Here is a 68,286-nt window from a genome sequence, read left to right as displayed (position 1 = left end):
AAACATAGTTTTGCTGTTTATGGAAATCTAGGTTGAAAAGTTTTTTTCCCTCCAGCATGACAGGATATTATTCCTCTGTATTCTGGCCTCCATTATTGCCATTGAGACATTATCCATGAAGTTGTCATTCTTTTGTAAATAATCTAATAATCTACCTTTACTTCCTTTTTGTGTGTGTGTTTCTTTTTTTAATTTTAAATATTTTAAAATTTAAATTCAATTAATTAACATATAATGTATCATTGATTTCAGAGGTACAGGTCTGTGATTCATCAGTCTTACATAACACCCAGTGCTCATTACATCCCATGCCCTCCTTCATGTCCATCACCCAGTAACCCCCTCCCTAAATGGTATTCTTTTTTAATAGCTTTATTGAGATGTAATTCACATCCCATACAATTCACTTATTTAAAGCGTATGATTTGGGATGCCTGGGTGGTTCAATGGTTAAGCTCTGCCTTTGGCTCAGGTCATGATCCCAGGATCCTGGGATTGAGCCTCATCTGGGGGGGGGGGTCCCTGCTCAGCGGGAAGCCTGCTTCCAACTCCAACTCCCTCATGGCTTGTGTTCCCTCTCTCACTATCTCTCTCTGTCATAAATAAATTAAAAAATCTTAAAAAAATAAGTAAAGTGTATGAGTCAATGATTTTTTAGTATATTCACAGAGTTGTGCAATAATCAGCACAATTTTAGAACATTTTCATCATCTCAAAAAAATTCTTTACCCATTATCAGCCATTCCCCATTCCCCTCCAACTCTAGGCAATCACACATCTACCTTCTGTTTCTATAGATTTGCTCTTCTGGATACATCATATAAATAGAATCACACAATATGTGGTCTTTTGTGACTGGCTCCAATCACTAGGCAGAATGTTTCAAGGTTTATCTATGTTGTAGTATTATCAGTATTTCATACCTTCTTTTTAAAAAAGATTTTATTTATTTATTTGACGGAGAGAGAGATCACAAGTAGGCAGAGAGGCAGGCAGAGAGAGAGAGGGAAGCAGACTCCCCACTGAGCAGAGAGCCTGATGAGGGCTCGATCCCAGGACCCCAAGATCATGACCTGAGCCAAAGGCAGAGGCTTAAGCTACTGAGCCACCCAGGTGCCCCTACTTTGTACCTTCTTATTGCTGAATAATGTCCATTATATGGGTATACCATAATTTATTGATCCATTCATCAGTTGATGGACATTTGGGTTTTTACGTTTGGCTATTTTTTTTAAAAAGATTTTATTTATTTATTTGTCAGAGAGAGAGAGAGAGAGAGAGGATGTGCAAAAGCACAAACAGGGAGAGTGGCCGGGAGAGGGAGAAGCAAACACCCCGCTGAGCAAGGAGCCTGATATGGGTGGGGCTCGATCCCAGGACCCTGGGATTGTGACCTGATTTCAAGGCAGATGCTCAACAGACTGAGTCACCCAGGCATCCCTTGGCTATTATCAACAATCATTTTTTAAGTCTCTTTTTCCCTTTGTGTATTTCATTTCAGATAATTTCTGTCATTCATGTTCACTAACCTCTTCTTTCAGAATGTCTAATCTGCCATTAATTCCATCTAGTGTACTTTTATATTTTAAGAGTTTATTTATTTATTCATGAGAGACAGAGAGAGAGAGAGAGAGGCAGACGCAGAGGGAGAAGCAGACTCCCCGTGGAGCAGGGAGGCTGATGTGTGACTTGATCCCAGGACCCTGGCATCATGACCTGAGCCAAAGGCAGAGGCTTTAACCCACTGAGCCGCCCAGATGCCCCATCTAGTGTACTTTTATTTTTTATTTTTTTAAGATTTTATTTATTTATTTGACAGACAGAGCAGAGAGGCAGGCAGAGAGAGACGGTTGGGGGGGGGAGCAGGCTCCCTGCTGAGTAGAGAGCCTGATGCTGAGCTCAGTCCCAGGACCCTAAGATTATGACCTGAGCTGAAGGCAGAGGCTTAACCCACAGAGCCACCCAGGCACCCCTCTAGTGTACTTTTCTTTTTAAGATTTTATTTATTTATTTGACAGAGAGATCACTAGTAGGCAGAGCAGCAGGCAGAGAGAGAGGGAGGAAGCATGTTCCCCGCTGAGCAGAGAGCCCAATGAGGGGCTCAATCCCAGGACCCTGAGATCATGACCAGAGCCGAAGGCAGAGACTTAACCCACTGAGCCACCCAGGCGCACCTCTAGTGTACTTTTAAAACCAGATATTGTGGGGCACCTGGGTGGCTCACTCAATTAAGCATCTGCCTTTGGGTGAGGTCACGATCCCAGGGTCCTAGGGTCGAGCCCCACATCAAGCTCCCTGCTCTCAGGGAGCCTGCTTCTTCCTCTCCTCCCTGCTTGCATGCTCACTCTCTCTCAAATAAGTAAATAAAATATTTTAAAAGTTCTAGAAGTTCAATTTGGGTCTTTTATATATTTTCCACATTTCTACTTAACATGTTCCATCTTTCCTCTAACTTCTTGAACATATACAATACAGTCACAATAACTCTTAATGTCCTTGCCTACTAATTCCCTCATCTGTGTCATTTCTGGATCTGTTTCTGTTGAATTTTTTCTTCATTATGGGTTGTATTTTCCTGTTTCTTTGCATACCTAATAATTTTGTATTGAATGCCAGACATTGTGACTCTTACCTTGTTGGGTACTGGCTATTTTTGTATTCCTCTAACCATTCTTGAGTTTTGTTTGGGGATGTGATAAAGTTACTTGGGAACATTTTGTTACTTTCAGGTTACAGCTTTTAAGCTTTGTTAGGTAGGATCACAGCAGTGTGGAGACTTGGGTTAAGTATCCCCACTACTAAGGCAAGACTCTTCTCAGTACTCTACCCAATAATCCATGAATTATGAAGTTTTCCTCTTAGGCTTTTGGGAAAAGGTATTATTTCCTGCTCAGCATGAATTCCAGTTATTGTTCTTTTTAATCTTTTCGTGTATTTTTCCCTGGCCTTCGGTAGTTTCCTCACAAGCCTGTGCTGATTAACACTCAACTGAATACCAGTGGAAATCCCCTGGAGATCTCTGGAATTGCCTCTCTGTGAATCCCTCTGTACTCGGATATCCTGCCCTGCTAACTTTAATTGCCCTGGCTTCCACCAGACTCCTACGATTTGTCTCCTCAACACGGGCAGACTTCTAGATATTTTAAAGAAATGTTCTCTTATTAAGTCAACTCTACCCACATTGTGGGGTTCAAACTCACCACCCTGAGATCAAGAGTTGCGTAACTGAACCAGCCAGTGCCCCGAGGCTTACAGGCTGTAAGCTGGGCGATCATAAGGCTCACCTTGTTTGTTCCCTATCTCTCAGGGATCACTTGGCTTCATTGCCTGATGTCCGATATCTTGAGACTTGCTGGGGCATATATTTTGTCTAGATTTTTATTTGTTTCAGGCAGGAAGGTAAATTTGGTCCCCGTTACTGTATCTTGGTTGGAAGTGGAAATCTCCTTATTGTTTTGCTATTCTTATCATTCTATCTACTTCTAAACCAGGAGTATTAACATCTCCAATCACGATTGTAGATTTCTGTATTTCTCTCTTTATGTTTGTGTTGTGTCATATATTTTGAAATTCTATTATTAGGTGTCTTATGTACTTATGGTGTTATGTCTTTCTGATGCAGTCACCCTTTTATCATTATGAAAGGTCTCTATCTCTGGTAATACTCATAGTCTTAAAGTGTATTTTGTCTGTTATTAATACAGCCATTCCAGCGTTCTTAAGTTTAATGTTTGTGTAATATATGTTTTTCTATGCATTAAATTTCTTTTTTCTTTTTTTAAAATAAATCATTGGGTTTTTAAAGATTTTATTTATTTGAAAGACAGAGAGACTTGGGGCATCTGGGTGGCTCAGTGGGTTAAAGTCTCTGCCTTCAGCTCAGGTCATGAGCTCAGGGTCCTGGGATCGAGTCCCTCCTCAGACTCTCTGCTCAGCGGGGAGCCTGCTTCCCTCTCTCTCTCTGCCTGCCTCTCTGCCTGCTTGTGATCTCTGTCAAATAAATTAATAAAATCTAAAAAAAAAATAAATCCACGGTGCACCTCGGTGGCTCAGTGGGTTAAGCCTCTGCCTTTGGCTCAGGTCATGGTCTCAGGGTCCTGGGATGGAGCCCCACATTGGGCTCCTTGCTCAGCAGGGAGCCTGCTTCTCCCTCTCCCTCTGTCTGCTTACTTGTAGTCTCTATCTCTCTGTCAAATAAATAAATAAAATCTTTTTAAAAAAATAAATAAATCTAAATAAATGGTGGAGGCACCAGGGTGGCTCAGTCGGTTAGGCATCTGCCTTCAGCTCAGGTCATGATCCTGGGGTCCTGGGATTGAGTCTTGTGATGGGCTCCAGGCTAAGTGGGGCATCTGGTTCTTCCTCTCCCTCTGCCCCTGGCTCTGCTCCTTCTCTCTACCTCTCACTCACTGTCTCTCTTTCAAATAGATAAATAAAATCTTTTTAAAAATGGTGCTGGGAACACTGGACAGCTACATGGAAAAGAATGAAACTGGACCACTTTCTTATATCATACAGAAAAATAAACTCAAAATGGACAGAAGACCTAAACATGAGACCTAAAACCATGAAAATTCTAGAAGAAAACATAAGCAATGATTTCTCTGACAATAGCCATAGATACATTTTTCTAGGTATGTGTCCTTTGGCAAAGAAAACAAAAGCAGAATTAAACTATTGGGACCATACCAAAATAAAAAGCTTTTGAACAGTGAAGGAAACCATCAACAAAACAAAAAGGCAACCTACTGAATAGGAGAAGATGTCTGCAAATTATATACACAATAAAGGGTTAATATTCAAAATATATAAAGAACTTATACAACTTAAATGCAAAAAACAAATAATCCAATCAAAAACGGGCAGAAGACCTGAACAGACATTTTTCCAAAGAAGATACACAGATGGCCAACAGACACATGAAAAGATGCTCAGCATCATTCATCAACACAGAAATGCAAATCAAAACCACAATGAGATATCACCTCACACCAGACAGAATGGCTATTATTGAAAAGACAAGAAAGAACAAGTGTTGACAAGAATGTGGAGAAAAAGGAACTCTTCTACACTGTTGGTGGGAATGCAAAGTGGTGCAGCCACTGTGGAAATAGTATGGGAGTTTCTCAAAACGTTAAAAATAGAATTACCATATGATTCAGTAATTCCACTGGGGCGCCTGGGTGTCTCAGTCGGTTAAGTGTCTGCCTTAGGCTCAGGTCATGATCTGCTTTTCTCTCTCCCTCTGTTGCTCCCCCTGCTTGTACTCTCTTTCTCCGTCAGATAAATAAATAAAAATCTTTTTAAAAAATTCCACTACTGTGTATTTACTCAAAGAAAATGAAAACACTAATTCAAAAAGATATATGCACCCATATGCTTATTGTAGCATTACTTACAATAGCCAAGATACGGAAGCAACCCAAGTGTTCACTGATCAATGAATGGTTAAAGAAGTTGTATATGGGGCATCTGGCTGGCTTAGTTGGTGTAGCATATGACTCTTGATCTCAGGGTTGTGAGTTCAAGCCCCACTTTGGGCATAGAGATTACTTAATATTTTTAAAATAAAAATAGAAATTAAAAAAGAAGAGGTGCTATAATTGAATATGGAATATTACTCAGCCGTAAAAAAGAATGAGATCTTGCCATTTGCAACAACATGGTTAGAACCAGAAGGTATAGTGGTAAGTGAAATAAGCCAGTCACAGAAAGACCATTACCGGGGCGCCTGGGTGGCTCAGTGGGTTAAGCCTCTGCCTTCGGCTCAGGTCAAGATCCCAGGGTCCAGGGATCGAGCCCAGCTCTGCTCAGCAGAGAGCCTGCTTCCCCCTCTCTCTCTGCTTGCCTCTCTGCCTACTTGTGATTTCTGTATGTCAAATAAATAAATAAAATCTTTAAAAAAGACCATTACCATATGATTTCATTCCTATGTGGAATTTAAGAAATAAAACAAAGAGACAAACAACATGAACAATAACAACCCAAACCCAGATTCTTAAATATAAAGAATAAACTGGTGGTTGCCAGAGCGGAGGTGGGTCGGAGCACGGGTGAAATAGATAAAGGGGATTAAGAGTACAATTATCATCAGGAGTGCTGAATAATGTATAGAATTGCTATATCATTATACTGTACACCTGAAACTAATATGAGATACCTGGGTGGCTCAGTTGGTTAAGCATCTGCCTCTGGCTAAAGTTATGATCCTAGGGTTCTGGGATCAAGCCCCACATTGGGCTCCCTGCTGAGCACAGAGCCTGCTTCTCCCTCTGCCTGCTGCTTCCCTTGTGTTATCTCTCTGACAAATAAATAAATAAATAAGATCTTTTTAAAAAATAAAACTAATATAACACTATATGTTAATTATACTTCAACAACAACAACAAATAAAAGACCATTAGATGTATAAAAAAAATTCTCAACCCATTTCTAAATTTGGATAAGATTGCACTAAGCAGGGGCACCTGAGTGGCTCAGTCAGTTAAGCATCTGCCTTCAGCTCAGGTCAAGATCCCTAGGTAATGGAATTGAACCTCAAGTCAGGCTCCTGCTGAGAGCATGGAGTTTGCTTGTCCCTCTCCCTCTACCCTTCCCTCTGCTCGCGCTCACTCTGTCTCTCAAATAAATAAATTTTTTTTTAGATTTTATGTATTTATTTGACAGAGAGAGAAAGATCACAAGTAGAGGTAGAGAGGCAAGCGGGGGGCGGGGGGAAGCAGGCTCTCTGCTGAGCAGAGAGCCCGATGTGGGGCTCAATACCTGACCCGAGCTGAAGGCAGAGGTTTTAACCCACTGAGCCACCCAGGCACCCCTCAAATAAATAGAATCTTAAAAAAAATAAAAGATTGCACTAAACAAAATTCGTGAATCACTTTTAGAAGATCTAAACATAAGGTTGAATTTATATTACAAATTATTGATTTTACATGCTGCTTCAAACTATTTTGGATAAATTTCTGCAGGACTTAGATCAAAATATTAAGAGCTAAGTCAATGGCCTCCTTTTGTAAATCAGATGTATTTGTAGAAAATAACTTACCTCTGGATAGAATCCAAAATCTGAAGCCACTAATTTTTCTTATTACCATTTGATATGTGAAATTAGAGTATCTATGATTTCATTAATTTCTGTTTGATATGCACTTTCTCCATAATATGTGATATTCTCAGTGATTCATACATTTGCAACTTCTTTTTTCTTTTTACATTTTCAAATTCTGTACTATCTTTTTTAGTTTATTTTAAAATTTGATAGTTATAGGATACCTGGTTGGCTTGGTTGATGGAATGTATGACTCTGGATCTTGGGGTTATAAGTTTGAGCCCCACATTGGGTATAGAGTTTACTTTCAAAAAATTAAAAGAAATTTGAGAAGTACATTCATATCTTGTGCTCCCATTGTACATTCAGTAAAATTTCTTTCGAAGTCACATTCTCTTATTTGTTCTAAGCAGAAGAATGGGCCATCTACTAAGCATGCAGCTTTTTATATAGTCATTTTTAAAAAGACTTTATTTATTTATTTGAGTGAGGCAGAGAGGGAGAGCCTGAGCAGAGTGAGGGAGAAGCTGACTCCTTGCTGAGCATGGAGCCCAACATGGGGCTTAATCCCAGACCCTGGAATCATGACCGGAGCCAAAGGCAGATGCTTAATGGACTGAAATACCCAGACATCAAGTCATGTTTTTTAATTTTGTTTTTTGTTTTTTTTTTATTACAGAACTTTACTAACTTTTCCCACTTGGCTCAAAATATCACTCCACACAGATTAGTCCCATACAAAATTGTAACTTATTTTCACCAAGATGCTTTTGTTTTCAGAATAATATATTTCATCATTTCATAGTATATATCTTAATATATGATAAACGTTTTTTATTTGTGTGAGCAAAATGCCTTGATTATATTTGATCTTGGTGCCCATTAAATACCTGTACCTGTTTTTGATGTTGTTTTTAGGCCAGACATAAGGATATCCCATCTACTATTTGGATTCACAAATCATTTCACAGTATATACATATAGGACATAATCATGTTGTATACCTTAAACACACACCCAACCATCCAGGCATCTCAATTTTGATTCATTTCTTAACACATTTTTCTCCTGAACACTGTACCACTTGATTTTTTTTTTAAGAGATGAGGTGTTTTTTTTTTTTAAGATTTTAAAAATTTATCTGACAGACAGAGATCACAAGTAGGCAGAGAGTCAGGCAAAGAGAGAGGGGGAAGCAGGCTCCCCTGCTGAGCAGAGAGCCCGATGTGGGGCTTGATCCCAGGACCCTGGGATCATGACCTGAGCTGAAGGCAGAGGCTTTAACCCACTGAGCCACCCAGGCGCCCCTGTACCACTTGATTTTTTTAGATGCCATATTTGTCTAGAATATTTTTAGTATAAATTTAAGATATTTTTATTTTTACTAACAATGTTTTGAGTAAATATATGTAATATATGATTAATATATATTAAGATCCTACAAATTATAATATTTAATAAAACAGGTATGCATAAACACTTATAAATACTTATAAATACATAAACATAAATGCATAAACACATAAATACAACAATCAGCCATTACAAATAGCAGAAAACGATGTACCCTATTTCCAGACAATGTTGGTGAGAAACAAATATTGAAAAATAATTTTGTGGGGTGCCTGGGTGGCTCAGTCGGTTAAGCATCTGCCCTCGGCTCAGGTCATGATCCCAGGGCCCTGGGATAGAGCCATGCGTCAGGCTCCCTGCTCAGTGGAGAGTCTGCTTCTCCCTCTGTCCCTCCCCCGCTCGTGGTCTCTCTCTCAAATAAATAAAATCTTTTTAAAAGAAGAATAATAAATTTTTTATGAAAGAATTTAATAATAGCAAACCTTCACTATCTTAAGTGTATAAATGTTTCCTGGTCAATTATTTTTCCTGGTAAAAAATACTGTTTGTTCAGCAAATGTTTGATATTTGATCAGATTTAATTGGTGAAAAGTCAAATATATCAATAGATCAAATTTGTATTACTTTCCTAAGTGCTCTTAATATTTAAAAAATCACACAAGCATCTCAATTTTGATTCATTTCTTAACACATTTTTCTCCTGAACATTGTACCACTTGATTTTTTTTTTTAAAGAGATGAGGTGTTTTTTTTTTTAAGATTTTAAAAATTTATCTGACAGACAGAGATCACAAGTAGGCAGAGAGTCAGGCAAAGAGAGAGGGGGAAGCAGGCTCCCTGCTGAGCAGAGAGCCCGATGTGGGGCTTGATCCCAGGACCCTGAGATCATGACCTGAGCCGAAGGCAGTGGCTTAACCCACTGAGCCACCCAGGCGCCCCCAAATGTATTTTAAAATTCAATTGTTATTCTTCTATTGGCTTTTCACCTGTCCCTGTTTTCATTATTTTCTTTAGAGGTAGCCTTGATAATTACAAAGTACATCCTTAACTTATCACAGTGAACTGAAAGTTCATATTGTACCATTTCACATGAGATGCAAAATCCTTGCAATGGTATAGTTTCCCAAATTCTGTCCTTTGTGTCATTGTTATGTATATTACATCTACATACATTGTGAATACCACAATTCTGCTTGAGCCTTTTTTTTTTAAGTAATCCAATACCCCTAATGAGAAACAAACACCCCAGAAAGACCATGCCTCAAGAGTAGGCCAGTTCAGCCCTAGCTAGAGTAAGGGTTACTGTAGATCCTCTCTAACATATCCTTAAAACATGTCTTGAGACAATAAAGCTGGGAAATGCCCAACTGGCTCAGTTAGTAGAGCATGAGACATACCTACAGCATTTGTCTACTCAGGCTGTCCAAGACTTCTGTCTCCCTGAACTGTGCGAGTATCCATTTAGTTCACAGAATCCCAGGACTGATCTCTGCTAAGCCTCCCAGTGTTTTTGTTTTTTTTTGTTTGTTTGTTTTACTTTATTTTAAAAGATTTTTATTTATTTATTTGACAGAGAGACAGAGAGCACAAGTAGGCAGAGTGGCAGGCAGAGGGAGAAGGAGAAGCAGGTGCTGCATCAAGCAGGGAGCCTGATGCAGGACTTGATCCCAGGAGCCCAGGATGATGACCTGAGCCAAAGGGAGTCGCTTAACCTACTGGGCCACCCAGGCGCCCCATCTCCCAGTGTGTGGTTTTTTTTTTTTTAAAGATTTATTTATTTGGGGCGCCTGATTGGCTCAGTGGGTTAAGCCGCTGCCTTCGGCTCAGGTCATGATCTCAGGGTCCTGGGATCGAGTCCCATATCGGGCTCTCTGCTCAGCGGGGAGCCTGCTTCCTCCTCTCTCTCTCTCTCTCTGCCTGCCTCTCTGCCTGCTGTGATCTCTCTCTGTCAAATAAATAAATAAAATCTTAAAAAAAAAAAGATTTATTTATTTGATGGAGAGAAATCACAAGTAGACAGAGAGGCAGCCAGAGAGAGAGAGGGAGAGGGAAGCAGGCTCCCTGCTGAGCAGAGAGCCCAATGTGGGACTCGATCCCAGGACCCTGAGATCATGACCTGAGCCGAAGGCAGCGGCTTAATCCACTGAGCCACCCAGGCGCCCCTCTCACAATGTTTTATTGTGAGCCTGCATAGCCTAGCATTTGGCCAAATACCTACAGCAATGCCTATGGTGATTTCTACAAAGCTTCTTTTTCTCCAGTAGATTGAAATCCCAGCTGCCCTGCAATCTGATCAGTCCCTCCCAGATCAGCTCCATTGCTTTCCTCTGCTTAAGCTCTACTTCCCTACAGGGAGGTCCTGAAAATGACCCAGGTGGAAAGAAGGTACAGTCCAGGCTCACTGCGTGTTTCTCTTCTCTCAGCCATCATGTTCCAACCAGTGGAGCATAGGACAGCAGATAGCCTTGATAAACTTATTCGAAGAATGACGCCAGCTTCTGGGTCTCAGCACCTCGCCTCAAAAAAAAAAAAAAAGAAAAAAAAAAAGCCAGAATTGACATATGGAGACAAACATGATTGAGTTTGCTTAAATATAAGGCCAATCTTTCTTTGTCTTGTGTGATCTTGACACTTGAAGAATGCGGGTAAAATATTTTGTAGGATGTCCTTGTCCCAATTCATTTTTTTCCTGCTATTTTCTCATCATTACACAGGGGTTATGGGGTTTTGAGGAAGAATACTATGAACGTGAAATGCTTTCTCATTGTATCACTTCCAGGGATACCTGACAGCAATGTGTCTTAGAACTGGTGATGTTAACTCATCTTTTGGTTAAGGTGGGGTCTGTCAGATTTTTCTACTGCAAAGTTACTGTTTTTCACTTTTTTTACTCTTGTCTTTTGATGCAAGTGACTGAGCCCAGCTTAGATTCAAGAGGAGGAGAATTAAGCTCCAACTCTTTTGGGTGTGTGTGTGTGTGTGTGTGTGTGGAATCAAGTATTTAATAAAAATTTGTGGGACACCTTGATGGCTCAGTCAGTTAAGTGGCTGCCCTCAACTCAGGTCATGATCCCAGGGTCCTGGAATCAAGCCCCATATCAGGCTCCTGGCTTGATGGGGAGCCTGCTTCTCCCTCTCCCTCTGCCTGCCTGCCTGCCACTACCCCCGCTTGTGCTCACTCACTCATTATCCCTCTCTCTGTGTCAAATAAATAAATAAAAATCTTTTAAAAAAATTTTGGAGTGATACTTTATGGCCTTGCAACTATCCTGTTCACCTTAAAGTTTTGCCCACTAATATTTGCATTTAGTGGATCAGGTCCGCAGCAGTTATTACTGTGGTATTTTAACAGTAATTTTCTATTTCCCTCATTCCTTCTATAATTATTATTATTTGGAATTCTTATGCATGGAGTTGTCCAGTAGCCAGCATTTATTTATTCAATCATATCACTGATTTATATAAGTGTGGCATCACAGATATTTCATTTTGGGGACTATAAACCAATACTATCATTATTTTTTTGTTGCTCAAGCTGGGCCAGCTTTGGCCATTGGGAGCTTTCAGGATGGCTCTTCTATCCTTAAGACATGTTCCTTTTTTTTTTCTTTCTGGTACTTCCTTACTCTGTGGGACTATAGGAGGCTCCAGTCCCATCCTGTACTTCCCTACCCTGGCCTTATGACCAGCCATTTCTCCAGGGATCCCTGGTTCCTTTTACTGGATAATGTCATGTAGAAACCAAGATCTGGGTACTAAAGATGCTCATTGTTTTTAGAAGAGCAGCTTCTAGCCCTTCTCTGTGGACAAAGCACGAAACTGTCAGAGGAAACCAAGATGTGGCTGCTAAGTGCAATGCGGTAGGGAGCTGCTAAGATGGTCCCTCAGTGGTCCCGACCTACTGATATTCATGGTCTTTTGTAATCCCCTCCCCTGGAGTAACTTGATTCTAACCAAGAAAATGCCTTGCCTTTGAGGGGATGTCACTTCCTGTGATTACATTACAAGAGACTGCAACTTCCATTTTGCTAGTTGACTCTCTTGCAGGTTTGACAAAGCAAACCACCATGCGTGAGCGCCTCATGGAAGGAAAGGAACACATGTGAAGGACTGGGAGCTCCCCAGCTGATAACCAATGAGGAACAGGGCCCTCAGTTCAGCAGGCTACAGAGCTGAGACCTGCTCAAACTCATGGGAGCTCAGACCAGATCCTTCCTTAGTCCCGCTTTCCAGAGGAGTCCTGAATCCTGCCCAATACCTTCCTTGGTAGTATCCTCGGGAAAGCCACTGGAATAGAAGACCCAGCTAAGCCAGCCTAGATTCGTGACCCACAAAATCTGGGAGAATGTGAACGTGTGTTGTTTTTAGTCACTGAGATTGTGGTAATTTGCTACACAGGAAGAGATAACAGAGTTTCCTTACTTGGATCCTAGAACAGAAAAAAAAAATTCTTGGAAAAATCAGTCAAATCCAAATAAAGCCTGAAAGTTGAGTTCCTGGTACTGTGCCAATGTTATTTTCTTAGCATTGATAAATATGCCATGGTTCTGTAGGATATTCACATAAGAGGATGCTGGTTGATGGGTCCAGGAACGTCAATGCTTTCGCAGCTCTTCCGTTAAGTAAGCTCAACTTCCTTCAGAATACAAACTTGGAGAAAAACATTTCTGGGCGTTATGTGTTATGTTCACAAAATGAAAAAGAGAACACAGCAGATTCGAGGAGGAGGAAGTCCAGAAAAGGTTATCAGGGACACATCAGTCTGGTGCCAGAGGCTCGGCAACCAGGCCTTAATGGTCAGTGTGACAAGCCAGAAAGGACTAGGAAGGGTGGCGGTCACAATCTGCTAGGGGAGATGCAAGGCCAGGCCTGATGCCCATCCTGGGAGCCAGAGTCTGGTGGAGGAGTTCCAAAAATAATATTTTTTCCCCAACTTTCAAGAAGAGTATTTGTGTTTGTTTACCTCCATTTAACCCCCCCCCCCCAAATGTCAACATTTGTCCCTAAACGGAACTGCTTGCCTGTCCCTCCACCCTTATGGTTTTTGTTTGTGCCCTTTGGACCATCTGGCAGACCTCTACCGCCTGCCAGGAGTTATCCTCATACGCTTCCTGATCGGTTTCCAAAAGTGAGCCTGCAAGAAAATCTTTGCTGCCTCTGCCCTCAGTGATGACATGCTTCACAGCAGATCTCTCGCTCTCCTAACTTTACCATTTAGCTCTTCGTCCATCTACTAGCTATGTATCTTCAGGGAGTTAGTTAAACTCTAGTTCTCAGCTTCTTCCAACATGGAATGGGTCTAAGAAGTGGCACTTTCTTCATAATTAGTCCTTGGATTAAACAATTAGGGGAAACATAACAGGAGGGTGCCTGGCAGGTAGTTAAGGACTGACTGCTTTTGCTCGCAGGTTATTTTCCTCCAGCCCCTCTAAGTTCTTTAGTCCATCCCACATAAATCTGTTTCTTCCAAGAACCTTCTTCCTCCTGGCCAGCCCCAACCGTGCTCACTGTACAGTCAAAAGCAAGGATAGGAGACCCTCTGCCAAAGTTAAAAGCGCATCAAACACGCCTAGCATTTATTATTTTAATCACAAACCTACAGACCCCTTAGTACACCCTCCTTGGGGCTTGACCCCAAGGATCTGAAGCTGACAACCTTGGGTGTATGTGGTAGGAAGGGTGGGCATGGGCAGGGAGTGTCTCACAGCTCTGAAATGGGGAGGAGTCCTCCCAAATGGAGAACGGGGTGGATGGAGGCCGGAGATTGGAGGTGACCTAGCTTCTGAGAAATGGGGGTGGGGGTCAGTAAAAAAAATCAGATAAACAAAAGAGGTGTACATATGCTTTTGCAACCCTCCCTCCAAGCCTCTGCTTTGGTGGGATAGGCTTCCACTTTTCCCCGGGCTTGGGAACTCCCCAGAAAGGCCCCTTCCTTCATCCTGCTCCTCTATAGACTGCAAGAGTGCTGCGGTGCTGGTTCTGGGAACCTGGACTCCGTACCCTCTAATTCCCATCACCTCCCTAAACTGCCCTTCAAAGTAGGGGGCGGGACTCTACCCAAGGGTGAGGGTCTAGTTCTCCTGATCGAGGTCTGGAATGTCGCCCCACAAGATTTCAAGATCGGCCCTCTTCTCCAAGGGCAAGGTTGGCTCAGAGCCCTCCTGGGTTAGGTCCCATTGGTCCCAGGTTAAGGCTGGGGAGCTAAAGTACCACTCTCCCCCTCCCTGCAGCGTGGAATGCTCTGATGGGATGTTGCTAAGGGACAAGGTCTGATCTCCACATGGCCTGATCTCACGGACTCCCCCATGTTTGAAATACCTGCGCTCTGCTGAGCCTATAGGGAAGGGGCGGGGCCTGGCTCCCGCACGGCCGGAAGGCCAGGACTGTGCTCCCAGGTGAAGGGCTCTCCTCACGTCTGTTCCTTGGCTGGACAGGGCAGGGCTGAGAGGAAAGGGCAGGGCTTAAACCCCCAGGGTGAGACCTCTATTATTTTGACTCCTCTTCCCTGCCCGGATTGACTAGACTAGTGGTTCCAAGAGAGGGGGTGGGCCAGTATCTTGCTATCTCCTTACCCCAGGAGACCTGGCTAGGAGAGTCCCTAAGCAAAGGTGGGCCTAGCTCATGCTGCCTCCTTCCCTCACCTGGGCGAGGGCGCATCCCACAGGGCGGGGCGAGGCTGCAATCTCCAGGGGAATGGCCCGAGGTTACCGCCTTCTCCATTGCTGAAACGCCTCACTGGCTGGTCTGGTGGGGAAGGGGGCGGGGCCTCACCTGACTCCTCCTCCTTGCCTGGTTGCAGGGGTGGGACCTCATCCTGTCTGCTCTTCCCCCCAACACCTGGGCAGGGCAGTCTCACGGGAGGGTGGGGGGGAAAAGGTGGGGCCTCATCCTGAGGCATCCTCCTTTCCTGGGTGGGGATGTCCCAGGGGAGGGGTGAGGCCTGATCAGGACTCCTCCTCCATGCTGAAGCTGCTGCGGCGACTGCTGGCCTTGGAGACAGCGGGGGAGACCGACGAGAGCAGGGGGTCAGAGGCTGCCCGCAGTGGGGACAGGGCGCCCGACAGTCCCCCCGCCACCCCTTCCTCCTCCTCCTCCATCAGAATGTCCTCCAGCCCCAGGTGGAAGGGGTCCCCCAGATCCCCCAGGTGGTCGCTGGGAAAGTGCAGGTCCAGAAGGGCATCCGAGGGTGGCGCTGGGGGCTGCTGATGGGGGGCACTCTGGGCAGATCCCCCTGCTGCGTGAAATGCTGCTGTGCCTGGCCTGCCCTCCTCCTCAATGTCCAGCTGCTCTGGCTTGAGGCTGTCAGAGGCTGAAGTTGTGGCCAGGGAGAGCAGCCCCGGGGTGGGAGGTACCGGCAGACCGTGGATCTGTGCCTGCAATTCTAGCTCCTGCGAAAAGTAGGGGGGGGCAGGATCAGATGGGGTTCATGGTTCCTCAGAGGCAGAGAAGTCTGATGGTGCCAAGGGCAGGCTGCTGCTCACGGGTTGTGTGACTTGAGGCAAGTTTTGCTTAACGTCGCTGGGCCTCAGAGTCCCACTCTGTAAAACGAGTGGAATAACGGTCCCTGCCTCACGGGAGCATACAGAGGGCTACCTTAGCAAATGGAGATAAGGCTCCTGTTGCCGTGTGCTGCACGAGACAAACACCATATACATTAGCCAGTATTCGTCGCTGTTCTAGGTAGGGTTATGATTGCTACTTGTCACTGTCGTGTGAGTTGGGGAAGCCTGGGGATCCCCCAAGTAGGCCAGGAAATCCCAGCCTGCTCTTCCTCTGCCTCTGCCTGTAGGGAGCCCCCGTCCCCTCTGCCACGGCCTCCTTGTCCCAAACCTGAATTCGGAGCTGCAGACTGCGGTTGGTCTGTTCCAGTGAACGTTGCCGGCTCTCCAGGTCTTTCGAGCGTTGCTGCTCCTTCTGCAACTTGCGGATGTAATCCACAGAGGCTTTCAGGATGGTGCCTTTGTTCCAGCGCATCTCCCTGTAGGGCCCGACGGGGAGGAAAGGAGGCAGTGTTGCGTAGGGGGGCTCTCGGGAGCTGATGGGGCAACTGCACCAGCACAGGCCTAGACCAGAAGTTCAGGGGTGGGGCATACCTCAAGGGTATGGAATGCCCTTCCCACTTGTTCTGGGGGAAGAACAGATTCATGCTCCTAGAACATGGAAAACCACTCCCACCTCAGGGCCTCCAGGCCATCAGTGCCCTCCGCCGAGAACACTCTTCGAAGCCCAGACACCAAGATGGCTCCTGCCTCACCGCCCATGTTTGCTTGTCAGTCCAGGCCTGCCCTGTGCCCACCCCTCCTCACCCTAAGTTGTAACCCTTGCCAACATTCCCCGATCTTCTATTCTTTTTCTAAAGTCATCTCTATGACCAACATGGGGCTTGAACTCACAAACCTGAGGTCAAGAGTCACACACTGGGGAGCCTGGGTGGCTCAGACGGCTAAGCGTTTGCCTTTGGCTCAGGTCACAATCTTTAGGTCCCTTGCATCGAGTCCCGCATCTGGCTCCCTGCTCAGCCGGGAGTCTGCTTCTCCCTCTCCCCCTGCTTGTGCTCTATCTCTCACTCTCTCTCAAATGAATAAATAAAATCTTTAAAAAAAAAAAAAAAAAGAGTCACACACTCTACTGAGCCAGCCAGGCACGCCCCCATTTTCTCTTTATTTTTCTCCACTACAATCCTTGTAACCTCCCAGATTTTATTTATCTTGTTTATGGTCTGTCTGCCTCCACTAAAGTATCAGTTCCAGGAGCTCAGGGATTTTTGTCTATTTTGTCCCTCTGATATCCTCAAGGCCTAGCACAGTCCCTGACACAAAGCAGCTCGATGCGTCCCTTGAATGAATAATTAGGAAGTACTAAATGAACCCAAAATGAGTGCCTATGTCAGATGGGGACCAGATGAGGCACACTGACTGCAATGTCATGCACTTAAAATTGTAGGTTAGGGGCTACAAGGGGCTATGCCCCTATGCAGGGTCCTGAAAGCTGGATGGACCCAGAGCAGAAATGCCAGGCGCTTCCCACCCAGGAACAGCTTTAGGGGAACAGGGCCCTCATCCCACCTTCTGCCAGCCCAAGGCCCTCCCCCCATCCTAGACTCACGGGTCACTGGACTTTGGGATGAGGGTACCCAGCTCCTTGATCCTGTCGTTAATGTTGAATCGCCGGCGACGCTCGACTTTGGGGGTGGGGTGGGGAGAAGAGTGGGAAAGCTGTCAACAGCCTGAGGAGGGAGGAGGAGCTGGGGATGGGGAGGCTGTTGCAGGGACAGGCCCCCCTCAAGGAAGGCCAGGGCAGGGAGTGAGGCAGGGCTGGAGAGCATGCTGGCAAGGGCACGGGAGCCCACTCACTTAGGTTGTGATTGTCTTTCTTCTGTCGTTCCTTCAAAAGGGCCTTGGCCTCTGTCTCTGGAAGAGAGGTGGGGGTGGCGGGTAGTCAGGACCTCTGGGCGTGGGAAAGACAGAGGGCAGCATGTACGGCTGCGGGGGTAGGAGATGGTGGGTGGAGACAGGGAAGTGACTTTTTTTTTTGAAGTGCCACTTTCATGACTTTTTTAAAAAGAGCCCTGGTGACTGGTCATTTGTTAAACCCAAGACAAGAGGAAATGGGGTGAAAGCTAGCCCATAGGCCATGTGGAAGGAGAGGGCAAACAGCCCCTTTCTGTCTGCTTAAGTCCCTTCCCCCAGCATCAGGCCCACCTGGTTGACAAAGGGCTCACCCCGGGGTCCAGAATGGGCGCCTGGGGCCAAGTCCCTGGCCCTTACCAGAGATCTCCCGTTTGATGTTGGGCAGCTCAGCCGGGCAGGAGTTGCTGACAGTGATGGCTGGTGTGGCCACGCCCTGACTACTGTACACATCAAGCAGATTCCCTGACACAGGCAGCTGGGGGCAGGGAGGGCAGAGAGACGACGGCTCGGAGCAGCCCCAGGCTTGGCCCCCTTCTCAGAACCTGGCCCCCACCCTTCCACACACTCCACAGATGCCCTAACACAAAAACTGGCTGGCTCAACACAGGGACCCTTCCCTCTCGTTCAAGGGAACTTTGCAGGGCGACTCAGTGGGGAGGACAGGATCACGTGGACCCACCCAGCTTGGTCAGGGGACCGGAGTCTGCTGGACCCTTTCCTTGTGCCCCTGAGTGCCCCCAAATACCTCAGCAACCTAGGAGGCCCCTCTCCCCAACTCTGGGGTTGGCCCTGAGAAGTGCTGGAAAACCACTCCTCCTCAGGTCTTTCTCGGCTACGATGCAACCTTCCAGCCCGTCAGCCCCTCTTAGCACAATGTTCCAAGTCGGCATTCTTGGAACACTCCAGCTCAATCTTCTCAGACCTTGGGAAATTGTCATGGTAACATTCTATCCAAAATATGGCCTTTCAGAGAGTTCCAGCCCGATCTCTAGCCTTCTGCCGTGGCTGTTGTGTTCCACCACCTTATCATGTACATGGTCATGCACCGAGCTCCTGACTTCTGGTATCTTCCTACGCATTCCAATCTCTCAGGATTTCTTGTCCAACTATTCAACAAGCACTGCTCTTTTATGCCAGCCTTGATTTTTTTGTTCTCTTTCCTTCACCCTCTCCTGGATATACTCCAAGGTAACACACTAAACCCTGAATAATTAATCCCACCTCTTGATGAGTTATCATCTCTTGAAACCCCTGCTAGTCTGCTGGATCCACGTTAATATAAGGTCCCAGTCCCTAGCTGTGTCCAAATCAATAAAAAGTTCTGATAAGCTGGTGCCGTATTTATACACGCTTCTGTCCTTTTGGTGTGTTGGAAGGAAACAAAGCCACAGCCCCCTTGGTATGTCCCAAAGCAAGTTATAGGACTCCTGGAATGTTCCAGAACCAGAACTGTATAATTTATTGGCACATCCCTTGCTCCAGAGAGTTTTACCCACTCTCCACAAGGATCCAGCCTCTTGGCATGGTTCACTGAAAGAAATGTACTTTCCGATCACCCTGAGGTTCAACCATACCAGGTTTTTAAGACTTTTGATATGTTCCAATCGCTACATGGTCTGGCTATATCCCAATGACCTGAATCTCTTGCTACAAGAGTCCCATTCCTTGGTCCCTCCCACACTGCGGTTTGACTGCCTAGGTATGCCTGATTACCTCCCCAGAGTCCCTGCCCTTGTATCTCTCAGAATCCACCAGGACAACCTCTCCACACCGCCTAACACAAGGTACCAGGGCCCTAGTGTGCTCTCTTCTCATCCCCATGGCCTGCTTCACTATCTTCGTACAATCCAAAGTAAGGGTCTTATATACACAGCCAGCCTGGGTGTCGTGTCAGGGACAGAGGGATGCGACTAAGCCTCAGCCAGCCTCCCATCTCAGGGCCTCACCGTGCTGGGGAGCTGCAGCCCTGCAGTGCCTCCGGGCAGATAGCTGAGCATCTCATCATTGTAACTGGATTCCAGGCTGATGATCTCATCAATGACATCGTCAATCTGAGGGAAGAAGGGAATATGGACAAGGGTTAGAGGAAGCTGGACGACGGGGAGTGTGGTAAGGTTGTCTGCAGCTACTGACCTCCTTCTCTGAGCTGGACCCAATGGTGAGGAGCGCCATGGGGCTATTGGGGGCGCTGCCTGTGGGACCGGCAGCATGGGCAGCCTCGGGCGCTGGGAGCGGCTGGGCGCTAGCAGCTCCCGGTGGTGGCGTGAGGGCCTGGGAAGCCAGCTTGGGGCCGAGTGTGGTGGACAGGTACTGTTTCACCTGCTGCCGGCGTGCCTGCTGGAGGTGGTAGCGCGTCGGGTTCTCTAGGTGGGTCTGCACCTGTGGGAAGGAAGCAAGGAGGGGTGGAAGGGGACAAGGTAGGATGGGCTGACTATGTGCCCCAGGCTGACCCTCAGAGGTCACCTGTTTCTAGGCTCAGGCCAGCAAACCCGGCCCAGAATCAGAAACCCCTCCTACCTCCCCCAATACTGGGAAGTCTTCCCCAGGGGCCCAAACTCTTTCTCAGAAATCCCTCAGTTTCTGGGGCACCCTGGCACAGGTCCCAAGACTCCCTCTCCAGTCTCTGACATCACCTAGGAGACGTAGAAGCCACATGTGGCTTCCCAAGTCACTCCAGTGGCCAAACTCTTAATGTATGACATACACAGGACACTCTTCCTATGAATTTCTTCCTGGGGTTACTTCATAGGAGGCCCTAGGGCCCACTCGAGGCACTTACAACCTTCCAGGGCCCACCCAGACATCCTGTGCCTCCTAAGAACCCCTCATGGCTGCGCGAGAATGCCCTGGAACCCCTAAATATAACGGGACACTAACACAGCCTATTTGAACAGTAACTGGGACCTTCCTGAGAGCCCCTAGGACCTTGGCTGAAAAGCCACCACGACCACTCCTCAGTCACCAAGACCCCTCCCAGGTCCTCTGGATGTCACCTTACCTTGAGCACCTCCCTGGGCACCTGAGCAGGGGGAGGACGGCCCAGTGTGTGGCCCCCTGCAGAGACGCCCACAACTGAGATGGCAGGAGAGGCAGGGGCAGGGCTGGGGAAGGAAGAGGCTGCGGCCTGTTCCCGTCGCTCACGCCTCTCCTGCTCCTGGGCCTGGGCCCGCATGAGCTGCTGCCGCAGCAAGACCCGCGATGAAGAAGAGGACGACATGGCAGGGGTCCTGGAGCCCCCTGCAGAAGACGATGCAGAGAGTGGAGCTGGGGTGGCTTGCAGTGATATTGGGAGGCTGTGGAATGGGAAATATGGGGCCATAGGTAAGCTAAAAGTCTTGTCCTGAGCCTAAGTAGTCACCGTGGGAGGAAGCGGATACTGGAATTAGGCCTGTTTTCTGCCTTCAGGGGCCACAACGTGGAGGGGGACACCCAGGAAGCACACCTGCTCAGGGCTCTCTGGGTTCACAGTCTGACGGGGGAAATACTGGGACCAGGCCGAGTCCCAGCCCTTAGAGGTCACAGTCTGGTGGGGGAAAGGTTTAGCCTTCGATCCTTATGGTGAAGGCTGGATCTGGGCCTGTTCAAACACTGAGGAGAGATGCCATTGCTAGGCTGTGGGAGAGGGGGTCCATCCCATTTAAAGGAGAGCAGAAGGATGCCAAATGGGGGCCATGGCAGTAGGTTAGGGTATAGAGGGCTCTTAAAGCTCCGTTTGGGGCTGAGGATGCTCAGCTCCTCCTGGTCATGGGCATCTGGCTACAGGGGTAAGTGCAGGGCATTCCTCAGCCCCAGCCTGGGCCTCTAGACCCAGGAGCTAGGCAGTCTTGAAAATCTCAGAGATTTCACAATCCTCTCTTCCTGCCCCTCTTCCAGGTCCCCTCCCCTCTCTCAGAGCCCGGGCCGATGACTCAGCACATTTAGACTTCCAAGCTTGGGGAAAGAAGAGACCAGCAGGGGTTCCTCAAGGGCTGGGGGGGTGAGTTTGTTGAGTGGGGAAAGGGGTGAGCAGGGATTGTGGGTACAGCTCCGCCCACCTGGCGGCTGGGCACCCGCAGGCCAACCGAGGCTTCCAGCAATATTTGTGTATGAATGGGTGTTCGGGTTGGGAGGAGGGAGGCAGGGAGGTCTGGTTCAAGCTAATGGAATCCCAGCGTGGCCACCTGCTTTCCTGTGTGACGTACACTTTCAGGCCCTTAATTTTACCATCTGGAAAATGCACTCTGCCGAAAGGGTTGTCCTGGCACTGAGGGCCTCTGCCTGTCAAGAGGGGATGGAGGGGCCTGAGGAATTGGGAGGGGAGTCAGGGGAGACAGACCTTGAGCGTAGGGGTAGGGGCTGGCTTTTGAGCTCGTAGAAGCTGTCCGGATCGAGGACGCTTTCTAATTCGATGTCAGCAACAATCCCAGATTCCGGAAGCAAAGAGTTGAGGCTGAGGGTGGAAGGGAGGGAAGGGTGATTGTCAGTGAGTATGTGGAGACCTCACTCCCCTCCAAGAGAGAAAGAAAGAGTGGGCAGTGGGAAGGAGAGAGACACACATCAGGGGAGAGGGGACCAGAGCGCAGGCCGCAGAAGAGGCTACTCCTTGGTTACCACCATCGGGAATTTCCAGGTTTTCCTCTCTCCCCACACCCCTCTTCCCTCCCCACTTGCTTTTGCTGTTACCCATAGTCCCTTAGGATTCAAAATAGTAACAGTGCCTGGATCCCAACTCCTCACTCTAACACAGTCACGTGTAATAACCTGGGTTGGAGGGAAAAGAGAAGCAAAGAATTTAGGAAGGACAATTCACTTTGCAGGAGTCCTGACCTCGCAGTCAGAGTTGTTCCAGCCCCCATACCTCTTCCTGGGGTCCTGGCAGCTGAATGTGAGCCCACTTAGGTCTACACACTTCCAGCACTGTGGGGGCACCCTTCGGCACAACAGTCCATTGTAACACAAACTGAATGCATCACAAAGAACTGGGGTCGATGATTCACAGGACGGAAGGATCCACCATTTTTGCAAATAAGTAACCCCCGCCCCAGCCCGAGTTCAGGGGAAGCCAATACACACCCCCAATACAAAACGGAAATATCAAGGGCTCCCCTCATTCCGGTAATTTGGATTTAAAAGAGGGAGCGCTGGGGTGGGTGATCCGCTTCCGCAAGCAAGCATTCTTTTCTTGGCGGGAGGAGCCTGTCCAGCGCTCTCCTGGATTTTTGTGACAGCGCACGCGCGCGCGCGCACACACACACACACACACACACACAACCCTACCTCTAAAACCAATATCCACTGACACAAAATAAAAAGCTGTACACCCCTCCCTTTCAACTATTCCCACTACTGTGATGAGCCAGGTTGTTTCGAAGTCGTCAGAAAATGGGCAAGCACTGGGTGCAAAGGCTCTCTCTCACTCAGTCCTCCAGGCCAGGGGCAAGACCCTAGTGTGTAGGAAGCATTCACATGCACGTGAATGGATATGCATCCTGAATCGAGTCAAAGACTTAGAATCCTGAAACACTGTGGGTGACTTTGCTTAACAAGAACTCTCTCCCGCGGCTCCGAGGATCTGTTTTCTTCCTTCCTTTCCTCACCCTCAGTTGGGGACCTAAAACCACCCAGGAAGTCGAGAAGAGGAAGCTTGGGGAGCTGCTGAGCTCAGCACAATCCTAGGAAGAAAGCAGGCAAAGCCCCATCCCTGCTCACACACCCATTGCACTGAAGTTTGAAGAGATGGGCACTGGGGTGGGCAGGGTGAGAACAGAGTGGGCTGGCGCTTACAAGCCTGCTGATCGAAGTGAGGATGTGAAGAGGCCACAGAGGACCCACCCAGGCAGGGATGGTGAACCTGGCCCTCATTCCAGCTCTAGGGACAGATTCGAGATGATTGATTTCCAGGGTCTGACTGTCTGACGGGCAAGGGGAGAAAAAGAATCCAGGCACGCGCAGAGGGTGAGCCAGGCTGGCTGAGAGGCTGGGATGGTTGGCAGCAGGAACGAGACCCTCCTCTGGGTTCCCAAGTAAGGTCTGAGGCCTTCTCCGAGCTAAGAAGTAGGACCATCTCTGTTGCCTCTGTCTGTCTCACTGTCTCTCATTCAAGCCCCTGTGGGGGTGTGGGAAGAGGGCTTTTCCACTATCCCTGACCATGATCTGACCCAGCTGGGTGGGTGGGCAGGGGTAATAAAGTGATTATTCTGGTCAAGCCTTGATGAATGTTGCTTCTCTTGCTCACGCACACACACACACAAAGCTGGTCCCACCTAGCATATCTGAGATACCCCCAAATCCCTCCAGATTCCTGTTATCCCCAAACATAGTCAAGCAACCGGCCACTGGGAATCATCCAGCTTCCAAGACAGCACTTCTGTCTTCCAGGACCCCTTCTCTGACACTGAGGGGAAAATTCCCTTCACATCAGTGCCTTGCCTACAGAGTACCCCCTCAAATTCATTCCCCTCACGCCTAACTCAAGGACCCCAAATTCAGCCCCAGTCCCCCAAGTTCAGTTGCCCCAGACCAGGCTCGGGACACAACAGAATCTTACCCCTCTAAACCCAGTCAAGTGCCCCCCAAATTAGAACCAGGCCTCCCTTAAGGCACTTCCATGACTTCTTTAAGCCTCAGTCCAAGCAGGCCACCAGCGGATTCCTTAGGTACCCTCCCAAGACCGGCGCCCCGACGTCCTCCAAGCCTAGGCCGAGGGCCTGCAATCCCAGGCCCGGGCTCCCGTTGTCCCCCCCAGAAACCCCAGTCGGCACTACCGGTCCCAGGCGGCCCCGCACCTGAGCAGCTGGGCCGAGTCGGCTGGCCTGCGCTCCTCCAACAGCACGAACACGGCTCGAGGGCCTTCCGCGCTGGCCTCTACGCCGTCCCGAGCTGGCTCGGCCGCATGAGACATGACGCCCGGCCCCGGGCGAGCCCTGCCAGGCCGGTCGGGCCCCGGCCCGGTCCCCCTAACAAAATAAGAGTCCCCCTCCCCCCGTTCGCCACCGCCTCCTCCGCTAAGCCATGGAGCGAGCTCTGCGCGGGCGGGCGGCGTCGGGACGATGGGATGGGCCGTGAGTCATCCCCCGCCCTGAACGGACCAACACCCCCCCCAGCCTAACCCTGGACGACCGCCCTCCTCCCCCTCGTCCTCTTCCCCCTCCTCCCTGGGCTGGGGAAACTCCACAGGAAGTGACCGCACGGAGGATGGACGGCTCGCTGGCCCACCCCCTCTGAATGAGGCGGCCAGTCATCGAGGGGTGGCTCGAGGGCCCGCCCTAAACTACGCCTCCGACACAGAGGGAAAACTCGATTCGGCCGGCCCTCATTCCGAGAAGGACGCTCTAGGCCACGCCCCCAGGAACAGTGGCCAATCAGCGAGACATACTTTGATTAAGCCACGCCCCCGAAAGCGATCCCTCCGCAGGATTTTTTTAAGCCGCTTCTTGCGTCCTCTGCGCCTGCGCACCGGTGGCCTGTCTGCGCGCATAGGGTCTCCAGGCCACGCTTCTAGCAGCAGGACCGCGCCCCCTCTTGGCCGATATTTGTAACGACCGCTCCCTAGATCGCGAGGCAACCTCCATCCAGCCGTGCCTCCTCAGCAGAAGCCTTAACTGGGAGGCCTAGGCAGCTAAGTTCCCCCGAGGTGCGAACCAGAAACCCCGCCCTTTCGGTACCCACAAACTAACCGCCCAGCTGGTCTTCCCGGGAGCATTCCGCCTACTCTGTGTCACCTAGAGCTATTGCTGTACTAGGTCGTTGTACTACATAGTGAGTGCTTAATAAATCCCTGACAGACGAATGAATGAGTGAAAGGATGGAAATCTGGTCTCTTCAGTGAATGACTTCGAGAATAATAAAGATCCGGGTTTGGATTTGAGCAAGGGACTGCCCCTCTCCGATCCTCAGCTTTCCTGGCCTGTCAGATGGGGGTCATAATTACCTGTCTGGCAGGATTGTTATGAGGATTAGAGATAAGTTATGAAAAGTGCTAGCAGGTTGTTTGGCATGCAATCGGCTCTCCAAAACTTGATTCACTCATTTGTGCACTGGCTGAACAAATATTTATTGAGCTAGTCTGTGTTCCAGATACAGACAAGCTGGCTCACACACAGCAAAGATGCCCCAGCCATACACGGTCAGCTCAAAGAACACCTGGACCCTTCCCTTCCCCCTTCCCAACATCCCAAGACCCTACCCAGTTGTTGGACCTCAAATAACTTCACTGAGTTCTCATCCGTCTTGCGCGTTACTGTATTGGCCCAGGACGTTGGCTTAGTAAATACGCACCTCCCCACATGCTTGCACAACCCCAATCCCATTATCCACATAATAAAGATGACAATTAGGTCCCAAATTGGTCTTTTTCTTTTTTTTAATTTTTTTTAAAGTATTTTTTTTTAAGATTTTATTTATTTATTTGACAGAGAGAAATCACAAGTATACTGAGAGGCAGGCAGAGAGAGAGAGAAGGAAGCAGGCTCCCTGCTGAGCAGAGAGCCCCATGCGGGACTCGATCCCAGGACCCTGAGATCATGACCTGAGCCGAAGGCAGCGGCTTAACCCACTGAGCCACCCAGGCGCCCCCAAATTAGTCTTTTTTAAAAAAAAATTTATTTATTTATTTCAGAGAGAGAAAGAGAGAGAGAGGGCACATGCGTGGGGCAGAGGGAGGCGGAGAGAGAGTCTCAGCTGGTCCTGGGGCTTGATCTCAGGAACCTGAGATAACGACCTGAGCCCAAACCAAGAGTCTGGTACTTAATTGACTGCGCCACCCAGGCCCACCCCCTCCATTAAACTTTTTTTTTTTTTAAAGATTTTATTTATTTATTTGACAGACAGAGATCACAAGTAGGCAGAGAGGCAGGCAGAGAGAGAGGAGGAAGCAGGCTCCCTGCTGAGCAGAGAGCCCGATGTGGGACTCGATCCCAGGACCTTGAGATCATGACCTGAGCCGAAGGCAGCGGCTTAACCCACTGAGCCACCCAGGCGCCCCCCCTCCATTAAACTTAAAAAAAAAAAATCAACACATTACCAATAAAAATTCCAAAATGGAACTGGTAGACCTGTTGTTAAAGTTCTTATGGTGCCTTAAATATGTAAGAATATCTAATTTGAGGGGCTCCTGGGTGGCTCAGATGCTTAAACTTCTGCCTTCCACTCCAGTCATGATCCCAGCATACTGGTATGGAGTCTCAGCGGGGAGTCTGCTTCACCCTCTCCCCCTGCTCATGCTCTCTCTCTCTCTCTGTATCTCTCTGTTTCAGATAAATAAATAAAATCCTTTAAATAAAGAATATCTAATTTTATGAAAGAGGAAGAAAGGGGGAGGCATAATCTTAACAAATTCAGAGTATATCACAAAGCACTAGTAATTAAAACACTGTGATACAGGAGTTGGAATAGAAAATTAGATCGATGGCACAGGAAAAATCCAAAAATCGACCTAGGTACTTGTGAGAATTAGTAAATGATATTTTAAGAATGATATTTCAAGTAACTGGGAGGGAGATGGACTAATTTATCTAAATGGTTTGGGGAGAAATGATTATCTTTTGGGAGAGGGATCAGACTCCTAATTTACACAATTCAGAAAAAAATAATTCCATGGGGCACCTGGCTGTCTCAGTTGGTGGAGCATGCGATTTTTGATCTCGGGGTTGTAAGTTCAAGCCTCATGTTGGGTGTAGAAGTTACTTAAAACTAAAATATTTTGGGGGCACCTGGGTGGCTAAATGGGTTAAAGCCTCTGCTTTCAGCTTGGGTCATGATCCCAGGGTCCTGGGATCGAGTCCTGCATCAGGCTCTCTGCTTAACAGTGAGCCTGTTTCCCCCCCCCCCTCTGCCTGCCTCTCTGCCTACTTGTGATCTCTGTCTGTCAAATAAATAAATAAATAATCTTTAAAATAAAGCCTAAAATTTTCTTTAAAAAGCGAAAAGAAAAAGGAATTTCAGATTAGTTAAAGACCTAAACATTAAAAAAAAAAACACTATAAAAAACATCAGAACAGGGGCACCTGTGTGGCTCAGTCAGTTAAGCATCTGCCTTCACCTCAAGTCATGGTCCCAGGATCCTGGGATCCAGCTCCACTTTGGGCTCCCTACTCAGGGGGAGTCTCCTTCTCTCTTTGCCTCTGTCCTCCCCTTGCTCGTGTTCTCTTTCTCTCTCTCAAGTAAATAACATCTTAAAAAAAAAAAAACACATCAGAACAGAATATTTTTGGAGAATGTGTTTAAAACCTTGGCAAAAAAAAAAGCCTTCTTGGGGCACCTGGGTGGCTCAGTGGGTTAAAGCCTCTGCCTTAGGCTCAGGTCATGATCCCAGAGTCCTGGGATTGAGTCCCGCTTCAGCTCTCTGCTCAGCAGGGAGCCTGATTCCCCCTTTCTCTCTGCCTGCCTCTCTGCCTACTTGTGATCTCTGTCTGTCAAATAAATAAATAAAATCTTTGAAAAAACAAAAACAAAAACAGAACCTCACAACAGTAAGGTTCCATTTATTATCCCAACGTCTAGATCAGGAAACCAGGGTACAGCTAGGTTAAGTCATTTTCACTAGGTCACCCCAATTTATAAAACCTGTAATTAGAACCCAGGTGTTCTTTACCACCCCGCTGCACCATCTCTCCAGTTTGATCCCGTGGAAATATAAAACTGTAGTCCATTGCAAGATGCTACAAAGTTAAAAAAAAAAAAAAGAAAACTTACAGCTGACTGGGAGGAAAAAAATCTACAGCATTAGACCCCCACATTAATTATCCTGTCACACACCCCAGTTCTACAAACACCAGCTTCATACACATACCCCAGATATGTCCATGACAAATGCTTCCCCATCACCTGCACAATAAACCCATTCTTCATCTCCCTCAGTCTCTTTCTTAATCTCTTGCTCACATCTTTCCAACTTTTTCTTTTTTTTTTTTAAGGTATTTGGTTTTTTTTTTTAAAGATTTTATTTATTTTATTTGACAGAGAGAGAGATCACAAGTAGGCAGAGAGGCAGGCAGAGACAGAGGGGGAGGCAGGCTCCCTGCTGAGCAGATAGCCTGATGCGGGGCTCAATTCCAGGACACTGACATCATGACCCGAGCCGAAGGCAGAGGCTTAATCCACTGAGCCACCTAGGCGCCCCTTTCCAACTTTTTCAACAAGGCTCTTTCTCTCTCTCTCTCTCTGGTGCGTATGGGTTCTCATTGCAAGGCGACTGTGGAATGGGATTAACAGAAAATATGGAGGGAAAAGAAGGCAATTGGAGGGTGACATTGGGGATGTCTAGAGACAGATGTGAGTGGAGATCAAAGGTGGCTTGGGGCGAGGTTGGGATCTATTACAGGACAGTTTGTAGGCAACTAAAGGATTACGTGAAGGGCTTCAGGAGGAATTGGGGCTACTAGAAGCAAGTTTAAGAGTGCAGGCGGGAGCCACTGAAGGGTGAACTGGGAATACCATTGGAGGATTGGAAGGGACTATGGGAAGTTGGTGAGTGATTAGAGACAAAGTCCGGTCTTCTGTAAAGTTATTATGTTCACTCTCATACGATGGTGTGATCAGCTGACTAATGGCTCCCCAAAATATGTCCATGTCCTAATCCCTGGTACCTGTGAATATTACCTTGTGTGGCAAACAATGCGTTGCAGATGTGATTTAATTACGAATTTTGAGATGGGGAGATTATCCTGGATTATTTTAATAGAATCTGGTTGTAATCTCAAGTGTCCTTATAAGAGAAAGGCAGAGGCAGCTTTGATAGAAAAGGAGAAGGCAGGGCTGCCTGGGTGGTTCATTGGGTTAAACATCTGCCTTCGGGTCAGGTCATGATCCTCGGGTCCTGGGATTGAGCCCCGCATTGGGCTCTCTTTCTCCCTCTCCCTCTGCTGCTCCCCCTGCCTGTCCCTCTGCAAATAAATAAATGAAATCCTAAATAGAAGAGAAAGAAAAGGAGAAGGCAATGTGACCACTGAGGCAGAGATCTTAGCGATGCAGCCACGAGACACAGAATGAAAGCAGCCACCAGAAGCGGGAAGAGGCAACAAGAAGATTCTCCTCCAAAGTCTGCAGAGAGAGTACAGCTCTTCTGACACCTTGATTTTGACCCAGTGAAACTGATTTTGGGTTTTGGGCCCCCAGAACCGTGAAAGAATACAGTTCTTATATTTCAAGCTGTCAAGTGTGTTGTAATTAGTTATAGCAGCCACAGGAAATAAACACAGATTTTGGTGCATTCATGCACACAGATTGTGGCTTTGTCCTAGTCTGCTTGGGGTGTCCTAATAGAATACCACAGACTGGGCACATTAAACAACAGAACTGTATTTTCTCACCGTTCAGGAGGCCAGAAGTCTGAGACCAAGGTGTCATCTGGATTCATTTCTGATAAGGTCTGTCGGTCTCACAGGCAGATAGTTGCTTTTTGTTGTGTCCTCACATGGTCTTTTCTTTGTGCACACACACTCCTGGTTTTTATTTATTTATTTTTCTTTTAAAAAGATGCTATTTATTCATTTGACACACACACAGAGAGAGAGAGAGAGAGAGAGAGAGAGCAAAAGCAGTGGGGAGAGGCAGAGGGAGAAGCAGACTCCCCACTGAGCAGAGAGCCTGATGCGGGGCTCGATCCCAGGAACCTGGGATCACGACCCAAGCCAATGGCAGATGCCCAACTGACTGAGCCACCCAGGGGCCCCCTTCCTCTTTTTTTTTTAAATTTATTTGAGAGTGAGTGTGCATGCATCAGGAGGAGGGGCAGAGGGAGAAGGAGAGAGAAAATCTCACGCAGACTCCATGCTGAATGCAGAGCCTGACCCGGGGCTTGATCTAACGACTCTGAGATCATGACCTGAGCCAAAATCAAGAGTCATATGTCCAACAGACTGAGCCACCCAGGCACCCCAATCCTTTTTATATATATACAAGCAGAAAACTTAGTTGAACTATGTCCTATAGTTGTGTGAAAAGCAGAGCTTCTCAGTGATGATCTTGGATATTCAGCTGAGGAGATTTCCAAGGAATGTGTCAGAGGTACTGCTTGATTCTTCATACTGCTTTTAGTAACATGTGAAAGGAAAGAGATAAATTGAGGGAAGAACTGCTATGCAAAATGGATCCAGGATTTGGTGGTCTGGAAACTTCTCTGGCTGTCCAGATTGCAGAAGATACAGAATTTAGGAGATTTACTTTCAGCTAAGTATGCTCTGGAGAGAGAACCAAAGGTATGGCTGGACAGCCTTTTGCTAGTACTAAAGAGATTAGATGTGTGACTCATGGATCCTCTCAACCATTTCAGCGGAAGTCTGGAATGAGGATGGAACCTTCCATGAAGGTTTTGTGGAAGACTCTTTGGTCTACTGGTGTGAATCCTTGGGACTTCCATGAAAACCCACAAAATTTTTGAGGATGAATGTTATACTGACAGAAACACTGGCCCAGTTGGCTTGCGAGAAATGGAGATAGGATGAAATGAAGGAAGGATGTTGGACTCCCAAAATTCGACTGGAAGGACACAGGGCTAAAGCTACTTAGCAGCAAACATGTGCTACCCTTCAAAAGAAAGGATTAATGATTCTGAGGGCAGAGTGATGGGCCCAGAGGTGGAGCCCCACGTCACTGTGAATTAGTCTCAGGTCTTGAAACCTAATGGAACGTGCTCTGTTGGTTTTCGAAATTACTTGGGACAGTGACATCTTGTTTCTGTCCATTTTTTCCCCCTTTTGAATTAAGAATGCCTACAACTCCTATCTTTTTTTTTTAAAGATTTTATTTATTTATTTGACAGAGAGAGATCACAAGTAGATGGAGAGAGAGGCAGGCAGAGAGAGAGAGAGAGAGGGAAGCAGGCCCCCTGCTGAGCAGAGAGCCCGATGCGGGACTCGATCCTAGGACCCTGAGATCATGACCTGAGCCGAAGGCAGCGGCTTAATCCACTGAGCCACCCAGGCGCCCTACAACTCCTATCTTATGTCTGTCCCACCACTGTGTTTTGGGGACAGATAATTACTTTCTAGTAGCACAAGCTGGGTGATGGAGAGGAATTTTGCCTCAGGTTGGATCATACCCAGAGTCTCACTTATACCTGACTCAGATGATAAAATTTGGAACCTTTGGGCTGATAAAACTTAAGTGAGGGAACGCCTGGGTGGCTCACTTGGTTAAGCAGCTGCCTTTGGCTCAGGTCATGATCCCAGCGTCCTGGGATCAAGTCCCACATCGGACTCCTTGCTCCGCAGGGAGCCTGCTTCTCCCTCTGACTCTGCCTTCCACTCTGTCTGCGTGTGCTCGCTCTCGCTCGCTATCTCTGACAAATAAATAAAATCTTAAAAAAAAAAACAACAACAACTTAAGTGAGATTTTGAGGGGCTCCTGGGTGGATAAGTTGTTAAGCATCTGCCTTCAGTTCAGGTCATGATCCCAGAGTCCTGAGATTGAGCCCTGCGTCGGGGCTCCCTGCTCTGCAGGAAGCCTGCTTCTCCCTCTCCCACAACCCCTGCTTGTTTCCCCTCTCTCGTTGTGTCTTTCTCCGTCATATAAATAAATAAAATCTTTTGTTAAAAAAGTGAGATTTTGAAGTTGAGTTGATGCTGTAGTGGATGAAAGTTGGGGGTATTGGGATGAGGTACATGTATTTTGCATGTGGGGTAGATGTATATCTTTGGGGACCAAAGAGTATAGTGTTGAATGATGCCCCCCCAAAGATATGCACATCCTAATTCCTGGAACGTGTGAGTGTACTTTAGATGGCAAAAAAAAAAAAAAAAAAAAGGAAAGGAAAAGAAAAGAAAAAGGACTTTGCAGTTTGCAGATGTGATTACGATGAGGATTTTGAGATGGGGAGATTATCCTGGATTATCACTATCACGAGGGCCCTAACTGTAATAACAAGTGTCCTTATAAGGGGAAGCAGAGGCAGAATTCAGAGATGGAATGGATGGCAATTGCCACCATAGCAGAGATTGTACTGATGTGGCTACAAGCCAAGGAATGCTGACAGTCCCCATTGTAAGAAGTGGTGACAAATTCTCCCGTAGAGCCTCTGGAGGGATTATGGCCCTGCTGGCACCTTGACTGTGGTCTTCTGGCCCCCAGAACTGTGAGAGAATACATTTCTTAGGTAGTAAGACACCAAGTATGTGGAAATTCATTACAGCAGCCACAGGAAGCTAATGAAAATGGCTTGGGGTGGATTTGGTGATTGTTGGAGGGATGATGCTCAGAGATTATTAGAGACACTTTGAGGGGCGCCTGGGTGGCTCAATAGGTTAAGCATCTGCCTTCAGCTCAGTTCCTAATCTCGGGGTCCTGGGATCCAGCCCAGCATGGGTGGGGGGGGGGAGTCCCTGCTCAGCGGGGAGCCTGCTTCTCCCTCTCCCTCTGCTCCTCCCCCTACTTGTGTTCTCTCTCTCTCTCTCTCTCAAATAAATAAATAAAATCTTGAAAAGAAAAAGACAGTTTAGGAGCTGTCATAATTAGGAGCCATTGGAAAGTGTCTGGGGATTGTTGGAGCCATCAAAGGGAAGACTGAAGGGGTTTGGTGGGTCACTGGAAGGTGGTTTGGAGGTGTAGTTGGAAGACTGGGAATGTAAATGAGGAATGTTTACAGATAACATTGGGGACTATTATAGGGAAGTTTAGGGTGTAGTTGGGAGTTTTGGGAGGGTGGTTTAGGTGGTATGGAAAAAACTGGGAGACTTTTTGTGGGTATGGTTGCATGTAATTTAAAACAAGGTTGGGTATAGTGATCATTGAAGAGTGGTTTGGAGGCATAGTTTGTGCTGCAGAGTATGGTTGGGAGGATACATGGGGAGCGATTTGGGGTCCATGGGGGTGTTTTCAGTGCATACTGGGGGTGGACGGGAGAGTGACTTGGAAGTGCTCTTTGGAGGTTAATGGTTTCATGGCTGATTGCAGATGGTTTAGGGGAACAGGTTGGGGGGTAGTGAAGGGTAGTTTATTCCTACAGTTCGGGAGTCCACGGAGGTTGGATTGGGGGTACTGCTTGGGATCAGTGGATCATAGTTTGGGGATGCAGTTGGGGGGATGATGGAGGGTGGTTTGGAGACACACAAGTTTAGAGGACAGTTTAGAGGTGTGGTGGTCACTGATAAAAGGCAGTTTGGGGTACTGATTGGGGGTCCTTTGGGGGGTGACTTGGAGTGAGGGGCGCCAGTCCGATTGCGGAGGGAGCGTGGCCTCCATAGGAGAGCGCTCCACCACCCCTCGAGAAAGCGTGTGCGCACGCGCTCCCAGCTGGTTCGCTCCTAGCGCTCCGAGGGCAGGAAAATCGAAGACCCAAACTGGCGCCTGCGCACTAGGTCTCCGCCGCTGCTGTGGTCTCGCGCCCCGCCCCCCGTCCCCCCACCTCCCCCAGGCTCGCGCTCAGCGGCGGCTGTGTCGGTGCCGCCGGGAAGGGACGGACCCGAGGTGAGGGTCGGGGGGGCCGGGGTCCACCGGCCGCGGCCGAGCCGGCGCGCCTCTCCCCCCCCCTCCCCGCGCCCCCCGTCTGGCCCCCACGGCTAACAGTCGCGCGGCCGAAGGCGGCCCACGGGCAGGGCGCGGAAGGGGGAGTAAGCGCGAGGCCGGGACGAGCGGGGGGCTGCGAGGGAGGGGCGCGCCCACCACCCCTCCTGGCCTGCAGCGACCCCGCCTACGTCGCGGGACGCGGACCTTCGGTGAGTAACGCCAGCTTGGAGAAGAAGGGAGGAGACAGGGCGGGGTGAGGGCTCGGAAACCCCAACAGGGGATGTACTTGCGCGCGCACCCGCGACCTCTGACCCTGTGGTTTCACTCCAGACCCCTACCTGACCTGACTACATCTTTTTTTAACCTCGAGCTCTGGCCAGTCTTGGCCCCAGGACCTCCGATCTCACCCCCAACCTAACCATATTCTGGCCTGGCGTGATCCTCAATCCCTGTTTTGTTCCCTTAAACCCAGCCCTGACCCCAAACCCCACCCAGTTCTGTTCTCGGGATCCTTGGTCTGCCCCTGCTCCATCTCTGAAGCTCATCTTGCCTTGTCCTGATCATCCCAGTTTCTGGCCTGATGCTTGACCTGTCTGTTCCCTAAACTCTTGTCCAGCCCCTGATCCCCTTCCAGTCATGTCCTGTCCCCCTAAGCGCAGTCTGATCCAGGTCTGTCTGGATTCCTGATCTCTGATTTCTAAACTTTCTCCCCACCCTGTGCTATCCTCCTGGTCCCCTCCTGACTCCCCATCTCCCTCCTGGCCCACCCCCTTTTGACTGTCCCTCTGTTTCCTGCCCTGTCCCTGCCCCCACCCCTGTGCTGTTTTCCCCTGTCTTCTCTTGTCCTATCACTGTCCTCATTCCTCTCCTTATTCTGTCCCAGTCTTTTCCTGTTCCTTACCTCCATCCTGAACCGGTCCTTTTCCCTCTCCCCTTCCTTGACCACCATCTTGGCCTGTCCCCCATCATGTCTTCTGACTACCATTCTATACTGACCCTCCCCTGCTCTTTTGTTCCTTGCTGCTCTCTACGTTTTCCTCTGACCCTTGTCCACAACCTCACTCCATCTCATCCCCTGGCCAGTGTCTTGGCTCCTTCTCTGTCCTGCCTCCTGTCCTCCATCCTATGATGACTCTGATTCTGTCTTGACCCCTACACTCCTTCCTGTTCTCTTCCTTCCTCCCCTCCCAACTCCAGGCCCTTGTCCTACCCCTCAACACACCCCTCCACCCTGTTTAGATCTCCCTCTTCCTAACACCCACTTTCCATGTCCTCTCAGCCCAGAAGAACTAGGGTCCTGTTATACCCTGCCCCTCAACTTAGAGGTTCTACTATTTCCATGATTGCAAGTTCATCCCAAATGCTTCTCTTAGTATGAGCAAGAGCAAACAGCCTTGGCCCTGTGTGGCTAAGGGAGTTTTCATATGTGATGCCCTTCACCCTCACCCAGTGATCTCACACACGGCTTGCATTTGTCTCCCTGCCCCAGGAGGGCATGTAACTATTCCTATGTCCCCCCACCCTACCCAAGTGTGAAAGAACATCCTAAATTATTCAGTGACTCTCTGGGAGTCTGTGAGGTCTGGATCATGTTTCCAGCCTGGCTAGGTTGGGGGCTGCCCCATGTCAAGGTGGGGGGTGTGGTGAGCAAACATACAGGGTTGGGAGACTCAGGAGTATGTGTGACTCTTCCGTGTCATGTTAACCCCCACGTGCTAGTCCTGATCCTGGGTGTGCATGATCTCTGCTTTCCTGGCCTGAAAAAATCCATTCCAGGCCAGAGGCTTCAGGGCTTGATGGGGGTGGGATGGGGGTCAGAGGGGTTCTATCCCCCCCTTTCTCTGCTGTAAGCAATACAAATTTCGATGCTAAGTCCATCCCGTCTGTGTGTGTGTGTGTGTGTGTGTGTGTGTGTGTGTTGGGGGCATGTGTGTCGCTGGGTGTTAGAATTAGTCCTATCCTGTAGTGACAATAACAGCTAGAGCAATACAAGTTTCTTTCACTGAATCTCATTGATTCTGAGGACAGGCAGGGAGAATTTGGATAGCAAGAAGGTAACATGTTATTCAATTGTGTTTTGTTCCTGCGTTTGTCACAGAGAGTAGTAACAGCTTGAATAATGAGATACTGGACCCCTCTCATTTATCTGAAACACTTATCCAAACCTATTTTTTTTGAGCCCAATGCGAGGCTTGAACTCATGACCCTGAGATCAAAACCTGAGCTGAGATCAAGAGTTAGACGCTTAACCAACTAAGCCACCCAGGCGCCCCTGTCCAAACCTACTAATAACAACACAAGCATTCTTCATTGTTCCAGCATCTGTCTAGCACCTGACTTCTGAGAGGGAGCGCTCGGATAATTCAGACAGTGAAAGGTACCAAGTTATCTGAAGAGGTGTTTTGTTTGTTTGTTTTTGCATTTTACATAGTGGGGAGGGTTCAGATGATGAGGGATAATGGCTCCAACTAAAAGATATATTCAAATCGATTCATTTCCTTGAACTCTAGTGGCAGGAGTTGGAACAGTAAGAGGACTGTGTTGTGTGAATATATTTGGTTCCTGCATTTTGCCTGGTGAGTAAGGGAAGCTCAGAGAGTATGGGACCCCAATTCTATCTCAAAGGTGTATCCAGATCCATTCAGTTCCTGTATGTGGATAGTGAGCTTTTGGAGAATGTGTCTGAATAGGTTTGGTTCCTGCATTTTTGATGTTGAGTAGCTAGAGGTCTGATAATGATGGAAAACAGCTCTTTTCAAATATGTCTGGTTTGATATTTAGGGAGGGTTCGATGTCTGGGTGATAAGTAGGGAGGCTGTGGAGGCTGAGGGATACCAGCTTTGTCTCAGCAGTGCATCTGCATACATTTAGTTTCTGATTTTGGATAGTGAAGAGTTTGGACACGCTTATTTGAGGGAAAACAGCTCTGTTTGAAATTTATCGGCTGGAGCTGGGAGTACCAGCTCTGTCTCTCTCTCTCTCTCACACACACACACACACACACACACACACACATATATGATTCCCAAGTTTGGATTGGGAGGAATATTGTAATTATGACAGCCAATATATATTGAGCACTTACTTACCAAGGGCCAGTTACTATCCTAAACAATCTTTAAGTGTCTTAATTCATGTCACGCTCACAATAGCCCTGTGAAGTGCATATTGTTGTCAGCACCCCTGTTTTCCAGATGAAGACATTGAGGCACAGAGAGGATAAGTGACTTGTCTGGGCAGCCACATAGCCATAAGTGGCAGAGCAGGGTTGAATCCCAGAGCCATGGTTTCCTACCCCTACAGGCCACATGGGGCTCAAGTCCCGGGTGTGGTGGGATCTGGAGGTTGGCCATCTTGCAGGACGACGATGTGTGTGGGTGATTCTACCCCACCTGTTGGCCTGGCCCAAGAGGCCCAATTACCTGGTCTCCCCTCCTTACTCCTGCCCTAGCCCATCTCCACACGGGATTATGATTGTTGTCATTAACAGACATTAATGACGTGGTGTGAGTTTCCTTGTACTTTGAAACGCCTTCCAAAGTGATTCTGGTCTCTGTTGGCCTTGGAAATGCTGTTTACCCATTTTACAGATGAGGATAGCTAAACCTTGGTCTGCATTGCCAGCCAGATACCCTTGGCCCTCACAGCTCTGGTTTTATAAGTGTCCCTCTTCCCAGTGTTCTTGCTGTCCCCCAAGAGGCAGGAGAGAGGCCTTGGCTGAGGGGACACTCCCCATTGACACTCAGCCACCCACCTTATGGCTGCTGCCTCCACCAGCCCTAGGCAGTGGGGGCGGGGGAAGGGGGCGGATGAAAGGAGCCTTTGTGTCCTATGCCAGAAATCTCACTCCCAGGAAGAAAGGTGGGCAGGGTGGCAGGAGGCCTTGCATTGCGTGTCTACATATGCGGGGCAGGGCATTGCTGGCACAGTGCTCCCCTCCAGGCTTGGCCCCCCTACCAAGTGGGGAGGGAGCTTTCCTCACTCTGCTCTTTCACATCACAGCATGGGCTGCTGCAGGGGCCCTGGTTGGGCTTGGGCCCTGAGGTCACAGAGCAGATGGTCCCAAATGGAGCACAGGATGTGTGGTATGTGCCGGGGCAGGCCAGAGCCCTCAATTTCCTTGACGCCCGGCCAGAAATGCTCAAGGGGGAGGGGTGGGGCAGAACCTGCCTGGATGTGAAGAAGCATGAGCCCCCTCCCCACTTTTCCTCCCTTGCAGGAGTAGCCCCTGTCCACCTCCAGCCCAGGACCCGGCCCCCCAAGTTCTGAGTCCACCTGCTCTTATGCATCTGTGATCAGAATCAGGCCTCCTCACCTCTCCGAACCCCAGCTTCCACATCTACGAGCTGGCTATGAAGAGCTGGGTCTGCGTCATCCTCCCAGGTTTGTAGGGAGCGGTAGGGGTGAAAATGTGCATGATGTGGTCAGTTGGCTGGGATGATTTCTTCTGGAGATGCAGAAGGTGGTAGGGTCTTGACATCCCAGTCTTTCCTTGGAGAAGCTGGCCTCCTCTGTCCTGAGTTGGGCAAACTGTTACCCCAGTGAGGGTGGCAGTTGCCCCAAGACCTTCTCCCACCTGTGCCTTGCCCTGGGAAGGAAAGGTAGGGGCCTCAGGCACGTGATGCTTGCTGCCTAGAGATACACACCCGATTTATACACGTGTGCTTAACAAGTCCCCAGAACTCCGTCCTCAGCTCCCAGGCAATGCCCTTGGGTGGGCAGGGTCTGATGTGGGCTCCTGGGTAGCACTAGAGGCAGCTCCACTCCCACGACCCTTGGCCCCTCTTCCTTTGTTCTCTACTAGGTGACTGGGGTGAGCAGGGACATCTGGGCTCTTTTCTTGGTCATGCTGAACGCCCTGAAGGGACCTGGCCCTGAGATTGTCCCTGAGGGTGTCCTGAGCCCTGGTGACAGGCAGGCAAGGGTTAAGAGGTATGGGCTGGCCCAGGCCCTGGCCAGGTAGGCTGGGCTATTGCCTAGTGGGAGGCGGCCTAGGCATCCGCCACCGTGCTCACCGCTCACTGCCACTACCATCTGGAACAGGGCCTGATTGAGACAACTATTTTTTCTTGAGGTACCTGAGGCCACCCCACCGCACCTCTCCGGCGTTGGTGAGCACCTGGGAACAAGGGGCCTGGGGCGGGGTGGCAGGGAGAAGGGTGTAGGGTGTACTGAGCCTTCCCCTGGGAGAAAGCCAGGTCTGTGTGAAGAAGGAGGGCCTGAGTAGAGGAGTGAAGCCCCAAATGTTCGATTTCCTCTCGTGGCATGAAGCCGATTCCTTGCCGGAAATGAATGAGGAGAAAGGATGGGGGAGAAGAGAAGCCAGAGTCCTCCTTCTCCACTGTCCCCCTACTTCCTCTCCCCCTTTCTCCCCTGGGGCGTAGCCTCTGCCTTCCTGCAACCCCGGGGCCCTGGGGGAAGCCCAGACAGGGCTATTGAGAAACTGCTTCCCGACACCTGCCTGCCCCCGCTCTGTTCACCCAGAGTGGAGGCTGGGAGGGGCTCTAGGGCAGTGTGGGGAGCAGTCCCAGACACTGGGAGTTTGTATTTGCCCCGCTAGTGGCAAGGTAGGGAAATGGGGGGTCCCCACTGAGGTGTTAGGGTGCCACCCAGGTGAGGTGTCTTGGTTGTAAACAGTCATTACGGCCAGGCCAGGAATTTCTTTCTCGGCTGTGGTGTCAGAAGGGCAGACCTGAAAAACCTGCTGGGCCCGCCTCTGGGTGTGTGTGTGGGGGGTACCCTCTCAGCTCTCCTGCTGCGGCCCAGCCTGGGACAGGAGTCAGGGGCTGGGGGGAGGGAAGTTAGGGAAGGGGACTGCTGGGATCCTCCTTCGATCCCTGTCTAGGTGGGGACAGGGCAATTCTGGACCCCAAGGCAAATGTGCAGAGGGCAGGCAGGCAGAGGCTTAGGTTTGGGAGCTGGCTGTGGGGGTGTGGGGCATTGACCCTGTGTCTAGCCTACCCAGTGACCCCGTGACTCAGGCCCTAGCTATGTCCCCGAGGTCAGGCTGGCAGGGTGGAGTCGGGGTTCCTGTCTAGACCCCATGGTGACTTCCAGGATGCCATAAGCTCCCAGGGAGGGAAAGCTCAAGGCAGCCAGCATGGGATGTGGGACCTATCCTGGTGAATGGGCCCACCGGGGAGGAGTTGAAGTTCCTGTTAGGGTGGAGCCCTGGGAGAGTGCCTCAGACTCAGCTGGGAGCTGGGGAGGAAGGAGCTCCGGGAGCTTTGGGGCCCAAGAGGTTGAGCCCGGACCTCAAGGAAGCTCTGCCATGCCGGGCAACGTCAGGCCGCTTCAGAGTACATGCTGCTGCCTGGCTGTGCAGAAAGGCTCTCAGGTCTGACCCCTGTCCCTGAAAGCGAGGACAAGGGGCCACCGTTTGCCGGGAGCCGGTAGCAGGCCTAGTGGCCCTATGTTAACAGTTTGGCCGCATTCCACAGCAGATAGACAGGGAGGGGCTCGAACCCCTCACCTCCTTGGCTGCCTTGGTCTCCACCAGACCTGGCCCCTGCAGCAGGACAAGCTGGGATGAGGAAGGGAGGAGACCTCTGTGGCCTCGTGAGGCCCTCCCAGTTTACTGCCGCCCGCCCGAGGTCAGGCCAGGTGGTGGAAGGTGATGTCACCTGGCTCCCCAGCTGGGGAATGAGCAGGATGTGGGAGGGAAGGAGCAAACTCCAGAGGAGGGGATGAGGGCAGGGCTGGCGGCCAGCCAAGGCAGGCTCTGTGGTCAGCCAGGGTGTTTGGGGGCAGAGAAGGAAGCAGGAGGCAGGAGGCTTGTTATCTACAGCTGTGGACTTTCCAGCAGGGTGACTCCCTTCTGCCGGTACAGGACTAGAACTGACTGGGGTGGGCACAGGGACTGGAGGGGTCGCGGGGCTAAGTGAACACTCTCCCTGTAGCATCGGGGCCACAGGATGGAGTCGGAATGAGTAGAGACCCACAGATCTGGGCTAGATCCATATCTCAGCTCCCTTGGCATTCTCTCACTTACGTGACAGCCATTCATTGAGTGCTCACTGCTGGCTCAGGAGTGTTCTGAGTGCCAGAGATATGGGGAAAACAGGACAGGTATGTTTCTTGTCCTTGTGAACGTGCAGGGGAGGCACAATCTCTTATTGGACAGCAGTTGTGAGGGGACCTGGGCAGGGGCCCACCTCTGGAAGTGACATGCAAGTCCCCGTGTGTAAGCTTGCCCCCTGGGGCCGGAGGGGGAAGACATGGCAAGAGTGTTCCAGATAGCAGCCGCAGCCTGGGCAAAGGCCCTGAGGCCTGCTGGGCTGGGAGCTTATGAGGAATTGATGGGCTTGGGGCAACTCCAGCTAAGGAGGGTCAGGCCCAAGGGGTGGGCCTGGGCCGCATCCTTAGCCAGTGGGCAGGTTATTTACCCCTCTGTGCCTTAGAGTCCTCATCTCAGAAATGGGGGCAGTGATCACAGAACTGCTGTCAAAGGGTGGTTGGAAGATTGGGTGTGGCAGGGAGGGTGACTGTTCCAGGACCCAGGTACTTCATTAGTGCCCACCGTTGTTAGAGTTGGTTGAATCTGTACAGTTTATTCTCCCTCCCTAGGCAGGACTCCTGACTGCGGCCCATGGGCCTCTGAGGAGGCGTCGTAAGTCCGCCTAACTCCCCACGTGCTGTGCATCCACTCAATGGGAAGGGGACTAAGGTACCAGGGCCCAGTGGGGCCAGACACGGATACGGATTCTGAGAGGGCAGGTTGATCAGGCGGGCAGGGTCAGGGTTCCCCTTACTCCCAGCTGGGGTGCAGGGCGTTGGGCAGGGGCAGGGGTTGGGGGAAATGCGGGATGCACTTCCTTAACAGCTCCTGTGCATCACTGCCAGGCCTTGTCCAGCCATCAGCCACGGCCTCTCCACAGCACCAGGATGGAAGTCAAAGGTCAGCTGATCAGCTCGCCCACCTTCAATGCCTCAGGTGGGTGGTTGGTTCCCCTTCTCTGCCTCTGCCCCCATGTCTGAGTCACCGCCTGCCTACTTTGAAAGGGTTGGTCCTTGGCCCCACAGCTGTGCCAGGATGCCCTGGCTGATCTTTGCCTGGAACTTTGCTCCCTCTGTGTCCAGCTGCCCTGTTCGGAGAGGCTGCCCCCCAGGTGAAGTCAGAGCGTTTGCGGGGGCTGCTTGACCGGCAGCGGGCCCTGCAGGAGGCCCTGAGCCTGAAACTTCAGGAGCTCCGCAAAGTGTGTCTGCAGGAGGCGGTGAGGGCCGGGCCCTATGTCTGGTGGTGGGGCGTGGTAAGGACCCAGAGGCCCTAGGCAGGCAGGTTGGAGTGGTGAGTGCCGAGCCACATGTCTGGGCGGTAGATTCCCTATCACCCTCTAGCTCCTCAAAGCTCAACTTCGATGTCTTAGAGTCAGTAAAATATGGCAGAGCAGGCCCTCAATTCCCTATCAGCAATTTGAAATCCCCCAAACCCTTCTAAACAATAGTCATTTCCAAAATCTGGCAGTAAAACCTGGCCTGAACTAACAAGGGGTGAGTCACCGTTTTGATTTACCCCTCTTGGTGTGAACAGCTACGCAGTTGGCCAGAACCCATAACTGGCCAGAACCCATAACTGGCCAGAACCCATAACGCAGTTCACAGCATGCAGCCCCCGCCCTAAGGGGAGCGTGATGTCATATGCAGTATATAGACCTGTGGCCTTTATGAAAGAGAAGAAGTTCCAGATTCCAGAGCAGGTCTCCTGACCTCCCATGCCCACTGCCCCAGGGATTTGGGCCACCGAGGGGCTGAGAGTCCATAGCACCCCTATTGGGTGGCAAACTGGGAGGGAGGAGGAGAAGTAACAGGCATGGGGTGCTGAGCATTACTGAGCTCCTAGTATGACTAATGTAGCTTCTGTAGTCATTCCTGCTTTGCCCCATTCCCTAGCTAACCCTCGGTAGTCTCTGACCCCTGCCCCTTCCAGGAGCTGACTGGCCAGCTGCCCCCCGAGTGCCCGTTGGAACCTGGGGAACGGCCCCAGCTGGTCCGCCGGCGGCCCCCTGCAGCCCGTGCATACCCTCCATCGCACCCCAACCCAGCACACCACTCCTTGTGCCCTGCTGAGGTGAACAGACGGGCCTGGGGGGCAGGATGGGGGTGGGATGGGTACAGGTTGCTGCCTCAGGGTTGCAACCAGGGGAAGGAGAGGCTAAGGTGAGAAGGGAATGGCTTGAAGAAGGTGCGTTCTGGCTCTGAGGGAGGAGGCTGGGCCTCGTGGTGGTAAGCCTCTCATTCCCTGGAAGCAGAATCTGTCTAGTCCCTCCCCGAGACGGCTCTGCCTCCTGGAGAAATGAGCTCCACCCCAGAACAGGCCCTGCCCCTGCGCTGGCTGGCTCTGCCCACACTTGGGCCCGGGCCTTGGCCCCCTCCAACACTGACACTGGGTCCTGTCCCACCCTCTTGCCCACCTGCAGGAGCTGGCTCTTGAGGCCCTGGAGCGGGAGGTGTCCGTGCAGCAGCAGATTGCAGCCGCCGCCCGCCGCCTGGCCTTGGCCCCCGAGCTGAGCATTGAGCAGCGCCGGCGCCGGCGCCAGGTGCAAGCAGATGCGCTGCGGAGGCTGCACGAGCTGGAAGAACAACTGGGGGACCTCCGGGCCCGCCTCGGCCTCCCGGGGCTCCCCACTCCGCAGCCTCTGGCCCTGGCCCCGGCCCCGGGGGCTCTCATCACCACCCAGGGAGTATGCCTGGGCACACGCCTCGCCCAGCTCAGCCAAGGTGAGCCGGCCCTGTCAATGCCCAAGTGTGGGCATGGGCCGAGCAACGTGGCAGGGAGGGGTAGATGGCCAGTGAAAAGTGGGAGCTGGGCGGAGCTGAAGGGACTCAGCCCGCAAGAGGAGTTGAGATAAATGGGCTCAACAGCGAGGGTGGGGATGCTGGGAACTTGACCAGATGGCACCAAGAAAACCAGGAGCCAAGCCTCAGGTAGTCTTGGATTCAGGTAAAGGTGGGTTCTTGGGAAGGAACGGGCCGGGGAGGAGACCATCCGGGGTTGTAAGGGGACTGCACCCAGGCCTTGCCTTGATGGGCCTGGGTCTGCCCTTCTCACCTGTAGAGGACGGAATCCTGCACTCGGAGAGCAGCTCCCTCTCGGAGTCTGGGGCCAGCCATGATAATGGTGAGGACCTCTGGCTCCCAAACCCACCCTTGCTTTGATGCTTAGCCCCTCCACTCTCTCTTTAACTCCTCCTGAGCCATGCCCCATCCTCGCATGGGGCCCCCGTCTTTCTTGCTTCACGCTGCCCAGCTCCTCATCCCCAGTTCCAGCCTTGTGCTTTAGTTCCCGCCTGTCCTGCTGCTGCTACCTGCTTCACTCCCCCTGCCCCTGCCCACAGCTCATCAGGCCCCCTCTCTTTGACTTCTCCCCCACTTTCCACCTTCCTCCCAGAGGAGCCCCGTGGCTGCTTCCCCCTGGCCGAGCGCCCCTCACCACCCAAGGCCTGGGATCAGCTGCGGGCCGTATCTGGGGGCAGCCCTGAGCGGCGAACCCCATGGAAGCCACCCCCGTCAGATCTTTATGGGGATCTGAAGAGCCGGCGGAACTCGGTGGCCAGCCCCACCAGGTGAGGGTGAACCCCTTCCCTTCCCCGGGAGCCGGGAGGGGGATCCTGAGCCTGGGCGGGCAGGACGGCTTGCTGGTGGTTATGGTGTCTAACCTGGACCCCCACCTGGTCCTGTCTGTTTCTGCTCAGCCCCACACGCTCGCTGCCCAGGAGTGCCTCCAGTTTTGAGGGGCGAAGCGTGCCTGCTACCCCTGTCCTCACCCGGGGCGCTGGCCCCCAGCTCTGCAAGTAAGGGGACTCTGAGGGTGGACTTGAGGACCAGAATAAGTAACTGTTCATTCTGACGATGGGGGGCATTACTAAAGGGTGTGGGATGTGAGAGGTTGGGCTTTGAAAGGTATATTTGGAACAAGTCACTTCCTTTCTCTGAGTCTTGGCTCCTCATCTGTGAGACGGGTATGATATCTGCATCTGGAGGACACTGTGGGCATAGTAAGTTCTGGTTCACATGCACTGAGCGCCTAACACCTGCTGGGAATCCGTGCTCTGCGAGGTGTGACTGCGGTCATTGCCATAAGGTCTTGGCTAGGTAGATGCTGTCATTATTCTCAATCTGTGGATGAGGAGCCTGAGGCACAGAGAGGTTAAGTGACTTGGTAGTAAACAGAAGACCTGGTGTTCAAACCCAGGCTGGTTTGACTCTAGAGTCCATACATTTAATCACTGCACCCTCCTACTTCTCAAACAAATTCTTGCTAAGCACCTGCTTTTCCAGGCTGTGAGTAGAAAGTCCCTATCCTTATGGCACTCGCCTCCTGTGAATCGTGGCTGTGGGGCTGATAGTTCAGGGTGGCTCAGACACGTGGGGGGTGCGGGAGGGCAGAGAATTCAGGAAGTTGGATTCCAGGCCCAGGGCTTAGGACCCTACTTCGAGAAAGCTAGGAGATACACCCTCACAGGGCATGTGTTGGGAAGAGCCCTCTGCTGGCCTTCCTCGGTCAGTTTTCCCCCTCCAGCCCTGCGCACGCTTACATCTCCCTTGGCGCTAACACCCCCCCAATATGTCTTCTGTCCCTCTGCCCCCCAGCGTGGGACAGAACCTCCACTGCCTTTTACATGCCCCCACCTGACCTGTTTATACAAGAGGTCTCTGATCCTGGGCCTCCTTCAGAGATGCACAAGTGGAAGCTCAGGAAGAGGTGGGGTACAGTGGGCCAGGCACTCCGCCTGAGATTTCCGATCAGTCATACTCCCATTACCCCCACCTCTGTGTCCCCAGACCGGAAGGCCTCCATTCTCGCCAGTGGTCTGGCAGCCAGGACTCCCAGATGGGCTTCCCCCGGGCAGACCCTGCCTCCGACCGTGCCTCCCTCTTCGCAGCCCGCACCCGTCGCAGCAACAGCTCTGAGGCCCTGCTTGTGGACCGGGCGGCCGGTGGGGGAGCTGGCTCCCCGCCTGCGCCCCTGGCTCCCCCTGCCGCTGGCCCCCCGGTCTGCAAGAGCAGCGAGGTGCTGTATGAGCGCCCACAACCAACCCCTGCCTTCTCCTCCCGCACAGCTGGCCCCCCAGACCCTCCCCGGGCTGCCCGGCCCAGCTCAGCTGCCCCTGCCTCCCGTGGGGCTCCCCGGCTCCCACCTGTGTGCGGGGACTTCCTCTTGGACTACTCCCTGGACCGGGGCCTGCCCCGCAGCGCTGGTGGTGGGGCGGGCTGGGGGGAACTGCTGCCTGCAGCTGAGGTCCAAGGACCCCTCTCCCGCCGGGATGGGCTCCTCACCGTGCTCCCGGGCCCACCACCCGTGTACACAGCTGACGGCAGCAGCCCCCTCCTCCGCAGCAAGGACCCCCACTCCCGTGCCACCCGCACCAAGCCCTGTGGCCTATCCCTGGAGGCCGCCGAGGGGCCCGAGGTGCATCCAAGCCCTCTGCTGTGGATGCCTCCCCCCACCCGTGTCCCCCCGGCTGGTGAGCGCAGTGGCCATAAGAACCTCGCCCTGGAGGGGCTGCGGGACTGGTACATCCGCAACTCGGGACTGGCTGCTGGGCCCCCGCGCCGGCCTGTGCTGCCCCACGTGGGCCCGCAGCACCCGCCCTTCCTCCATGCCCGCTGCTATGAGGTGGGCCAGCCGCTGTATGGGGCCCCCAGCCAGGCGCCGCTCCCGCACTCGAGGAGTTTCACGGCACCCCCTGTCTCCGGCAGGTATGGGGGGAGCTTTTACTGACGGGTAGGGGTCTCTGGAGGCAGATGGCAAAGGCATCCAGGCTGGGGAGCAGCCAGTTACGGGAGTTAGTGACTCCCGACTGCGAGAGAACTAGCCGCAGCCTCGCCTCAGGGTCCTGGGCCCTGCCTGACCTGCATGAATCCACGGGGTCTTGGAGGGGTGTCTTGGGCCCTGGCAGCAGCAGCAGCAGCAGCTGTCTACCAAGCTGTAGAAGAATTCTGATATTTGAACAAAACAGTGCATGTCTGCTGAAAATGAGCCTTCAAAGCAGGGTGCTGGGAGGAAGGGCCTCCCAGGCCCCTCGCCTCTCTCTTCTTCCTTTTGCTGTGCCCCCATGCTTGTGAGCCTAAAGGTGCTGTCCTGTGCCTGCCTCCACCTCTTTAACGAGCCTCTTTTCCTCTCTCTCTGTGTCTTGTCCGTCTTTTCCTCTCTTCTCTGTCTTGGCACCCTGTCCGGATTCCTGCTACCCCTTCTAAAGATACTACGCGGACTTCCTGTACCCCTCGGAGCTGAGCTCTCGTTTAAGTGACCTGACGCTAGAGGGGGAGCAGTCTTCCAGCTCTGACCCCCAAACCCCGGGGACACTGGTCTGACCCCTTCTTGTTGTCCCAGGCACGACTTTAGTCGGGAACACACGGCTGACCTCGCTGAACCCCGGGGTGTGATTGCTCAGTCCTGGGGGGGTGCCGACCTGATCTTCCAAGGCCCCTGGCTCCTTGTGGACCCACGAAGGTGTCTGACTCCCTGCTTCCCCTCTTACGCTGTGCTGGGAACTGGGGCCCTCAGCCAGCTGAAAAAAGAGGGGATGGTGTAATGGGGGCTCCAGGCCCCTTCCTCCGTTTCTGTTTACACTTGTGATTTAGGTATTCACTGTCTTCCCCCAACACTAGACCTTTTATAAAAGGGAAACTGTGATCTCGTCCTGGTTGGGTTCATTCCTATCCCCATGCCCAGCCTGTTCCATTTAGGAACCTTCCCCCCCCAAAAAAAAGCCCAGACAATATAGGGTCTCAGGGCCCTGTTCGGGGCAGCCAGGAGACTGGTGTGAACAGAACTCCCTGCCATCCCCCCACCAGGGTAGTTCTTGGAGAGGTGGGCTCTCTGCCCACATTCGGAAGGACTGAAGTCTGGCTAGGGGGCTTGGGTTCATTTTCCTACTCCCAGGCGTGCCCAAGGGAGCCCCAGTCCTTGTCTGCCTGTCTGTGCCCGCTGCCTCTGCCCACAGGTTGAGAATGCCCAGCCTCTGCCCTATCTATCCCGGTCAGGAAGCCAGCCCTGCAGGAGGGCTAAAGGGCAGAGCCGCCGGGTGTGTTGTGTCCTGGGATGCTGCGGTGGTGGAACCTGGCATCGGCTCGATGCCAGGAAAATCCTCAGGTGACGTCTGGCCACAGGCTGCGTCACGTCTTCCTTGGCTTTCTTTCCATCCACCACTTTTTAAACAAATCTACACAAGCTGTGTTTTCTATGATACCTATCTGTGACTTTCTGGAGCTAGGGGTCCCCTGACCTCCTTTACCTGGTGTTAAACTTTTCTTTTTCTACCAATGGATCTGGGCCCGAGACACTACCCACACTGGAAGGGGATTTCTATAATAAATGTGTAAACCGAACCCATGTGTCACTCCGCTGTCTGCCTTGCCTTGGGGGGCCACACCTGTAGTTAAGACCAGGTTAAGATATTTTTATGAATCAGATTATCCAACGAACACTGGGAACAGCCTAATGTCATCAACTTGGGCTTCACTTGCTGTGATGTGGGGCAACAGCTTCGCTGGTCTGTGCTCCAATTCCTTGCCAGCCCTGGACAGGAGCCGTCAGTAATACAAATGATAGGAAACACTCTGCCTTTAACTGCTCTGTGCTCTGCCCCAGAGGGAGCCACTTGGATGAAGGAACGCAGAGCTTCCCTGCTCAGTCTGCATACTTGACAGAAAGAGACCTAGTCTAAGTCCAGCAGAACTGAAAAGCAGAAGGCCACTTCTGGCCCCTGAAGCGCATGGACTTGACCCCAGAAGCCCACATTGGCTTGAGCGATGCACCAGCCTTTATTGTTGCAGTAACACTGATTATAGATGCCCCATTCCGGGTCTACCCCCACCCCTCCCCACCCTACCCCTTGGTCCTCATCACTGGAACTTTGGAGAAGGGGGCAGAACCCCTAAGCAGAGCTGGAAAGAGGCAAGTGGGACTGGTGAGTGTTTGGGTCACACGGAACCAAGGAACCAAGGGTTCAACAGCATCAGGATGCCTGAATTCTCTGTCCTGATGGGCGCTGGGAACACTGGGTCCCAGGTTCAAGATTTGGCAATGCCCTAACCTGGTTTCAAAGCCAGGATAGGGTCTGAAAAAGCCTAATATTAGTCCCGGGTTCAAGAGAATGCCTTGGTCCCAGATCCCAGCTTTGGGGCTGAGCATGGGAGATGGGTGGGTCCCAGATTGGGGGTGGGGGGGGGAGTATCTCTGGGTCCAGAGTTTGAGGTTGGCCGCGGATGCTCTGGGCTACACGCCCCAGGTTCAGGGCTGGGGAAGTGTGGTCCCCTAGGTAATAGGCGCTGGGTAGCAGGGATATCCCAATTTTGGACCTGGGGTGTGCAGGGTCGCTGATGTCCTCTGCTTTTTGAACTGGACGGGGCCCTCTATTTCAAGGGCTGGGAAAGGGCTTTGGGTCCCTCTACAGGGCCAGGGTGGGGGTGGCGTTCTCCAGGTCTTGGGTACAGATCCCAGACCCCTAGGATCCAGCCTCCTGCTCTTGTCCCAGCGCCTCCAGTAGCAGGCCCATGGGCGTCCGCTTGAGACCAATACTCTCAATCTTGTTCTCGATCTTGTTCTTGAGGTTTCGCAAGCGCAGCGAGGCGTGCACCAGAATCACTGTGGGCAGTGCCGAGAGGAGCAGGGTCAGTGGGATGAGACCTCAGCTTTTAGCCAATGGGGGCCCACAGAGGAGAACCGGAGCACGGGCAGGCCAATAAAGTGGTCAGCGGCCAGGATGCCTGCGATCTGAAAGCGTGGCCGAGTAACGAGCCTTGCAACAGGGGCGTGGCCAGGGAGGGCTCAGGGTAACCCGGACGTGGCCCGGGGAGGACGCTCAATACTCTGAGCGAGGCCCGAAAGAGCGGTAGTAAGAGGGGCGTTCCCAGAAGAGGGAAGGCAAAGCCCGGGAAGGCGCTTTGCGAAGGCGGTGTGGCCACGCCCGCCTGGGGTCCCCGCCCCCTCTTAGGGCGGGGCTGGCCTGGCACTGTGCGCAAGCGCCGGTCATTTATTGGCCTATCTACGGGTAGCGGATACTTACGAAGCACGGGCCCGGCGATGCTCAGCAGGAAGGTGCAAGCGCCGCCCACGGCCCAGAGAACAAGGAGGCCGAAGGCAAGCACTGCGGCCAGGCAGGCGGCGGGGTGGCTGCGGCGGCAGCGGCGCACGGCTGCTTGAGTCTCAGCCGCCCACACCAGCGCGCCAAGGGCCACCGTCACTACCAGCGCGCTTAGGAGGGTGTGCAGCGGGCGCACGTACCTGCGAGGACAATGGAACTGAGCTAGCCCGGGCGACGGCAAGAGGGCTGCACAACCTCCAAGCCTCCCCATCCACCCCGTCCCGTACCCCATGATCTTTGGTTCCCCCCTCTCAGGGACCTCCAGCCCGGCAGATAACTCCTGCCAGCCTGTCTCCCAGAGGTTCCACCCACCAGGGCTTCTGACTCCCAGGAGCCCTGGAGGTCCTAATTTCCTTTCCGTCAATCCTACAGTCCCATCTTCCTCAGCTCTCCCGTTTCAGGTCCTCTCAGTCCGCTAGGCCTTCAGGCTCTCAGACCTTACCAGCTCTTTTTCTTCCAGCCCTACCCCGGCAGGGCCCCTCTCCAACCCCTCAGACTCCACCCCAACCCGCCCCCAAATCCACCCTTTGGGCCCATCCCTGTAGATTCCTCTTTCAGGCCTTCTGTCTCCAGACATTTCCCTCTCCGCGGGCCCAGAGTCTTTACAAGACCCGTTCCAGACTTCTCCCCTTCAAATTCCCCATCCAGGTTCCCACTCCTTGTACATCTCTCCCCCCATCATTGCTAGCACCCCTTCCATGCTTTCAGTACCACTCTTAACATCCTACCCTGCCCAGGACCCTCCAGGTTCTTCATCCTTCTCTGGTCTCAAGCCTTCCACCACTGGGCCCTCCCTCTCCGTTCAATTTCCCCAAGAGGTACATGCTCCTGGAATGTTCCAGTCACAACCAGGCTCCCCTCCACGCCTAGTGCCTCCACAAGCCCACCCTCCCAACCCTGTCCCTGTCTCTGGTACATGCTCCTGGAATGTTCCAGTCACAACCAGGCTCCCCTCCACGCCTAGTGCCTCCACAAGCCCACCCTCCCAACCCTGTCCCTGTCTCTGCCCGAAGTCCTCCAAGGCCGCTTTAATCTGGCCCCATCACTCACGTCCTCCCCCTCCACCCCCACTTTAACTTTCAGGCCCTCCTTATCTTCTGGTCCACCTCCTTACCCACTTTCCTCTCCAGTCCCACATTCTCCATCCTCCCGACCCGCTAGTATCCCACCCAAGGCACTCCTTATAACCACGTTCGACTTCCTTCAAGCCTCCCCTCCCAGGCCCCGGAGATTTCCCATCTCTAATGAACTCGCCCTTTCCGCCTTCATCCCCCTCCCATTCCTCAAAACCCCACTGGTCCACCCTTCCAGCCCGCAGTAGTCCCTGGCCAACCGGACTCCCCCTCCCTCCCTCACCCAGCCAGAGCGAGACCGAAGACGAAGCACAGAAGGTAGTTGGTTTGGTAGTAGAGGAGGTTGTTGATGACGCGGTGGCACCATCGCTGCGGGTCGCACGGATCCGGAGCCGCTAGACGCGCGGACCCCAGAACGAAGTCGTCCAGGGCACGTAGCGGTGGCAGCCGCACCTCCGACATCCTGCCGGTCGATGTAGCTGGACCAGCCAGAAGAGAGGCCGGACTACAACCCCCGTTATACCCTGCGCCGCCGCGAGGGACACCGGGAAATGGAGTCTGGGTCCAGCAGTTGCTCTTTCAGCCACCTCGACGGACTACGTAGCAGCAATGCACGTGACCAGAAATGCCAGCAACACGCCGGAAGTGCAAGGCAGCAGGGGCTGCCGGGAAATCAAGTCTTCGCCGCCGGGCGAGGCGCTCCCATCAACCCCCAGGTGGGGGCGCCCAAGGGGCGGTTCCTAGCCGTGCTGACAGCTCAAGAACACAGTAATCCCGACCTTCCAGGACATGCAGTAACACATTCTGGGACAAACAGATAGGGACTGTCAGACTTGGGCAGGATTGCAGGATCCCACTGTTAGAGTTCAAGAGGGCCACACCTACTTGGAACTCCCGCAGGTCTTTTTCAGCTGCATCTCCTCCGGCCCCACCCCTGCACCCCAGGTCCAGCCATAAATACTCTTGAGGGCCTTTTTAAAAATTCATAGTCACCACATCAGAGATGTCTCTTTCTGGGAAGGTTTTTTAATCCCCACAGGTGAATTAGGGCACTCCCTCTAGGTTGCTAGCAGTCTTCAGGCTGGGAGTCCCAGGGGGGTCTCCTCCCTCCATGGGTCCCTGGCCTGGTCCTGCAGGCACACAGTCCCCAAGCTTTTTTGGGGGAGAGCTGTGTAGGCATTGCACTGCTGTTTGGAAGGTGGGCACCTGCCCCATTACTGCTTGCTGGCTGGCAGCTTCCATGGCACTCCTGATCCCCTGAAGGCTTTGCAATCTAGCACGGCAGGTCCCTCACACAACCCACAGTGTCCTCAAAAGTCATCGTCATCACAGATGTCAAGGTACACATCAAAAGCCTCTCTGTTGCAGTTTCCATCAGGAGTGAAGACATATTTGTGGAAGGTCCCATCTACACAGATGGCTGAAAGCGGGGAGGGGGGGGTGGGAGGGGGGGAGAACGGGTGAAAGGTTAAAGGCTGCCGAAGCCACCCACTCCAATTCTCGACGGTGTCCCATGGCCTACAGTCTACCTCCAAGCCTTTGTTCAGGCCATCCCTCTGGCGATGGAGTTGAGCTGCCCGCTCTAGCTCTCTCAGGCTTCCCATGCCCTGAAATTCCTGCAGGTCCAAACTGCAGGACTTTGCCCATGCAGCACCCCTGGTTGAGAGGCAAGAGCTATTCCCACTCACCAATGACAGAGTTGACGTTCTTGGAAGTATTGCGACCGAAGGCGCAGATGCAGGCTGACTCGGCAGGCACGGTGAAGCTCGCCAGGCTCCACTGAGAGTCCACGTACTGCCCAATCATAGGCCCCACCTTGCCCACGCGAGCCAGCCTGCAGGCAGCACTGGCTGAGCCCAGGTGTGGGACACAGGCAGGGGGATGGGGGACAGGGTAGGGCCGGGCAGGGAGTACTCACGCAGAGCGGCGGTTGAGGCGGGTGTCCTTTAGAGCAAAGATATGGACTGTGCCCTTATCACTGGAAGCGCAGAGGAACGAGGAGTCATGGCTGAAGTTGATACTAGAAGACACATTGGCAGTGATGCACACGGGTCAGGTGGCAGAGGGTCACAGGGTCACGCAGCCCGCCGCACATACCCTGTGCTCACCAGTAAAGGGTGGCAGGGTCAGTGCCTCGGCGCAGTTCTACCAGTTTCTCCTTGGACTGTGTGTCAAAAAGGCGAATCAGGGTGCCCTTCTGGGAGGCAGAGGCCACTACCGTGCCTGGCTGGTTCAGGGACACGCAGGCCACATCGCTCTGATGGGCGTTGATGGTGAAGGGAGCAGAGGAAGTGCCAGGCTTCGTGCTCGCCAGGTCCTGTGGGAGGAGGAGCAGTCTGGGCTTGGGGTAGTATGGAAGGCGGAGGCCAAGCGTCCACAGAATGGGCCAGCCCAGCCGCCCACACACCTACACTTGCCCCCTGGATGGCTCACCACAAGTTGCAGGCTCCCACACTTGTGTCCAGGGAACACCAGCAGCTGCTTCTCCAGGCTGGGGCAGAGGTCACAAAGCCCTAGGGTGTGAGGACAAAGTGTTGGGGGAGGGGGTAGGCTGGTAAAGGGGAGGCAGGGCCCAGGCCATGGGCCCGGCAGGGTCTCGGAATAGAGAGAAGCTGCGTAAGGCCCAGACTTTGACCTTCCGTGATATATGGCCCCCAAAGAACTCTCAGGGGGGCCTGCCATCTGCCTGGCTTGCCACCAGTGAGGGCCCAAGGATCCCTGGCACAGCCACGCAATGTCCTTACTGGGTGCTCCTTCCCTGCTCTCTGGGGCCCCCAGGCGTGGGAAGACAGAACTGCCTAATGGATGGAAAGACAGACAGACTGGGAATATGTGCCTCTCTGCACAGGGACTCTCGCCCTGCCCCTTTCCTAGCTTCTCTGGGCGCCCCTGGCGTTCTCTCACTTCCACCCTGTCCACTGCCTCCTGCCCTCACACCTGCACATCCGGGTCCTCTCACCCTTGGGGTTGTCTCGAGTGTCAAACTCGAACAGCTTTCGGGGATTGTCGGGGAAGGAGTACACGTAGATGCGGTTCCTCAGCACGATCACAATTCTGTGGGGATCACACAGTAGAGGAGGTCCATGAGGGGAGGGCAGGATGCCCATGGAGGACTAGCCCTCTTGCTGCTGTGGGGACCTCCTACCTCCCCCAGCCCAGTCCCCCCCAGGCTCACTTGTCATGGCGCATGCGCACAGCCAGCACTGGCTTGGTGAAGGTGAACTCCAGCACCAGCTTGTCCTTGGAGTCCTTGCCCTCCCGGGCATCGTCCCAGATCAGCACTGCTGGGCAGGTGGGTACGTTGTCGGGGCCAAGGTTTAGGGTGCGGGGCAGCCCTGGTGACACAAGACCCACCCCTACTCCCCATGGGACCTCAGCCCACTTGCTTAACCTTCTGCTGACACCAGTGTGAGCCTCATGCAGCATGAGCACCTGTGGGTGTGATTCCCGAGGGCGCAGGTTTCTCAGACGGTTATACTCATTTACAGATGAAGAAACCGATGCTCGAGGGGGCTGAGTTATTGGGCCAAGGACCTCACTGCCCGTTAGCAACCAAGCAGGGATTCACACCCAGGCCTGGAACTTCCCATCAGTAACTAGCTCTGCCGCCGGGCTCCCAGTCCATACCCCTAAGAGACTTCCGTGATGAATCCTAGGGCTCTGTGACTCGCCTAGGGCCTCTCCTGCCATGTCCCAAGGGGATTAGCAAAAAGCCTTAAAGCAAGATGGCTCCTGAGGCCCAAAGCAAGAGGGCACAGCTGAGATGTCTCCAAGATTTTAAGACCTATTGGTTGTGTGACTTTGGAAAAGTCCCTTGACCTCTCTGGACGTCGGTTTCTTCATTGTAAAAATGGGGATAACAATACTTCCTGCTCCATAGAGGTACCGTGAGGATTAAATGAGTTAGTATCTGTAAAGTGCTTAGAACAGTACCAGGCTCACAGCAAGTGCTCTGGAGGGAAGGACAAGGCATACATGAGGCATTCAGTTAGTGTTAAGCAAAAGCAAAACACCAAGCTTCTCAAGCAATGAGCTCCGTGACTTCCAAGCTGTAGGCCTCACTGTGTGACTCTGAGGTGCTCTAACATCTTCATCTGCCCACGCCTTGGGGGTGCCTGGAGGAAGCCAGGATTCCAGGGAGTCGGGGCCAAGGGCAGGAGGGGATGAAGGCACTTACCTGAGATCTCCGAGAACTTGGGGCTGCTACCACCACCCACTAGGGCCAGCAGGTTGGAGCGGTGCAGCATTTCCACCAGGCCCATGCTGCCCACCTGCTCGTGGTCTGGACAAGGACCAGGGTGTCAGTAGGGGTGGGAGCCAATGCCCGACCCACCCCTTCTGCCCACTGCCCCTCCCCTGCCAACAGCTCACCCAGATGCCCCTTCTCCATCAATGGCTCCACGTTGTAGATGCGCACACCGGTCTCCATAGCACAGCAAAAGCAGCCTGGTGGAAGGGGGAAATTCTGGCTGCCTCGGCTGATGCCCAGGTGGAAGCTAGGGGCTTAATACCCACCTCTGACCATTCTTTCCCTTCCTCCCTCCCAACTACAAGGGTGAAAGCACGAGCCTCTCTCACTTTGGTCTTGGTTGAAACGTAGACTGGTCACTCCTCGAAGCGGCTGCTGAGTCATGGTCCAGGATTGCTTCCCTGAACACAAATGGGGATAGAGTTGGGAAGAGTCTGGTGTTTGCCCTCCAAGTCCTAGAACTCCTTTCCCCAAATTATTTCTTCTTCTTCCTCCTCTGCTACTTACTGCCTCCAGTGCAACTACAAAGACAACAAAACTGGGGGATAGTTCTGGGGTCTCCACTCTATGCTCCCGAGACCCCAAAGGGCATGGAGGAACTCCTCCATCTTCTCACACTTGGTTGACCCCAGCTCCAGGCCCACCTTGACTTTGCTGGACTCCCCACCTCCCTCTTACTCCATGGCCCTCACTGAGTGCCAGGAAGTAATGGGGTAGAGGGTGCCCTAGTGATATCTTCTCCCCACTGCCAGTCAACCCTGGCCCTAATGGCCTGCAACCACCCCCCATTCGTTTCTCATCTTCACACCTGGACCTACCATCCAACTCCACCTGTCAATAAACAGAGAAAGGGGCTAGGACCCCGAACCTCCCTGACCTGGCCCTGAGACTTGCCATGTTTGGTCTACCACCCACAGGCCTTCCCCTTCTTATGCCCGGCTGAAGCTCCCAACCTATTCCACCATCTCAGAGTCCTCTCACACCTTACTCCTCCCAGGCTTCTCCAAACCTCTTGGGGACCCCTTGCCTCTCTCCAGATGACCCCTTCTCATGCCATGCTAATTTCTGCCTAACCAGGGCCAGCCTGGATTTCCTCCCAGACCTCCTTATGCCCTAATGACCCTACATCAGATTCCCCTATCACTCCAAATCACACACCCCGGGACATCCCCTCCTGTGTGCTTTTCTGTCCCTGACTCCAATATCGACTGGCTTGAACTTACTCCCAGGAATCCCATTCCCCTTACATTCCTCCTACAGATTCTCGACCCTCTTCCCCAAACACCCTGCCCCAGGGCAACCCCTCCCCATCAAGACTTGCCCAGGACACACCTCCCCAAACCCATACCTGGCACAGCTCAACCCCACCAAGACACCTGCCCCAGACCCCTCTAAGATTCCTGTCCTAGAGCACCCATACAGCCTTCAAACTCCCATCTCCCCAAGATCTTTGCCTAAGCACACCCCCTCCCCATCCTCCAAGAGCGCAAACCTACCTTCCCCCACTTTGTACCACCTCCACTGGACTGCCTCTGTCCCCAGAGACTCATTCTTTGGAGAGCCCCACCTTCCAAGACCCTTTTTTGGACGCCCATTCCAAAGATCTTTAACACTTAAGAACCCTGCCCCGGGATGCCTCACTTCCCTCCACTTCCTCAAGTCCAAGACCGCCCTCATACTACTTCCAACCCAGGCACCCACTTAAGCTTCCTGTCTGAGCCGCGCCCCCATCTACCAAGATCTCTGTTCAAGGGCCCCTCCCGCCCCAACCCTCCCCCAGACTCCAACCAAATCTGGGATCATGCCCCAGTTCCCCACTGCCTGCACTGACCTGACCTCCGTGCGTTCCCGATCCCAACCCCTGCTGTCGGTGCCGCCCGCGGCCCGGTTTTCTGACCTCCCGGGCCCTGACGCCCGGCTCCGGTGTTTACATCAGGTCTCACTTCCGGGGGGAGGGAGTCTGTAACCGGAAGTGACTCATCCCGGCCGGAAAACGCGGCCACAACCTTGCTCACCCGGTTTCCAGGCCTTTGGAGCAACGCGAGCCATAGCTGCATCCCCTGGCGAGGCTCTGCGAGGGCCTGGCTGTCTGAGGGAGCCGAGGCGGGTGCGACAGAGACTTGGCGTCGCTGAGCGGAGTAGGGCCGACCATTCCCCAGCTCGCTCCTGCTCTGAGAGCGAGAGGCGTTAACTTTCTGGGCTAACAAGACTTGGGCCTCCGAGGTGGGCTAGAGTGGCCTTTCTTGTTGGAAATACTAGTCCTCCCGGATTTCTAGAGAGGCGAGTGGGGGAGGCCGGAGGCGGGCGCGGACCTGGAGACCTTGAAAGCTGAAACTCCTTTTGCCCAAGGGAAGACAGCCCCTCCCCTCGCTTGATTTTGTTTACAGAATGAAAAATGAGGTTTTAATGGGGAGAGGTACACGTGCTTACTGCGGAAAAAAAGCCCAATGGTGTGCATACTGGAAATACTTTTTAATTCAGCTTTTAACTTTGGAGGTAACTGGATTCACACGTAGTTTTGAGAAATAATACAGAGAATTCAGATGTACTTTTAAGGGTTTCCCGCATTACATTACGTTTCCCGCATTTACATTAACATGCAAATGATGGTAAAACGTTACAATGAGGTTGTTGACATTGATACCGTCTACCCATGCTTTACTTTCTCTCAAGTATTGCTTTGATGCTTTTTAAAGTTTCTATTAATATATAATGGATATCTGTTTCAATTCCAACCTTTTTTTTTTTTTTTAGAGATTTATTTATTCATTTGTCAGAGAGAGAGAGAGCACAAACAGGCAGGGCGGTAGGCAAGGCAGAGAGAGAAACAGGCTCCCCGCTGCGCAAGGAGCCCAATGCGGGACTCGATTCCAGGATTCTGGTTTCATAACCTGAGCCAAAGGCAGCAGATCCCCAAGATCTTTGCCTAACCAACTGAGACACCCAGGCATCCCATCTTTCTAACTGATTCATGGCATTCCATGGAATAAATGTAGCATGGTTCAACTCTTCTCGTACTGATGGCCATCTAGGCCGTTTCAAGTATGATGTCAACATACTGTGAATTGGGGCTCCATATCCTGTCCTAGGTGTGACTCCACTACTATGATCCTTGGCAAAGCCAATTTTCTGGCTTTCTTCAGTCTCTACTTCCTCGTGTCCCAGATCATTTTTAACTTAATTCAGTTTGGGTCCTGCCACTCCCATGTCTCTGAGATTGCTCTTAACCAGATCACCCGTGAATAATAATCCTGTTAAACCAGCAGTCACCTCCCTAACGGCAGGCACCCTCTCCTGTGACTGGTGCATTCCAGTTTCTTACTCTCACTCTCTTGGTTTTTCTCCTACATTTCTTTTGTTGTTATTATTATTATGAATGTACGATCTATTATTTGTTTCAGGGGTACAGGTCTGTGAATTGTTAGGCTTACACAATTCACAGCACTCACCATAGCACATACCCTTTCCAATGTCCATCACTCTTCTATATTTCTTGCTACTCTTATACCTTTATCCGATTCCCAAATATTAGAGTATCCCTGGGTATGACTCTGGCCCTCTTGCTTTTTTAGGCAATATTCCTTCCCTAGGTGACTTCATTTTGTCTCATAGCCTTAATTATTGGGAGATCCACTAATTTAGGCCTCTAGCCTAGACCTTTTTGCCGAATGCCAGACTTACATGTGTTGTGGCCTGTTTGACATATTCCTGTGGATGTCTCATAAAGTATGTCAGACTTAACACATCCCAACAGATCTCTCTGAGTGCCTGGGTGGCTCAGTTAGTTAAGCATCTGCCTTAGGTCAGGTCTTGATTGCAGGGTCCTGGGGTGGAGCCCCATGTTGGGCTCCCTGCTCACAATAGGGAGTCTGCCTCTCCTTCTGCCCCAACCTGCTCCCTGCTTATGTTCTCTTTATCTCAGATAAATAAGTGAAATATTTAAAAGAAATACAGGCCCTAAAAAAGTAAAATTTATGATGTCTGTTTTCCAAACAGACATGACCAGGCATAAAAGGAAGCAGGAGGTACATATCGCAACATGAAAAAACCTTGAAAATAGTTTGCTAAGTGAAAGAAGTCAGTCAGCAAAGAACCTCATACTGTGTGATTCCATTTATGAAATGTCCCAAACAAGTAAGTCCATAGAGACTGAAAATAGATTAGTGGTTGCCTAGGACCTATGGAAGCAGCGAAGGGGGCATGGGGGCAGGGGTGGGGCATTGATTGGGATGAAAAGGGCACTGATTGCTAAGGGGTATGGGGTTTCTTTTGTGGGGGATGAAAATGTTCTAAAACTGATTTTGGTAGTGGTTGCACAACAGTATACTAAGAGAATTGTACACTTTAAATGAATTATGTGGTATGTGAATTACAGAAAAATACACTGAATAGGATTAATGACTAGACATAACAGAAGGAAAACATGGGTGACTTGAAGTCATAACAATAGAAACTAACAAAATGGAACAGGAAAATAAAGAATCTAGGGGCACCTGGATGGCTCAGTTGGTTACATGTCTGCCTTTGGCTCAGGTCATGATCCTGGGGTCCTGGGATCAAGCCCCACATTGGGCTCCCTGCTCAGCAGGGAGCCTGCTTCTCCCTCTCCCTCTGCCTGCCGCTTCTCTTGCTTGTGTTCTCTCTTTCTCTCTCTCAAATAAATAAATAAAGTTAAAAAAAATAAAAATAAAGAATTCTAAATAAATAAATAAAGAGGGCATAAATAAGCTATGGGACAATTTCAAATGGCCTTATATGCAGGAAAATAGAATCCCCAAAGGAGAGGAAGGGGGACAGAAAAAATATGTGAAGAAGTAATTTCCGAAGGGTGTGGTACATAAACAATGAATGTTGGAACACTGGAAAAAAACCTTCCCCAAAATAGTGAAAAATATAAACCTGAAGATCCAAGAAGTTCAAAGAACTCCACTGTAAGAAACATGGAAAATATTACACAAAGGCACATTGTGATGAAATTACTCCAAACCAATAATAACAGAGAAAATCCTAAAAGCAGCCAGAGAAATAAGATGTATTACATAAGGGAGAAAAAAGAGAAGAATGACATCAGATTTCTTATTAGCAATAATGAAAACAAGAAGACAGTAGGGCAATATGTTTAAAAGAGAATAGCACAGGGTACGTGGGTGGTTCAGTCGGGTAAGCGACTGCCTTTGGATCAGGTCATGATCCTGGAGTCCCAGGATCAAGTCCCACATCTGTCTCCCGGCTCCACAGGGGGTCTGCTTCTCCCTCTGACCTTCTCCCCTCTCATGCTCTCTCTCTCTCAAAATAAATAAATAAAATCTTTAAAAAAAAATAAAAGAGGATAGCACTTTCTGAATGGTAGAGTAAGGAACCCCCAAATCCATTCCTCCTTACAAGTAGTGAAAACACTGGCCAACAACAATAGCAAAAGAAAATCCAAATTAACTTTCTGGGAGTTGTAGGCAGTTAGCCAATATAGGCATCAGCTTGAAACAATCTGAGGAGCATTTATTCAAGAAAAGTGTCTGAATCTTGGTAAGAATGAGCTTTGTGACATTTTAATGGCTTTATTCCTGTCCTCCTCACCCCACTCCATCATACCAACGAAAACCAACAGCCTAACAGGATGAAGGGAGGAAAATGGGCTCGGAGCTCCCCTAAAAGCTACATTCTTAAAGAATTGCCATCCTTTTTAGGTTTTGGTTTTTGTTTCTTTTTTAAAGATTTTATTTATTTGACAGAGAGAGAGAGAGAGAGAGAGGAAGCCCAGGGAGCAGGTGGAGCGACAGGCAGAGGAAGAAGCAGGCTCCCCACTGAGCAGGGAGCCTCATGATGCTGGGCTCCATCTCAGGATCCCAGAATCACGACCTGAGCCAAAGGCAGAATCTTAACTGAATGAGCCACCCAGGTGCCCTGAACTGTCATCCTTTTTTAAAATCACATGTTGGGGTACCTGGATGGCTCAGTCGTTAAGCGTCTGCCTTTGGCTTGGGTCATGATCCTGGGGTCCTGGCATTGAGCCCTGCATTGGGCTCCCTGCTCGGGGGAAGCCTGCTTTCTCCCTCTCCCACTTCCCCTGCATGTGTTCCCTCTCTTGATATGTGTCTCTTTGTCAAATAAATAAATAAAATCTTTATAAAAATCAAAATCAAAATCACGTGTTAACATAAACAGCATTTTCCAAAACAGAACAAAAAATATTTAGTTAGAAGAATGGCATCATTTTACATGTCTGCAAATTTCTTTAATGTCTGGTTTAATAGAAAAAAGCTAGATTCTCATATATGTTCCTGAGTTCAATCTCTTGTGGTATCACATATTTGATGTCCTCCCAAAAACTCTACTATGCATTTGTGAGAGAATGAGTGTGAAAAAGGCAAATAATGTCTTAGTATCGTGAAAACACTGCTGACCTCCAGACCCCTTGAAAGATTCTCAAGGACCTCCATAAGAGATCCCAGACCACACTTAGAACAGTTAATCAAAGCTGTTAAACTTTCTGGTTATAAAGGTATCAACCCATCCTCACCTCCACAATGAATGTTTAATCTCACCTTTACACTGAAACAAATAGGGCTTTACATCTTATTTGAATGAAGATGGGTTCCTAAGTGTTTAAATCCTCTTCAGTTTGCTTCTCAAACCAGTGGTCTGTTTATTTACTTAATGCTGTGTTTTAATCAGACAGTCACCAGAGAGTGAAGAATGATGCACATTCCTGTCATACAAAGTTGTTATGAGGAAGGGTTTCGGGATCAAAAGGACCAAGTTTCAATGACCAAGTAACCTGATGAAGAAATCCAAACTTGGATGAATGTTTAGGCATTCCAGATTTGTGGGACCAAGTTTTAAGTACTTACATCTCTGTCAACATCTTGTTCAAAGTGTGGATCTTGAAGCTAACATGACTGCTCGGGTCCATTTGGGCCAACTTCAATATTAAGAGTCTCTCCTCAAACATTTCATCTTCTTTTGTGAGTGTGGCTCACTGAATTCATCTTTCTCTTTAATGCATCCTGGAAAATGGATTATTTGTGGCTTGAAGAATTGTTTAAGTTTTACTCTGGTGTTTTGAAAAGTAGCATCTTGATTTCCACAGGCCTCCATTTCACAACAAATCGTTGAACATTCAGTCATTCATTTATTAAATCCCTACAACACATCAGGCACACTGTATGAAATGCTGGGAATAGAACTAGAAGCAGAACAATATCCTTGTCCTCTAGGGAGTAAGCTGATGAACATATACTTAACTGCTAATGGAGGGGGAAAGGATTAGGAGATAGGAAGAGCTGGGGTAGAGGTAGGGGTTGCTACTTTATTTGGGGTGTCAGAGAAGCTTTTGTGATAGGGTGACATTTGAGCAGAGACCTGAAGAGAGGGAATGAGTCATATGGAAATTTGGGGGAAGAGCAGTGTGGGCAAAAGGAACAGCAAGGGTACAGCTTGAGAGAGGAGGTCACAGAGTTATGGGGTCAGGAGCAGATCATGCTAGGCTTCATAGGTCAAAATTAAAAAAAAAAAAGTGAAGGCTTTGGCTCCTGTTCTGAGATTGGGAGCCACTGGAGAGTCTGGAGGTGAGGACAGAGACATGAGCAGGCTTGCCTTTTCAAAGAGGGTTGCCTGCTTTGTGAAGACCAAAGGAGAGCAGGGAAAAGGTAAGCAAGGAGGGCAGTTAGGAGGCTGTTACAGTAAATCAGACAATGGTTTCTGGTGGCTTGGATACTGGGCAGTGGAAGTGATAAGATGCATTCTGGAATTATTTTGAAGGTAGAGTTGAAAGGACATGTTGGACTGGAGATAGGGTGTGAGAAAGATAGGAGTCAAAAATGATTCAAAAGGCTTTAATTCACCTAGGAATCAGTTGGAGAAGCAGATTTGAGAAGGGAAATTGGGAGTTTGGTTTTGTTTTTCCAGAGTCTGAAATATTTATGAGATAATCATGCAGAGATGTTGTGTAGGTGGTTGGAGAGGACAGAAGATCAGGAAGAGAGCTACAGGCTGGAGGGAGATACACATGTAGGAGCGGCCAGAATATCAATGTTATTTAAAGCATGAAACTAGAGAAGATACTCTAGGGAGTGAGTGCAGATGAGGTCCTCAGGCATTCCCAAGGTACAGGAGTCAGGGCAATGAGCAGGAGTCCGCAAAAGACCCAATAGGAACAGTCAGTGAGGCAGGAACAGAACCCAGAAGGGATTCCTGGAAGTCAAGTGAAAACGCACTTCAAGAAGGTGATGACGTGTCAGCTGCCAAGTGTGCCTGAGAGGGAAAGACCAGGGGTACCCACTATATGCAGACACTGGGTATCCAAACAATGCCAGACACATGGGGCGCCTGGGTGGCCCAGACGTTAAGCTTCTGCCTCGGGATCAGGTCATGATCCCAGAGTCCTGGATAACCTCGCATTAGGCTCCCTGCTTAGTGGGAAGCATGCTTCTCCCTCTCCCACTCCCCCTACTTGTGTTCTCTCTCTTGCTGTCTCTGTCTTTGTCAAATAAATAAATAAAATCTTAAAAAAGAGAATGCCAGGCACAGAGTAAATGTTCATGTACTTTTAATTGTAAAATACACACAATGTAAATTTACCATCTTAAGCATTTTTAAGTGTACCGTTCAGTGGTGTTTAGTATTTTCTCAATGTTAGGAAACAGTTCTCCAAAATAACAAGTCCCCATTCTCTCCCTCCTCCCCACGGACCCTGGAAACCACCATTTGACTTTGTGTTTCTATGAATTTGACTACTCTCATAAGAGTGGGAACATACAATATTTGTCTTTTCATGATTGACTTCTTTCACTCAGCATCATGTCTTCAAGGTTCATCCATGCTGTAGCATATGCCAGTACTTCCCTTTTTTAAGGCTAAATAGTATTCCATTGTGTTTGTATATATCTATATGAACACACATATAGATATGTACCATGGGGAGCCTGCATCTCCTCCTAACCCTCCCCCACCTTGTGCTCTCTCTCTCTCTCTCTCAATCTCTCAAATATATGCATAAAATCTTTTTAAAAAACACATTACTTATTTATTTGACAGAGAGGGAACACAAGCAGGGGGTGAGGGAGAGGGAGAGGGAGAACAGGCTTCCTATGGAGCAGGGACCCCAGTGTGGGGCTTGATCCTAGGACTCTGGGGTCATGACCTGAGCTGAAGGCAGACCCTTAATGACTAAGCCACCCAGGCACCCCTAAATAAATAAAATCTTAAAAAAAAAAGAATACAGACTTCACAGAATTGCTTCATAAAAGTCACTAAACGAACAGCAGAAACAAAACCAACAAATAGCAGCCAAAACAAAGCCCAGGGAGGAAATAATCTGAATTTCACATTTTAAAAATTGCAAAGAAACTAGAAAGTATGGATCATACATAGGCAAAAAATAAGCAACAAATAGAACGTGTCCCTGAGGAAGCCCAGATATTAGGCTGCACTAGACAAAGATTTTTTTTTAAAGATTTTATTTATTTGATGGACAGAGATCACAAGTAGGTAGAGAGGCAGGCAGAGAGAGTGGGGGAAACAGGCTCCCCGCTGAGCAGAGACCCCCCGATGTGGGGCTCGATCCCAGGACCCTGGGATCTTGACTTGAGCAGAAGGCAGAGGCTTTAACCCACTGAGCCACTCAGGCACCCCTAGACAAAGATTTTTAATCACTAGTATAAATATGCTCAAGGAACTAAAGGAAACCAAGTATAAAGAACTAAAGGGAAGTTTAATAACAGTGTCTTACCAAATAGAGAATATTTAAAAGGAATGAGGGGCAGCTTGGTGGCTCAGTCAGTTAAGTGTCTGCCTTTGGCTCAGGTCAGGATCCCAGGCTCCTGGGATTGAGTCCCACATCAGGCTACCTGCTCACTGGGGAGTCTATTTCTCCCTCTCCCTCTGTTGTTCTCTCTCTGTGTCAAATAAAGAAAATATAGGGGCGATTATTACCTGGGGAGACAAGATGGCAGAGAAGAAAGAGGCGCTGTTTCACCCAGTCCCCTAATGTGAGCTTATTTCCTACCAAAGAACTCTGATCACCCATGAAATCAGCCTGAGATTAGAATTATATACTTCTGGATCTCTATGGGGGAAGAAGACACAAGTGGGCAGGTAAAGCAGAGTGGAAACATCAGACTGATGATGGAAGATAAACAAAAGGGGGAGGGTGCCACCAGAAGCGACCCATTGGAAAGTAATACCCCAATACAAGAGTGCCCTGTGATTGGGGATTGTTGAGGCCGAAAAAAACAAGGCTGTACCCACCCCAAGCCTTGACATAAGTACAGCCATCTTGGCCCCAGCAGCCATCTTAGGTCTCTGGGACCGGTAAATGCCCCCTGGCTCTGGGAAGACTGACCAGAGCAATTACAATGAATAGGACAGCTCCAGGAAGACTGACTGGAGCAAACACAAAGATCAATCAGAAATAGGATGGCTTATCATTGTAATAGCTCATGTCAGGAATAATATGGCTTGATGTTATAATAGATCATGTGAGAAAGAAAAAGGAAAAAACAGGAACAACATGGTTTGACGTTGTAATAGATCATGTCAGAAAGAAAAAGGAAAAAAACAGGAACATAGGGCTAGTAGTCGTGGCTGAATCACCTACTGACACCCCTGCTCTGCCTTTAAAAACTCTGACTGTAATCTGGTTCGGGGTCCAAGTCCCTACTCCACGTCATCGGGTATACTTGGGCCCAAGCTTAAGCTTGTCAAATAAGCCCTTGTGTGATTGCATCGGTGCTTGGCTCCTTGGCGGTCTCTCAGACACAAAAACTCGGGCATAATAGGGACCAGCATTAACTTGGAGTCTGGTTGAAAGCACTCAAAAAGAGCAAAAGATCTTAAGGGGAAATTGGTGGAATTGGGTGGTTAGGGACAGGGACTTAAGCCCATGGACCCAGGATGGCCCCTGAGCCACAGGCACGCCTGAGAATGTCTGGGTGGTGGCGCCCATGAGGGAGTGGACACCAGCCAGCAGAACCACAGCCTTTTGCAGTCTGCACGAACGCTGCACGACCAGAGTCTGAGTCACGCCCCACACCGTCCCCTGAGAGAGGTGCGTGCAGGTGCCAGCCCACGCTCTCTCAGACCCGGAAAGTCTGAGCACTCCCAGCCAGGGGCCAGCTGGAGGGAAAGTCTCAGTGCGCTACAATGGCTGCTTGGGACCTCTCTGGCGGTCTGGACCTGCCCAGACAGCCGTGGCTAGGATTTCTCGTGGTTTGGGGTACAAGCGGGAGTTCCTGTGACCCCAGAGACCGTGACTGGGGACATGCTCTGCCAGCGGCGGAGGGGGGAGTTTATGTGCTCCGGTGCACCCAGAGGCGAACAGACTAAGGCTTCTCTGAGAGGGAGCTCTGGGTGCAGTTTGCTTTCCTCTGAACCTCCAAAGAACCACCAAAAGCCACCAAGGGGGGAAAAAACAAACTAACAAACAAACCAACCAAAAAACCTCCAGGGAACAAAAGCCTGAAAAACCAGTTTCTTCAGAGCCCAGCCCCTTGATGGGGGGCGGGAGGACTTAACTCTAGCAAGACTCCCTGAAAAACCACATGGCAGGCCCTTCCCCCAGAAAGTCAGCCAGAAAACAAACAAACAAACAAACAAACAAGAGGACAACCACCACTACTTCATAGATACAACTTTTATTTTTAATTTGTTCCCACTATTCTTGTTCTTTTCATTTTATATCACTTTTTAACCTATTTACCATCACAAAGAGATGATCAGTACATCAAATTCCATAGTAACCTTTTAACCTGAACGTTTTTTGAGACGTATACCTGTGTTTTTCTTTTGCTTTTCTATTTTTCTATTTATTTTATTTCATTTTTAATATTCATATAGAGATAGGCTTCGAGGTCCCCTTTCCCCAACCAATGCTACCCCTATATATAAACCAGTTTTTTTTTTAAGATTTTATTTTTTATGATTTATTTGACAGAGAGAAATCACAAGCAGATGGAGAGGCAGGCATCGAGAGAGAGAGAGAGAGAGAGAGAGAGAGAGAAGCAGGCTCCCTGCTGAGCAGAGAAATCCCAGGACCCTGAGATCATGACCCGAGCCGAAGGCAGCGGCTTAACCCACTCAGCCACCCAGGCGCCCCTATAAACCAGTTTTAATCCCCATTTATCTCAGGAAAGTTGAGTCCTTTAACAAAGCTATCAAGATACATCCAGGAAGAATCAAAATAACCGTCCTCGCCCACACTGAGAATTTATAACCACTCTCCCAGTTTTTTCTTCTCTCAGCGTTTCTGTGTATGTTTTTGTTCTGGTAGTATATAAATCTTATACTTGGGATTCATTTTCGCTGAGTTCTTTTATTTATTTATTTATTTTCTTGTCATCTACTTTTGTCGGTCTTTTGCTTTGTCTGTTTTTTGTTTGTATACTTCATAAATCTTACCTTTGGGGCCCATTCAGGCTGGGCCTTCTTTTTTATTTTTTCTTTCTTTATTTTTCTCCTGTCTCTCTCTTTTTTTCTTTTTTCTTTCTTTTTGGTGGGGACTCTCTATTGCTCAGAAGCGTTCCAGAGGGCACCTTGCCTGCACCATCGTTGATACATTCAGCTACACAGCCATTCAGCCATGTCTCACCAAAATGACTAAGAGGAGGAATGCCCAACAGAGGAAAAATTCAGAGACTGGGCCCTCTCCATCAGA

At 50.6% G+C, this 68,286-nt stretch overlaps 4 protein-coding genes across 18 annotated transcripts; 1 reads left to right on the top strand and 3 right to left on the bottom strand.

Moving 5' to 3' along the window:
• Positions 1-13,941: 13,941 nt before the first annotated feature.
• Positions 13,942-24,956, bottom strand: TFE3 (transcription factor binding to IGHM enhancer 3). Its single transcript, XM_004755067.3, has 10 exons — positions 24,573-24,956; positions 22,124-22,237; positions 20,807-21,101; positions 19,942-20,187; positions 19,755-19,859; positions 18,166-18,283; positions 17,752-17,808; positions 17,504-17,579; positions 16,229-16,376; positions 13,942-15,786 (listed from the first exon to the last, which is right to left on the bottom strand). The coding sequence occupies exons 1-10, from the start codon at positions 24,686-24,688 to the stop codon at positions 15,343-15,345; spliced, it is 1,719 nt and encodes a 572-aa protein (XP_004755124.1). The 5' UTR covers positions 24,689-24,956; the 3' UTR covers positions 13,942-15,342.
• A 9,133-nt stretch (positions 24,957-34,089) lies between these two features.
• On the top strand, positions 34,090-48,558 carry CCDC120 (coiled-coil domain containing 120). Of its 12 annotated transcripts, XM_045068356.1 has the most exons (15): positions 34,090-34,436; positions 36,547-36,604; positions 36,738-38,312; positions 38,447-38,610; positions 39,271-39,338; positions 41,794-41,893; positions 42,070-42,160; positions 42,307-42,440; positions 43,154-43,294; positions 43,644-43,944; positions 44,282-44,344; positions 44,615-44,789; positions 44,919-45,017; positions 46,009-46,926; positions 47,427-48,558. In XM_045068356.1, the coding sequence occupies exons 7-15, from the start codon at positions 42,112-42,114 to the stop codon at positions 47,539-47,541; spliced, it is 1,995 nt and encodes a 664-aa protein (XP_044924291.1). In that variant the 5' UTR covers positions 34,090-34,436; positions 36,547-36,604; positions 36,738-38,312; positions 38,447-38,610; positions 39,271-39,338; positions 41,794-41,893; positions 42,070-42,111; the 3' UTR covers positions 47,542-48,558. The 12 variants fall into 12 exon arrangements, with proteins under 12 accessions (XP_044924291.1, XP_044924290.1, XP_044924289.1 ...); XM_045068355.1 differs by lacking the exon at positions 36,547-36,604 and having other exon boundaries at positions 38,230-38,312; XM_045068354.1 differs by lacking the exons at positions 36,547-36,604; positions 36,738-38,312.
• Positions 48,559-48,969: 411 nt separating this feature from the next.
• PRAF2 (PRA1 domain family member 2) lies at positions 48,970-52,286 on the bottom strand. The gene is made up of 3 exons (XM_004755075.3): positions 51,672-52,286; positions 50,238-50,455; positions 48,970-49,816 (listed from the first exon to the last, which is right to left on the bottom strand). The coding sequence occupies exons 1-3, from the start codon at positions 51,848-51,850 to the stop codon at positions 49,677-49,679; spliced, it is 537 nt and encodes a 178-aa protein (XP_004755132.1). The 5' UTR covers positions 51,851-52,286; the 3' UTR covers positions 48,970-49,676.
• Positions 52,287-52,394: 108 nt separating this feature from the next.
• On the bottom strand, positions 52,395-57,838 carry WDR45 (WD repeat domain 45). Of its 4 annotated transcripts, none has more exons than XM_004755080.3 (11): positions 57,653-57,833; positions 55,967-56,038; positions 55,760-55,834; positions 55,566-55,670; positions 54,564-54,672; positions 54,348-54,442; positions 53,822-53,901; positions 53,497-53,705; positions 53,307-53,408; positions 53,077-53,222; positions 52,395-52,808 (listed from the first exon to the last, which is right to left on the bottom strand). In XM_004755080.3, the coding sequence occupies exons 1-11, from the start codon at positions 57,684-57,686 to the stop codon at positions 52,699-52,701; spliced, it is 1,137 nt and encodes a 378-aa protein (XP_004755137.2). In that variant the 5' UTR covers positions 57,687-57,833; the 3' UTR covers positions 52,395-52,698. The 4 variants fall into 4 exon arrangements, with proteins under 4 accessions (XP_004755137.2, XP_012912999.2, XP_004755135.2 ...); XM_013057545.2 differs by having other exon boundaries at positions 54,564-54,669; positions 57,653-57,831; XM_004755078.3 differs by lacking the exon at positions 57,653-57,833 and adding an exon at positions 57,469-57,604.
• Between the last annotated feature and the right edge of the window lie 10,448 nt (positions 57,839-68,286).

This window comes from Mustela putorius, unplaced genomic scaffold (assembly GCF_011764305.1).
Source record: "Mustela putorius furo isolate JIRA1106 unplaced genomic scaffold, ASM1176430v1.1 tig00003903_pilon_pilon_pilon, whole genome shotgun sequence".
NCBI classification, from domain to species: Eukaryota; Metazoa; Chordata; class Mammalia; order Carnivora; family Mustelidae; genus Mustela; species Mustela putorius.
This window is presented reverse-complemented; position numbering and strand designations above follow the sequence as displayed.

Bases quoted from the DNA above. Each gene is read 5' to 3' on its own strand.
- TFE3 (XM_004755067.3), bottom strand. From the start codon at position 24,688: ATGTCTCATGCGGCCGAGCCAGCTCGGGACGGCGTAGAGGCCAGCGCG. The intron at 21,102-22,123 runs GTCTGTCTCCCC...CCCATTCCACAG, and splicing joins CCCCTACCCCTACGCTCAAG to CCTCCCAATATCACTGCAAG. The intron at 17,580-17,751 runs GTGAGTGGGCTC...CCACCCCCAAAG, and splicing joins GAAAGACAATCACAACCTAA to TCGAGCGTCGCCGGCGATTC.
- CCDC120 (XM_045068354.1), top strand. From the start codon at position 42,112: ATGGAAGTCAAAGGTCAGCTGATCAGCTCGCCCACCTTCAATGCCTCA. The intron at 42,441-43,153 runs GTGAGGGCCGGG...TGCCCCTTCCAG, and splicing joins AAGTGTGTCTGCAGGAGGCG to GAGCTGACTGGCCAGCTGCC. The intron at 43,295-43,643 runs GTGAACAGACGG...GCCCACCTGCAG, and splicing joins ACTCCTTGTGCCCTGCTGAG to GAGCTGGCTCTTGAGGCCCT.
- PRAF2 (XM_004755075.3), bottom strand. From the start codon at position 51,850: ATGTCGGAGGTGCGGCTGCCACCGCTACGTGCCCTGGACGACTTCGTT. The intron at 50,456-51,671 runs GTGAGGGAGGGA...TTGTCCTCGCAG, and splicing joins TTCGGTCTCGCTCTGGCTGG to GTACGTGCGCCCGCTGCACA. The intron at 49,817-50,237 runs GTAAGTATCCGC...CACTGCCCACAG, and splicing joins CATCGCCGGGCCCGTGCTTC to TGATTCTGGTGCACGCCTCG.
- WDR45 (XM_004755080.3), bottom strand. From the start codon at position 57,686: ATGGCTCGCGTTGCTCCAAAGGCCTGGAAACCGG. The intron at 54,443-54,563 runs GTGAGCCTGGGG...TGATCCCCACAG, and splicing joins GTGCGCATGCGCCATGACAA to AATTGTGATCGTGCTGAGGA. The intron at 53,902-54,347 runs GTGAGAGGACCC...CTCACACCCTAG, and splicing joins CACTCGAGACAACCCCAAGG to GGCTTTGTGACCTCTGCCCC.